General features: G+C 37.7%; 2 protein-coding genes and 1 long non-coding RNA gene across 6 annotated transcripts; 1 reads left to right on the top strand and 2 right to left on the bottom strand.

Moving 5' to 3' along the window:
- The first annotated feature begins 16,007 nt into the window (after window positions 1-16,007).
- Window positions 16,008-29,299, top strand: LOC122028871 (nitrate regulatory gene2 protein-like). Of its 3 annotated transcripts, none has more exons than XM_042587812.1 (6): window positions 16,008-16,253; window positions 16,626-17,551; window positions 19,779-19,954; window positions 27,561-27,784; window positions 28,042-28,372; window positions 28,648-29,299. In XM_042587812.1, exons 2-6 carry the CDS (start codon window positions 16,699-16,701, stop codon window positions 29,032-29,034), a joined length of 1,971 nt encoding a protein of 656 aa, XP_042443746.1. In that variant the 5' UTR covers window positions 16,008-16,253; window positions 16,626-16,698; the 3' UTR covers window positions 29,035-29,299. The 3 variants fall into 3 exon arrangements, with proteins under 3 accessions (XP_042443746.1, XP_042443747.1, XP_042443745.1); XM_042587813.1 differs by lacking the exon at window positions 16,008-16,253 and adding an exon at window positions 16,314-16,456; XM_042587811.1 differs by lacking the exon at window positions 16,008-16,253 and having other exon boundaries at window positions 16,492-17,551.
- A 6,763-nt stretch (window positions 29,300-36,062) lies between these two features.
- On the bottom strand, window positions 36,063-42,866 carry LOC122030408 (auxin response factor 17-like). Of its 2 annotated transcripts, none has more exons than XM_042589614.1 (14): window positions 41,488-42,866; window positions 40,491-40,603; window positions 40,272-40,370; window positions 40,125-40,181; window positions 39,879-40,034; window positions 39,710-39,794; window positions 39,263-39,353; window positions 39,020-39,184; window positions 38,822-38,944; window positions 38,586-38,661; window positions 38,275-38,422; window positions 36,931-38,135; window positions 36,591-36,781; window positions 36,063-36,504 (listed from the first exon to the last, which is right to left on the bottom strand). In XM_042589614.1, exons 1-14 carry the CDS (start codon window positions 41,528-41,530, stop codon window positions 36,282-36,284), a joined length of 2,775 nt encoding a protein of 924 aa, XP_042445548.1. In that variant the 5' UTR covers window positions 41,531-42,866; the 3' UTR covers window positions 36,063-36,281. The 2 variants fall into 2 exon arrangements, with proteins under 2 accessions (XP_042445548.1, XP_042445549.1); XM_042589615.1 differs by having other exon boundaries at window positions 40,491-40,600.
- A 15,442-nt stretch (window positions 42,867-58,308) lies between these two features.
- LOC122028899 lies at window positions 58,309-58,933 on the bottom strand. Its single transcript, XR_006124992.1, has 3 exons — window positions 58,909-58,933; window positions 58,759-58,818; window positions 58,309-58,443 (listed from the first exon to the last, which is right to left on the bottom strand). It is a non-coding gene; the product is annotated as an uncharacterized LOC122028899 (long non-coding RNA).
- Window positions 58,934-72,089: the final 13,156 nt, after the last annotated feature.

The following is a 72,089-nucleotide window of genomic DNA, read 5'->3' as shown; positions in this document are numbered from 1 at the left end:
AGAAGTAAAACAAACTTTAAATGAGATGCACAATGAAAAAGCCGTTGGACCAAATGATATTCCGATAGAGGTATGGAAGTGCTTAGGGAAACAAGGTATTGAATAACTTACAAAATTATTTAACATAATATTGAAAACAAAAAAAATGTCTGATCAATGGAGGATAAGTACTCTAGTTCCCTTATATAAGAATAAGGGAGATGTACAAAATTGTGCAAACTATAGGGGTATTAAACTAATGAGTCATCCTATGAAACTTTGGGAAAAAGTAATAAAAAAAAGATTAAGGAAGGAGACTACAGTGATAAAAAATCAATTTGGGTTCATACCTGGAAGGTCGACAATAGGAGCTATACATCTTCTTAGATAATTAATTGAAAAATATCGGGAGCAAAAACAAGATCTACACATGGTATTCATTGACTTAGAAAAAGCTTATGATAGAGTCCCAAGAGAAATTATATGAAGAATTTTAGAAAAGAGAGGTGTTAGCGTAACATATATTGAACTAATTAAGGATATGTATGAGGATGTAATGACCAGAGTAAAGACTTCAGGCAGAGTAACTGAAGCATTTTCAATAAAGATAGGGTTACATCAAGGATCAACTCTAAGTCCCTATCTTTTTACACTAATTATGGACGAACTCACTGCGCACATTCAAGACACAGTACCGTGGTGCATATTGTTTGCAGATGATATTATTTTGATAGATGAGGCACGTGAAGAAGTAAATGCTAAGCTAGAATCTTGGAGGAAAACACTAGAAGGGAAAGATTTTAAGCTTAGTAGATTAAAGACAGAATATATAGAATTTAAGTTTAACAATATTAAAAGTAATGAAACAATTGTTAAGATAGAAGAGGACGAGTTGCTCGGAACAGAGAGATTTAAATATTTAGGATTGAGAGAGATGTCTTACATAGAATACAAGCATGATGGGTGAAATGGAGGGGAGCATCGAGTGTTTTATGTGACCGTAAAGTACCTCTTAAACTTAAAGGTAAGTTCTATAAAACCGCAGTTAGACCTGCTATGTTATATGGAGTTGAATGTTGGGCTATGACTTGAGCACAGGAGTAGAAGATGAGAGTTGCAGAGATGAGGATGTTAAGGTGAATGTGTGGACATACGAAGATGGACAAAATAAGAAATGAGAGCATTAGAGAGAAAATCAGAGTTGCATCTATTGAGGAAAAACTCCGAGAGACACGTTTAAGATGGTACGGACATGTACTTAGACGACCAATAAATGCTCCAGTTAGGCGATGTGAAACTATGATAAACATGCATATCAAACGAGGAAGAGAAAGACCAAAAAAGACTTGGTTAGCAACAATAAAACAAGATAAAATTTATTTAAATATAGCTGATAATATAATAGGAGATAGAGCTTAATGGTATAAAAGGATTCATGCAGCCGACCCCACCTAGTGGGAAAAGGTTTGGTTGTTGTTGTATATATTATCGATCCTATATTTCACAAAGGAATGTACATAAAGTCTAGATCAAACAAAATATAAAATCCTAAAACTAATACAGCTCCTGCTATATTTAATACATATAATCATGCATACACATAAAATGCCCTCGACATGTCCGAGGGTCCAATCACAATAATTACAATAGGCCATAATAGTTGGAGCTTGCAACCACAGAGTTAATCTATTTGCATATCCTACTATTATCCTGCCTAAAATATGTATGATATGTGCATAATTAAACTAAAACCAAACACACAGAGGTTAAAACCTAGCTCTGATATCAATTGTTGGTTGCTACTCGGAATACCATCCTAGTTCCCCTATACAAAAATTTGTACAAGCATAGAACTATCCTAGCTACCCATGTGCTCTACTAAAGTTAAAGTTGGATTGCAAACGATGTTTAACATTATTAATCCAAATTTCCCTTTAGAAGTTAAACTTGGATTGAGAACGAAACTTAACATTCTTACTCCAAGTTCAACCGATGTGATCTTCCTAAGTTAAACCATATTACAGAAGTTATCAAATATCTATTTTAAAGATCGGCTTCTAGGTTAAACATGACGAGGCACTAGGCCTTCTTGGGTATGAGATCATCCACCACTTCCTAGACAAAGTCTCACAAAGAAATCAGATATTTAACTTCTTACAGTAAACTGTGTTTAACTATAGAGACCTCAATAGAAACACATTATTGAAACATGAAATTAAAAAATAAAAACGATAACTAAAACCGATAACCTCTTGTGTTTGATTTTCAAGATTTATACAAAATATGAACTAGTCATGATGCGAAAACTAATAACTAGTTATGCCTTTTGTAGCTTATAGATCTCTTGATCTTCTATTGTATTCCTCTCATTCTCTTGGACGTCGTGTGAGCGACGATCTTCCAAGATGAAATCCATCAAGCTTCTTCCAAGGCTTCCAAGATCCGGCCATCAACTAACCTCCAAGGGATGCTAGACAATAGAGCTTCCTTCTCTTCTTCTTCTCCTTCAAGCAACCGGCCACCAAGAGATCTCCACACCAAGATGTCGCTGGCCACCAAGAGGGAAAACAAAAGGAGAGAAGAGAAAGAACAAGGGCCAACCACCAAGGAAGAATAGAGAGGAATAGAAGATGTGTTCTCAGGTGAGGCACCCCTCCTTCTCTTTTATATTCCTTGGTCTTGTAAAAAAAGGAAAATTTTATAACAAAAAATAAAACTTCCTTTTCTCCCATGACATGGTCGGCCACAAGCTTATGCTCCAAGTAAGGAAAGATTTTAAACAAAATTAAAATCTCTCTTTTAAAATCTCTTTTGTGGATAGTTATAAAAGGAATGTTTTATAAATTAAAATTTCTCTCTTTTAAATCCTTTTATGGATATCTATAAAAGAAAATATTTAAAATAAAACATGGTTTACAAAAAGGAAAGTTTTATAATAGAAATTAAAATCGTTCTTTCATATAGATAACTACAAATAAGGAAAGATTTCAAATCTCTCTTTTATTCCTTTGTAGAAAGCTATAAAAGGAAAGATTTTTAAATTTAAAACTCTCTCTTAAAACCATCATAAAAGGAAAGTTTTTAACAAAATAAAAACTCCTTTTATTTCCTTTTGTGGCTAATCTAAAAAATGAAAAATTTTATATAAAAATCACCTTTTAAATCCTTTTAATGGATCTCTATAAAAGGAAAGATTTTACAAAATATAAAACTTCATTTTCTTCTTGTGTGTGGCGGGCCCCTTGCTTGGGCACCCAGCAAGGCTTGGCCGACCCTAGCTTGGGCTCCAAGCTTAGCTTGGGCCTTAAGAAGCTAGGCTTTTGGGTGGATATAAGGCTTTATAAATAAGATGCTATAATAGGGACCGAGAGGAGGAATCGGTTTTTGTCTCCGATGAGCTTGAGCTTCCCGTGTTCGCCCCGAACACTCAACTCAAGTTCATCAATAATATCTCATTCCACTAAAGAGTTATTATTGTAATACCACATCAATCCCATATTACGATATGGGCTCCTTCTTATCATGAGTGTGTCAGTCTCCCTGTGTTTAAGATATCAAATGCCCACTAATTAAATGAGTTACTGACAACTCACTTAATTAATATCTAGCTCCAAGAGTAGTACCAATCAACGTTATTGTCATATCGGACTAAGTCCACCTGCAGGGTTTACATGACAATCCTTATGAGCTCCTCAAGGGGGCATTATCAACCTAGATTATTAGGACACAGTTTCATTCTATAATCAACAACACACCATATAAATAATATCATTTCCCAACTTATCGGGTGTAACGCCCAAAGATTCTCAAAACTAAATTAGAAATATTCTATAATTATTCTAGAATTTTTAGATATTTTTCCGGAATTTTTAGAGCAACGGAAGTAGCAAAAATAATTAGAAAATGAAAACGGCCTAAGCGGGGATTGAACCCGAGACCTATGGCTTAGGGATAATGCTAGTAACCAGTTGAACCCAGCAGGGCCGTGCTGAAAGGAAAGGGAACCAATAAAATTTATATTGGTATTGGGTGAATTAACTCCTTAATATAAATAGGGAATTAATAGGTGAAGAGTTATTGGGTTAACGTGACTTTTCTCCTCCCTCACCCTAATTCCGCTGATCCCTTCTCCTCCTCCTTCTCTCGGCGCCAACCACAAGAGGACCTAGGGTTCTCTCCCTAGGGCCCCAAGGACACTTTCCGGCGACGATTTCAGCACGAGGACGTTCCCTTCCGCGAGTAGAGCACGTGGACGCGAGCGAACCGTCGAGAAGTCGTCTCCACCGGAATTTCTAGCGATTAGATTTGTAAGAAATCTAGCACACAGGTAAGAAACCACTCACCTGCAGTATAATAGCTTCCGTTTGAGTTTTTATGCTTTAGTTAGGATGTATGTGGATTTTTATCGACATCTAGGGTGTATTTAACTCTCTTCGCAGACTTAGGGGTTAGTTGAGTATTTCTGGATGGGCCGGACGTGTTTTTCCTCTTCAGATAGAGGTTCTAGACGTCGTCGGGTGCCTAGAGGTGGTCCCCCTATTAGAGAGGAGAGTTGGAGCACACTAGGTGTTCGATAAAATGTTTAGCGCAACATTAGACAGTTTTAACAGCATAGTTAAATGCATAGAAGCATTTAAACCAGCATATCAGTTTTATTTCAGCTTTATGGGACTAGATGTCCAATGGGTGGGCTCCCACAGTTGCCTCTAGGTTCAGACAATCTAGTTCTCGGTTCAGATAACCTAGATTCAGCTAATTAGCATTTCAGTATTTTACTTTCAGCAGCGGCACTGTACTGGATTAGATATCCACTGGGTTGGACTCCCATAGTCGTCCCTAGGTTCAGCTAACCTAGTAAACCCTACTAGATTCGGAACTTGCAATCTCGGGTACAGTTGCCAGGGCCCTACAGCAGCATGTTTAGTATTTTTATCTATTATATATAATAGTTTTCCAAATCAGTTTTAAAACATAATGGAATTCAGTATTAGCTCAGCTTCAGCTTAGCTCACTTTTGTATCAACTCAGCTTATTTCGGTTGTTAAATATGATAACTTCATATACAGTTCTAGACATGTTATGATCAGTTCTATTTTATGTTCAGCTTATGTTATGTCATGCTTTGTATGATACCATGCCATGCCATGCTTGCATATTCAGTATGTTTTTTTTAAACAGCATGATTTAAAAGCATATTTGCATTGTATGCATGATTTAGTGAGGTAGATGGTTTCTTACTAAGCTTTAAGCTTACAGATTCTATTTTCCTTATACTGCAGATAAAGGTAAAGGAAAGATAGACTAGCGGAGGCTGGAGGTCAATGCACTGATGAGGATGTGTGTGGATGGGACATGGAATAAAGATCCTAGGGATCCAACAATTTCAATTAAGCATATGAACTTTAGTATTTCTATTACTCTTTGTTTTAGCATGTTAAACGCCATGAGCTAACGAACCATGCTTTAGATTGTGCTTAGAATGTTAAATATATGATGTTAGAATGTTAGTTGTCATCGTTAGGGTGTTTCCTAGTCATCTTAGAACTGGGATGTGGTTGAGGCACGAAACAGTGCTGAAATCAGACATTTGGCACGAAATCAGTAACTCGAATCGATCAGCTGATCGATTCGAGGGTTCCCAATCGATCAGTTGATCGATTGGACAATCTGTTCCACGAACAGTAGGCCTCTGGATTGATCAGCCGATCGATCCAGTCATTTCCGTCATGAACAGAGAGCTCTGGGATCGATCACTGGATCGATCGAACAACCTGGATCGATTAGCCGATCGATCCAAATTATTGCCCCGAGCACAGTAGCGTGCTGGATCGATCACTGGATTGATCCAACCTATGTCCCGCATACAGTAGCCATCTGGATCGATCACTGGATCAATCCGACTATTCCAATCGATCCGTGGATCGATTGGGAGGTCTGATAACAGCTGGGAAACATATATTTCAGTTCCTTGACCATAGGGGATGTAGTATATGTTAGGTATACTTAGATTACACTCCTTAGTACATGTAGCACCAAGAAATGTTAACAGCTTAGCAAAATTTTAATTAGTACAGCTTCCGCGTCTAGATTTAGTGATGGTCAGGGAATAGTTAGCACAGATTAATGTAACGATCGGCCTCACAGCCTAGTTAGTAGGAGGTGGGTCGTTACAGAGTGGTATCAGAGCAGTGTTTCATACTTCCTACACATATATCAGCATTGAACCTGCAGCTTCCAAGTAAAAATACCTCTACTTTATTTATGTTTCTTGCTTTCTTGTATAGCTCATGTTTATAGACAAACTGCTGCATGATAGTATGTAATAGTATATAACATGATAACGATAGTTATACAATTATGATTGTAATAGTTATTCATGTTCTGTCCCCTATGTCTTTAGCAATGGCACGAGGACGCCCAGCTAGAAGGGCACTAGCTACTGAGCCCCAGCAAGAGGCAGGCAGTTCAGTGCCTCCCCCAGACCTTACATCATTGGTGGCTCAGTTACAGCAGCAGCTAGCTGAACAGCAACAGGAGATAGCCACCCTCAAGGCTAATCAGCAGAGTACCCCCACAGTTACCCCGGAACCGAACCTGACGACTCCAGAAGTCTTAGAGGTTCCACCAGCTCAGCCTACAGTGCCAGCGCCAGCACCAGTACCAGTGCCAGCAGTCCCAGCAGCTGAGTTAAGAAAGGAAGCCTATCTGATCCAGTGGCAGCGAGTCAAGCTAGAGAACTTCTCAAGCACTAGTGAACCATGGGATGCACAAGCCTGGTTCAAAACACTGGAGAGTACGATGGAGCTTCTGGACTGGCCAGAACACGAGAAGGTGAAGTGTGCCTCCTTCTGCCTGACAGGAGATGCACGCATGTGGTGGGAAAGAATCAGAACGAAGCGCCCAGTGAACCAAATGTTATGGGCTGACTTCGAGAAGGAATTTTTCGAGGAGTTCTTTCACATACGGGTTACAAACCGCCACTACGATGAGTTCACTGAGTTTCGTCAGGGCAACCTTTCAGTTGAGGAAGCCGTGAAAAAATTCAACAGGTTGGCTCGTCTATGCCCAGAGCTAGTCAGCACAGAGAAGGAACGAATCCGGTTGATGCTCAAGATGCTGAGGCCAAAGATAGCAGTGAACGTGGCTGGTGGCATACATAGGCCACAAACCACAGAGGAGTTAGTGAGCAGTGCCTTGACCACAGAGCATTACCAGAACAGCATAAAACAGCAGAAGCAAGTCTCCTCAGAGTCCAAAGGCCAAGGAAACTCTCACACTCAAAAACAGCAAGGCCACAGCTCTAACTGGAAAGGGAACTCCAACAGCAAGCGCAAATCAGGGAGTGACCCAAAAGGAGGACCATCTAGCAAGCGACCCAGCTATCCAAAGTGTGCTACTTGTGGGAAATTCCACCCAGGGGTTTGTCGCAAGGGCACACGAGGATGCTTTGAATGTGGACAAGAAGGGCACATGACCAAGCAGTGCCCGAACAAGACTGGTCTTCCTCAGCCACAGCAGATTCAGTATGCAGGCCAGCCATCTCAGTTATATCAAATGCAGGCCACTCTAGAAGGTCCACTTATCAGCCAGGGCAGATTAGAAGCCCCTCCAGCGATGGCGAATGCGAGGATCTACTCACTCACCAGAGAGGACGTAGCCAATGCCTCGACAGTTGTCACAGGTCAGATTAGCATTTTATAGTATAGTGCTACTGTTCTATTTGATACTGGGGCAACCCATTCATATATAGCCAGGATGTTCTCCGAAAAATTAGAAATACCCTCAGAGGTACTCAGTGGTCAGTTTTTGACGGCATTACCTTCAGGCATCCACGCACTGGCTCGGAGCGGTGCAGGTCATTATAGCAGACAGAGAGCTCTTTTGTGATCCGATAGTGCTAGAGATGACCGACTATGACGTTATCTTTGAATGGACTTTCGATCGATACGGTGCTACCATAGAGTGCCGTAAACAGTCATCTTCCAAGCGGCAGTGCAATTTGAATACAGTGGGGAACCAAAGAGAAAGGCCAAGAGGTTTCTCTCAGCTATGAAGAAGCTACTGGATTCAGGGTGTATGAGGTTCCTAGCACACGTAGTCAACGCCGGCCAGGACAAGAACCAACAGCTAGCGGAGGTTCGAGTCGTATGTGACTACCCAGATGAGTTAGGCCTTGCACCAGACAGGGAGATTGACTTTGAGATAGAGCTCATTCCCGGTACAAATCCTATCTCCAAAGCGCCTTATCGCATGGCTCAAGCAGAACTGAAGGAACTTCGTGAGCAACTACAGGAGCTGCTGGGTTTCATACGCCGAGTCACTCACCATGGGGCGCTTGTATTGTTCGTGAAGAAGAAGGATGGAAGCATCGCATAGACTACAGATCATTGAACCAAGTCACGATCAAGAACAAATATCCCCTTCCCAGAATCGATGACCTGTTCGACCAGCTGAAGGGAGCAGCAGTGTTCTCTAAGATAGATCTCAGATCAGGTTATCATCAGGTGAAGGTTAAAGAAGGGGATATACCCAAGACAGCATTCAGGACCAGATACGGACACTACGAGTTCGTAGTCATGCCCTTTGGTGTGACCAATGCTCCAGCTACATTCATGGATCTCATGAACAGAGTATTCAGGGAGTATTTAGATAAGTTTGTTATTGTGTTTATCGATGACATTCTTATCTACTCAGGAACTCAGGAAGAACACTCAGAGCACCTGAAACTAGTATTGCAGACCCTTCAGCAGAACCAGCTATACGCCAAGTTCACGAAATGTGAATTTTGGCTAGATCAGGTGTCCTTCCTGGGTCACATCATATCAAAAGATGGGATTATGGTAGATCCCAGCAAGATAAAAGCAGTGAGTAACTGGAAGAGACCTAAGAACGCTAGTGAAATCAGGAGCTTTTTGGGATTAGCAGGATATTACAGAAAGTTTGTAGAGGACTTCTCCAGGATAGCCTCCCCATTGACAGCTCTTATCAGAAAGAACAAGAAATTTCAGTGGACAGAGCAGCTTCAGCGAGCTAAAAAGGTGATTGACCAGTGCTCCCATTTTGGCTCTACCAGACAACACCAGCAGCTTTGACATCTATAGTGATGCCTCTAAGTTGGGACTAGGAGCAGTATTGATGCAAAATGGCAAGGTGATCGCCGATGCCTCCAGACAACTCAAGGATTATGAGAAGAATTACCCTACTCATGACCTTGAGCTTGCAGCAGTAGTGTTCGCTCTCAAAATTTGGAGACATTACTTATATGGAGCTCAGTGCAGAGTGTATACAGATCATCAGAGTCTGAAGTATTTCTTCACTCAGAAGGATCTGAATATGCGACAGCGCAGATGGTTAGAGCTGGTCAAGGATTACGATATGGACATCCTCTACCACCCAGGGAAAGCAAATAAGGTAGCCGACGCACTTAGCAGAAAATCCAGTGCTACCTTATTATCTCTTACAGCCGTGTCACCGCCCCTACAGAAGGAGATTGTAGATTTCGGTCTCGAACTCATCGTTGGACAGCTCTCTACTATGACCTTAGAGTCTACCTTGCTTGGTGATATTCAGTTAGCTCAGGAGCAGGACCCAGAAATTCAGAAAATCAAGCAAGGGCTAGCAGAATCAGAAAGTAGAGAATTCAGAGTGTCCGATAGCGGGGTGTTGTATTTTGGTGATAGACTCTGTGTTCCAGATCAGGAGGAGCTACGAAGACGGATTTTAGATGAGGCTCACCAGACTCCCTATGCGATACATCCAGGTTCCACCAAAATGTATCAAGACCTGAAGAACCATTTTTGGAGGCCCAGGATGAAGCGAGACATCGCCAGATATGTTAGCATCTGTCTCACCTGTCAGAGAGTCAAGGCAGAACATCAGCGACCAGGAAGAGTTCTGCAGCCTATACAGATTCCAGAATGGAAGTGGGAGGATATCTCTATGGATTTCATAGTGGGACTGCCCAGAACCACGAATGGTTTTGACACCATCTGGTAATAGTCGACAGGTTGACTAAATCAGCCCACTTTTTAGCTATCAAGATATCCTACTCCATGGAGAAGCTAGCTCAGTTGTATCTTCAGGAGATCGTCAGACTACATGGAGTCCCACGAACCATCATTTCAGACAGAGACAGCAGATTCACATCGCACTTCTGGGAGTGTGTACAGTCAGCATTGGACACCAAGTTAAAGTTCAGCACAACATTCCATCCTCAGACAGATGGTCAGACGGAGCGAGTAAATCAGGTACTCGAAGATATGCTCCGAGCGTGTGCCCTAGACTTCAAGGGAAGTTCGTGCAAATATCTGAGCTTAGCAGAATTTGCATACAACAACAGCTATCAGGCCACTATCGGCATGGCACCTTACGAGGCTCTCTATGGGCGGAGGTGTAGATCCCCAATCTGCTAGTATGAGAGTGGTGAACAGAAAGAACTAGTAGTAGATACCACAGCAGCTATACAGCAGATCCGCCAGAGGATAGAGACAGCTCAGAGCTGCCAGAAGAGCTATGCTGATACACGGCGTAGACCCTTAGAGTTTTCAGTTGGGGATTCAGTGTTCCTCAGAGTAGCTCCCATGAAGGGAGTAATGCGTTTTGGGAAGAAGGGCAAGCTAAGTCCCAGATATGTGGGACCATACCTTATCAGCAGAAGAGTGGGCAAGGTAGCATATGAGTTAGAGCTACCCCAGGAAATGTCAGCTATCCACAACCTATTTCATGTCTCTATGCTGAAGAAGCATACCCCAGATGCCACCCAAGTGATTGAGCCCCAGTCGGAACAGATCCACGAAGACCTCAGCTATGATAGTCGGCCTATTCAGATAATAGACCGAGCAGTTAAGAAATTGCGGAACAAGGAAGTACCATTAGTCAAAGTTATTTGGCACAGTCACACAGCAGAAGAGGCAACTTGGGAGACAGAAGCCAGCATGAGACAGAAGTACCCAGAATTATTCTAAGTTCGAGGACGAACTTTTTATAAGGTATGGGGGATTGTAAAGCCCAAAAATTCTCAAAACTAAATTAGAAATATTCTATAATTATTCTGGAATTTTTAGATATTTTTCCGGAATTTTTAGAGCAACGGAAGTAGCAAAAATAATTAGAAAATGAAAACGGCCTAAGCGGGGATTGAACCCGAGACCTATGGCTTAGGGATAATGCTAGTAACCAGTTGAACCCAGCAGGGCCGTGCTGAAAGGAAAGGGAACCAATAAAATTTATATTGGTATTGGGTGAATTAACTCCTTAATATAAATAGGGAATTAATAGGTGAAGAGTTATTGGGTTAACGTGACTTTTCTCCTCCCTCACCCTAATTCCGCCGATCCCTTCTCCTCCTCCTTCTCTCGGCGCCAACCACAAGAGGACCTAGGGTTCTCTCCCTAGGGCCCCAAGGACACTTTCCGGCGACGATTTCAGCACGAGGACGTTCCCTTCCGCGAGTAGAGCACGTGGACGCGAGCGAACCGTCGAGAAGTCGTCTCCACCGGAATTTCTAGCGATTAGATTTGTAAGAAATCTAGCACACAGGTAAGAAACCCCTCACCTGTAGTATAATAGCTTCCGTTTGAGTTTTTATGCTTTAGTTAGGATGTATGCGGATTTTTATCGACATCTAGGGTGTATTTAACTCTCTTCGCAGACTTAGGGGTTAGTTGAGTATTTCTGGATGGGCCGGACGCGTTTTTCCTCTTCAGATAGAGGTTCTAGACGTCGTCGGGTGCCTAGAGGTGGTCCCCTTATTAGAGAGGAGAGTTGGAGCACACTAGGTGTTCGATAAAATGTTTAGCGCAACATTAGACAGTTTTAACAGCATAGTTAAATGCATAGAAGCATTTAAACCAGCATATCAGTTTTATTTCAGCTTTATGAGACTAGATGTCCAATGGGTGGGCTCCCACAGTTGCCTCTAGGTTCAGACAACCTAGTTCTCGGTTCAGATAACCTAGATTCAGCTAATTAGCATTTCAGTATTTTACTTTCAGCAGCGGCACTATACTGGATTAGATATCCACTGGGTTGGACTCCCATAGTCGTCCCTAGGTTCAGCTAACCTAGTAAACCCTACTAGATTCGGAACTTGCAATCCCGGGTCTAGTTAGGGATGTGCGTACAGTTGCCAGGGCCCTACAGCAGCATGTTTAGTATTTTTATCTATTATATATAATAGTTTTCCAAATCAGTTTTAAAACATAATGGAATTCAGTATTAGCTCAGTTTCAGCTTAGCTCACTTTTGTATCAACTCAGCTTATTTCGGTTGTTAAATATGATAACTTCATATACAGTTCTAGACATGTTATGATCAGTTCTATTTTATGTTTAGCTTATGTTATGCCATGCTTTGTATGATACCATGTCATGCCATGCTTGCAAATTCAGTATGTTTTTTTTAAACAGCATGATTTAAAAGCATATTTGCATCGTATGCATGATTTAGTGAGGTAGATGGTTTCTTACTAAGCTTTAAGCTTACAGATTCTATTTTCCTTATACTGCAGATAAAGGTAAAGAAAAGATAGACTAGCGGAGGCTGGAGGTCAATGCACTGATGAGGATGTGTGTGGATGGGACATGGAATAAAGATCCTAGGGATCCAGCAATTTCAATTAAGCATATGAACTTTAGTATTTCTATTACTCTTTGTTTTAGCATGTTAAACGCCATGAGCTAACGAACCATGCTTTAGATTGTGCTTGGAATGTTAAATATATGATGTTAGAATGTTAGTTGTCATCGTTAGGGTGTTTCCTAGTCATCTTAGAACTGGGATGTGGTTGAGGCACGAAACAGTGCTGAAATCAGACATTTGGCACGAAATCAGTAACTCGAATCGATCAGCTGATTGATTCGAGGGTTCCCAATCGATCAGCTGATCGATTGGGCAATCTGTTCCGCGAACAGTAGGCCTCTGGATCGATCAACCGATCGATCCAGTCATTTCCGTCGCGAACAGAGAGCTCTGGGATCGATCACTGGATCGATCGAACAACCTGGATCGATCAGCCGATCGATCCAAATTATTGCCCCGAGCACAATAGCATGCTGGATCGATCCAACCTATGTCCCGCATACAGTAGCCATCTGGATCGATCACTGGATCGATCCGACTATTCCAATCGATCCGTGGATCGATTGGGAGGTCTGATAATAGCTGGGAAACATATATTTCAGTTCCTTGACCATAGGGGATGTAGTATATGTTAGGTATACTTAGATTACACTCCTTAGTACATGTAGCACCAAGAAATGTTAACAGCTTAGCAAAATTTTAATTAGTACAGCTTCCGCGTCTAGATTTAGTGATGGTCAGGGAATAGTTAGCACAGATTAATGTAACGATCGGCCTCACAACCTAGTTAGTAGGAGGTGGGTCGTTACATCCGGCCTATTGATTTATCGAACTAAATCGCACCCTTTGATAAATTAAAGAAATAAATATTCAGTATATGTGTTTGTTATTATATCATGATTAAGAGTACACACTTCCATAATAATAGAGGTCTTGTTCTTTTTAACAGTTAGTATAAAAAGAACAACCTCATATGGTTCTGCTCAATACACTCAAAGTGTACTAGTGTAATTTATAGTTAAGATAAACTAATACCAAATTACACTACAACCACTCCAATGGTTTATCCCATTCCATCTTGGTTGTGAGCTACTATTTATAATTTATAAGGAACTGATAACATGATCTTCGTGCGTCTTCTCACACCATGTTATCTATAATATAAATTAAATGGACAACTACACTTAACATAAATGTAGACATTTGACCAATGTGATTCTTATTTCAAAATGATTGTTTATACAAGAAAGCTAGACTTTTAGTATACACTCTAACACAAAGGTCGGGTGGGCTTAAGGACACTTAGCCTCTTAAAGCTCTTTATATATGATCGACAGGATAAAGGCAAATCGAACATAAGGCTTTCAGTGTACGCCCAGCTGGGCAAAGGCTGGGCGGGCTTAGGGGCACTTAGCCTCTTAAAGCTCTTTATATACGATCGGTCGGATAAAGGTAGATCAAACAAAAGGCTCTCAGTGTACGCCCGACCGGGCAATGACCGGGTGGGCTTAAGGACCCTTAGCCTCTTAAAACTTTTTATATACGATTGGCCGAATAAAGGCAGATCGAACATAAGACTCTCAGTGTACGCTTGATCGGGTAAAGGTCGGGCGAGCTAAGGGACACTTAGCCTCTTAAAACTCTTTATATACGATCAGCGGAATAAAGGTAGATCGAATATAAGGCTCCTAGTGTACGTCCGGTCGGGCAAGAGTTGGGCGGGCTTAAGGACACTTAGCCTCTTAAAACTTTTTATATACAATTGGCTGGATAAAGGTAGAACGAACATAAAGCTCTCAATGTACGTCTGGCCGGGTGGGCTTAATGACACTTAACCTCTTAAAGCTCTTTATATACGATCATCCAGATAAAGGCAGATCGAACATAAGACTCCTAGTGTATGCACGGTCAGACAAAGGTCGGGCGGTCTTAAGGACATTTAGCCTCTTAAAGCTCTTTATATACAATCATCAGGATAAAGGTAGATCGAACATAAAGCTCTCAGTGTACGATTGACGGGGCAAAGGCCAAACGGGGCTAATGACACTTAGCCTTATAGAACTCTTTATATACGATTGGTCGAATAAAGGCAGACTGAATATATGGCTCTTCGTGTATGTCCGGCTGGGCAAAGGTCGGCCAAGTTTAAATTACCTAATGATATATTACTACTAAAAGAAAGTTCTAACATACATAATTTATCATATGGCTTCTTAAAGAGATCTTATATCACAGAGCAGATTGATACAATGACACAACAATGCGGTCGACCTTTTGGACTGACTGAAATATACTCAGCTGACAACATTTTAACGACTTATCAAAACTTATCGGAGAATATTCTTTCGGAGCCTTCTTCAAATGTTATTATGCCCCTCATTAGCCAACTCATTATAATAACATATACCTTCAACCGCCTCAGTAATGACGTGAGATATAAACCACAAAAGAGGTATATCAATGGGTAAATAAAAGATCTCTGATATAGTTATTACACAATACTTAAGCTGTACTTTTTCCATCACCTAATAAACTCTAACAGATTGGGGGGCCACTCCACGATCGTAGAAGTTATGTGAAGTGGTATAAAAAAGGGGATCCTTTTCGTTGGCAAAATACGCAATTTGTATCATCTACACCTTACTCTGACACATATCCACTACTGTTCTTCTTCTTTGCCCACTCATCGGAAAATATACTGACTTGAGCGTCGGATGGTCTTGTCACATATCCCTTCTCTGGTCTTTGGTCACTAACGATTTGTCGGATTGTCTGACTATGTGCGGGATCGGAGGGAGGTTCCATTCTAAGCTAAAGAAGTTTTCTGTCAATCAACAAATCATCCATCAGAGTCAGCGCGCCATCTCCCTAGCCTTCAGAAAAGATTAATGACGGATCTATTTATTATTATTATATACTTTTTAAAATTTTAAGTTATATATAAATTGTTTATTTTTTTTATTATTTATTTAATTATTGAAAATTTTATAACCTATAGCCAAATATAGAGATCTTTCATTTTAATCCCACCAAATTTTCTCATCCAAATTCGTAAGGCATAGATCGCCACGGGGAATGATCCAGTACCATGTTCAAGCTCCATAGGTAATTTATTTACGCAGAGTGAGAATCAAATTCTCTTTGAAAACTTCATCCGTCCACTTACCATCGGGCATTCAAATTTATATGATGTATATATGTGAATTTGTAATGTCATATTATATCCAATGCCATCAGACATAATTTATTTCTTCTTCTGGATAATTACTATACCCACTGTGTTAGGATAATGTACTTTGTGCTCTTATCTGTTTTTGTGGATAATTGAAAAAAAAAAAAGAAAAAGGAAGAGAGATGTTAATGACTCGTGAGCTTCTTCATCGTACACTGATGCGCATGCTTAAAGATGCTTAAAGACGAGGGAGGAGATAAAGAGACAGCGACTGTCGTCTTTCACGAGCTGTTCTGCTTCGCATTCCTCTAATTAATTGATTTCTCCAACTCCATCCATTTTATTGGAGAGTTGACGCTGCTGAAGCTTCTCTGCTGCTGCGCCTCTTCCTTTCTTTCTCCTTTATGTTAGAAAGATTCCTTCTTGGAATTGATAAAAGGACTGCTTTTCTGCGCTTTCCTTTGCTGTTGTTTTTAGAGCTCCGCTTGGCTTTTAAGCTAAAGCCTTGGTCTATAGCAGAAAGGTTGTTTTTTTCCTCTCTCATGGTACAAAAGGCGGAATCCGTCGCCCCGACGGCCCCCTACGCCTGCCCCATGGTGATGTAGGAGGAGGGTTAACCAGGATGAATGCTGGGTTGACAAGTGGCTGGGGTTCGAGACTTTAAGCCAACAGATGGGGATATTATCCCACATTGTAACCGTCGACACTCGAACCTGCTGCTTCATGGTACAACTTCCCAGCCACTTACCAACTGATCCAGCCACTGGGGGCTGTTTTTTTCCTCTCTCGGATGACTAGTAGATGGATTTGGGGCTTCATCGTGGAATTGGGAGTATTTTGATTGTTTTTCTCCATGGGTTGGTTGTAAAACATCGATTGTTCTTGCAATTTGCAGTTCTTTTGCGATGATTTAGATCGAGAATTGGGGATCAAGATTCGGATTTTTCTTATCCATTCTCGGCGGAGGAATGGGCTGCGCCTACTCGACGGTGGAGGTGGACGAGGCGCTGTGGCGGTGCAAGGAGCGGCGGAGGCTGATGAAGCAGCTGATGAAATGCCGGGCCGATCTCGCCGCTGCCCTCGTCGCGTACCTGCGGTCCTTGAGGGACACTGGCGCCACCCTTCGGCAGCTCATCGAAGTGGAGTCGATGACATCCGGCATCGTTCCTCCTGTTGGTTTCACATTGCCGCCTTCCCCTCCCCCGCCGCCGTCGCTGCCGCCTTCGCCGCCGCCCCCTCCCAAAATTTTTCGAGTTGGGCCGAAGGAATCGACGAAGGCGAAGTTCTATGTCTCGGATCCGAGCGATATGGACGACGACGACGAGGAGGGTTTCCCTCTTCAACCACCTCCGCCACCCTTCTCTGTTTCCTCCGGGGACTTCGGTGATCATATGGGTTCCACGGCTTCCTCGGGTTCGTCATCTCCACTGCGAAGTGGAGGAGCTGCTGCGCATGCGTCGACTGTAGAAGGTCACTGGGCGGAACCCAAGTCGGAGTTTGAGGGGGAGGAGGAGGTCGTTGAGGAAGAAGAAGAGGACGACTTGATCCAAAGGAAGGAGGCTTTGGCTGTGGCAATGAATAGGGTGAGGGGGACACCCCCATCTAAGGAATTGGCGGACGATGGCTTGCCCATCGTGAGCCAACTTACCAAGGACACAGACCCCACAACAACAGCGTGGAGAAGCAAGACGACATGTACAAACATCGCAAAGGAGCTCGACGAATACTTCCTGAAAGCTGCTGCTAGTGGGAAGGATGTCACTGTCTTTCTCGAGTCCAGTCGGAGCTACCTTCATCATGGGGACCCTAAAGCAAGGAAAGGTACCTTAGAATGCAATGCCATCCATCTCATTTGTTCATACAGATGTTAGGATTTATAGGTATGAGATTGGGAATCACCTACAGATTGTGACCACGATCTCAGGAAATTGTTTAGCCATTTCAGTCATTAATCCCAACTGTCTATCATTAATCACAATCATCTTTACCCAACCATTCGCTCTAAGCATTATGATCGTGGAGGGATCATATAGGGATCGTGGGCTACATCTACTCGAGGCCAATAAAGCAATAATGGCCGTCTTGAGAAAACAGCAAATGGGCCACAGTAGCCTATTGAGCTTGGAGAAGAGAGCTTGAGAGTTCAAAGGAGAGAACACAGGGAGCTCAAAGAGGAAAGCTCATAAAGTTCAGAGTGGAGAGTTCGGTGAATTCAAAAAGGAAAGTTGGAGAGCTTTGGAGAACTCAGAGCAGGGAGTTCGAGAAACCGAGCTCTTAGTCTAGCGACGTTTAATTGCAGAAACCCAAAGGTGCTACCTTGGTTTGAAAGATCGACCCTTAGAGGTGCCGACATGCCAACTTGAAATAGGGTCACGTAGGCATGACCTATTGACTTAGAGTGAGGTTGTTATCGTAGAGTATCAAAATCCATAAAAAAAATTCAAATCAAGCTATGTTGTATATGGTATATTACTTAGATTATATCTCATATAACGAAGCTATGTATATTTGATTATTTAATAACTTTGTTAATCTTAGAGTTGCATAACCATGACTTGTGTCCCTTTCCCTTCTGGCTTTCTAGTTCCTCTTTATGTCTTCATCATCTCTTCTCCTTCAATGTAAGCAACTTTGTGCATGTTTGACATCGCTCGAGAAGCCCTTCTTTTATTCCATTATCTCCTAAAATTCCTGCTTGCATTTGTTCCTTTTAGCATCTCTTTCAGCATCCCTTTTGCCTTTTATGGTTGCACAAGATTGTTGTCTGCCTTCACTCTCACCTCTGTTGTTTTTCTTTCATATTGACAATGCTATTTACTCAACATTCATTTATTTTCAACGTCTCTTTTGGCATTTTTCTTAACACCTTTGGTTATAATAGTTAGGATCTATGGTTTGTAGATCATAATGGTCATTGCTCATTTTGACACTTTTATTTAGCTAAGTGTGATACATGATATTTAGTGAGAAGAATTATCGATCAATTTATTTCCCATTGATAGCAGTCGCTTGCAACTGATACACACAAGCAATGTAATATTTATTTAATGTACAATAGTATAGTTCATATATAGTTACAGTATGCTACACTATATAGTTACAGAAACTTGCAAGTTTTGCAATTCATATTGTGCAGTGCATATAATTTCTGTGAATTTTAGTTTCTCTTTACATTTTTTATAATTTATTTCTAGAGTTTTTATATAGTTTGATTTCCTATAAATCATGCTTTATATTTTACTTTTGTGATTTTGTATTGAAATTAGTATAAAAAACTTAAAATATTTGGAATCTTAAAAGATCTAAAATCTCCAAAGTCTGAATTGAATTAAACCAAAAAAATTGAATTTGGATTTTTTTGCAGCTATAAGCCCAAGTGTGGAGATATTTTTAGAATCCTTTTGCGTTGATTTTTTATTTTTTTATTTGGAAAACAAACTGACCTAGCTGGCCCATACCCGCCCACAATATGCATCATTAATCATCTTTTATCAATGCATGGTCCGTACTCCGTGTACATTTGCACCATTAGCCTTTGGAGCCATGTCTCATAGTTGCTCTGCATCTACACATGCATGCTTTGTGGAAGTGAACATTGAGATTTGCCAATTGCCAAAGTTTCTGGTCGTTGAGTTTTCATAAGTTAATCTCTCTTTTTGTATGTAAGATAGCCATTGGCAAGGTTCTTCTCTCGAAACTGCTTTAAAAGTATCCATAATTGTAGCATCGTGTTCTAGCTGTTGCTCATACAAATCCCATTTTTCATGATTTTTTCAACATCAAGCAATAACAAATCAAGTTAACGTTGCTTTTTCTGATTATAGTCATAGATGCTATATAACTCTAAAAAAATGTTTGTACTATCCAGGCTGCTTATTTGATAATTTTCAGTAAATCCTATATGCATGACCTGACAACAGAATAGGAATGACCTAACCATCATACATCATAATTCTGATGAAAAGTTTCTGAAATTAGTAGTTATCTCTATGCATGCTTGAGTTTTTTTGTCAACCAAGTTTGTTGGATGACACAAATTCCATATCAGGGAAGAGTTTCAAGTGTACCGAAGTGGTAGATGTGTTGTCTTGGAGCTGGTCTTTTAGATCTTCTCATTCTAACAGAGATACTCAAGAAGCAAATAATTCATCTATGCCTGGCACCCATTGCACAACGCTGGAAAAGATTCTTGTTGAGGAGCAGAAACTCTACGATCAAGTGAAGGTAAGAGTTTCTTGAAGCTTAACAGAAGTCTTTATATATATGGGAAACCTTCAACCTTTTAACCCTCGTGGAAATCTTTCCCTAAAATGTTATAAGTTATACCCATTAAAGGTTCAATTCCTCACTAATTAACTAAAAATTCAGAACTATTTGGAAATGGCCCAATTCAAGGTTTAAAATTTCGACTCATGTCGAAGTTTCGGTCCTGGACTGGAACGATACGATTTCGGTACCGTATCATGGCGCGCCGATATAGTTTTGGTATTTTTTAAATATAAAATATATTAATTAAAAACTAAAATATTTAAAAAAATAAATAAGATAAAAAATAATCTTTTTTAAAAAAAAATATGAAAATAGATAAATAAATAAATAAAAATTTTATTATAATTTTTAAATTAAAATAAATGAAATATAAAATTAATTAGATAATTTTATTAGGATTTAATAAAGTCTCTTTAGATTATCTCCATCATAATTAGGAGTTGATTAAAAGAATTAACCTAAGTTTAATTAAAAAAAATCTGAAATCCGACACCACTCGCGAGCCTGCACGACTTCGGTGCTGTCGCAGGGTTGCGCGACCAGCCATGGCCACGGGGATTGCATGCATGACTCCTTCGGCGCGACCACGTTAGTTGTGCGACCCCTCTGCAGTGACCACGGTCGCATGATGCCTCCACGGCGGTAGCGGAAGGGTTATGCGACCTCTCCGCTACTGTTGCAGGGTCGAGCGACTCCTCTGCTGTGACCATGGGATCGCGCAACACGTCGCACTTGTCGTGGGTCTGGTGCCGGGGTCGTGCCGGTGCCGGTCGCCGAGCGGAACGATATGTTTCGCCCGTTTCGACACGGCACTTTAAACCATGGCCCAATTTATAGGTTTGGTTTAACACTCTCCTTTATGTTCAAGCCTGACAGCTTAAGCAAGATCACTTCCAGTTTTAGATGGTGGATTGAGATACAAGAGAGCGCAAGACAAAGAACCAAGAGCGTACAAGTGAACACATGATTAACAGAAGAATAAATAAATATCCCATGAAATTGTTATTACAATTTCTAACATTTTACTAAAATATTAATTGCTTAGGGAAAATACACGTGTGCATCATCTACACAATTTCAATATCAAGTCTATAGCATCTCTTTATTAAGCATACATAGATCCATACATCCTGTTTATTAGGTGCATACCATCAGTAAGATATGTTAACTTTTGTCTGAACAATGGAGGCAGTGTTTTTATTTTATAGAATTGAAGAAGCTACATTGCTTATCAAATTCTATTTTTAGAGAATAGGGAATAGAATGCAAATTCACATCCTACAGGCACTTGAAAATTTAATAGCTGCATAATCCAATGGAGCATAGAGTCCTTAACTAAAAATACCATTGTTATTTAAGACGCGAGGTATCCATAAGTGCATAGGTGCTTGAGGTGCACGACGCAAGGTGAGGTGCATACCTTATTGAAGTAAGGCTCTTTGGGTATAACTTTTTATAATTCAAATATAAAATTTCTGTCAAAATATATCGCTAACAAAATTATAGTTCATAAAATATTAAATAATAATATAAATATAAAATTCACTAACAAATAAATACGTCATACACATAATTCAAATATAAAAAAACTTTAAATATCTAAATCATCAAAATCTTCATCATCTACCTCAATCATATCATTATCATCATCACCCTATGTTTCATCATCTTTCTCAATTCATTAGCATGCCTATCACCTCTCACAAGACGCATGCTTAAGACAACTAGGCGCAAGAGGCTAGTCTGGTTGTGCCTAGGTGCAGCCAAGCGAGCACCTTTAATAACTATGAAAAATATTATTATTTGTTCCAACTCATTCATAGCAATCCTTCTGAAGCAGGGCAAGAACACTTTGGTATCAAATTAATACCCAAACTCATACAAAGAATTGGGATAAATTTAAAGCGATATGAGGGATAGCTACCTTACCATTCATTGAATATTTGACATAGTTATTGTTGGTTAGTCCTAGGAAAATGTACCGGTTCCACTGTACAAAAATTTTTGTACAAGTGTCGAACCTTTCCTTAAATAATCTATTGTGTTCTTTAGAAGTTAAATTAGGAATCGCAGACGGAACTTAACATCATTGATTCCAAATTTAACTTATCTGTTCTTAATGATTTGGATTTGAATCGCAAGCGGAACTTAACACTATTGATTCAAATCCACCTATGTTATTAATTCCATTAAATATTAATTTCCAAAATTGGCTTCCAGGACTGCATGGCAAGATACATAGCCTTCTTGGATATGGGAGCAACCACCACCGCCTAATCAAAGTCTTTTAAGGAAAGCTAATATTTAATTTCCTTAAATAACTCTAGGTTAACTAAAAAGAATAATCGAATCACAAATTCGAAAAAGAAGAAAACACAAACTTGAAAAATAAATTCGATAAACTAGATATAATTACCTCTTGTATTTAGAATTCTTACAAAGAAAATAACTAGTATGATGCGGAAGAAAATTACTAGTTATACCTTCTCTTTGTAAGCTAATGACCTCGAGATCTTCTGCCGTATTCCTCGCCTTGCCTTGGACGTCGTGTGGGCGACGATCTTCCAAGATGAACACCACCCAAAAGCTTCTTCCTCTTCTTCTAAAATCCGGCCACCACCACCACTAAGGAGAAGAGAGCAAAAGGGAAAAGAGAAGGGAGAGGGCCGGCCACACCAAGAGGGTCTCCAAGCAAAAGAATAAGAGTTGTGTCTCATGAAGCTCCCTCACCCCTTCTTTTATATTACTTGCCCAAGGCAAATAAGGAAAAACTTTTTACAAAAAATAAAATCATCCTCTAGTTTTTCCTTTTTCCTTTTTATTTTTCCTTTTCTTTCCTCTTGATTGAATCAATCACCAACATTAATTTTTGTGATGATTTTTTATTTTTAATTATGGCCGACCCCTTACTTGGGCACCAAGCAAGGTGGCCGGCCACCTCATCAAGGGAAAAAGGAAATATAATTTTTAAAATTTTACAAGAAAAAAATCCTTTTATAAAATTTACAAGCTCTCTTTCCTAAAGTAGGAGTTAAAAAAAGAAAGTTCTAAAAATTAAAATCATGTTTTAAAATTTAAAACTACTCTTATAAAATTTTCTTTTTTAACATGATGATAGAAAATTTTAATTTTAAAACTTATCTTCCTTTTTTTTTCTTAAACCATGAGGATGGTTAAAAAAGGAAAGTTTTAAAACTTTTAAAACTCTCTATTAAAACATGTGACCTAATTCAAATAAGGAAAGTTTTGAAAATTAAAATCTCTCTTTTAAAACTTATAGTTTTCTACAAAGAGAAGATTTTAAAAATTCAAAACAACCCTCCCTTTTTGATTTATTGTGGCCGGCCCCTTCATGCTTAGTCACCAAGCAAAGGGTCGACCCCTATAGAAGAGGATGTGGTCGGCCCTTGCTTGGTCACCAAGCATTGGACCATCCCACTTCTTGGACACCAAGAAGAGTCTTTCATTTGGATGGACTTGAGGCTATAATGAGGCTACGATAGGGACCTAGAGGAGAAATTTGTTTTGGCCTTCCGATGAGCTTGAGTATCCTGTGCTCGTCCCGAACACACAACTCAAGTTCATCAATAATAACTCATTCCACTAGAGAGTTATTATCACACTACCGCATCAATCCCAAATTACATTATGGGCTCCTTCTTATCATGAGTATGTTAGTCTCCCTGTGTTTAAGATTATGAATGTCCACTAATTAAGTAAGTTACTGACAACTCACTTAATTAATATCTAGCTCCAAGAGTAGTACCACTCAACTTCATTGTCATGTCGGACTAAGTCCACCTGCAGGGTTTAACATGACAATCCTTATGAGCTCCTCTTGGGGACATTCTCAACCTAGATAACTAGGACACAGATTCCTTCTATAATCAACAACACACACTATAAGTAATATTATTTCTCAACTTATCGGACTAAACCTCACCCTTTGATAAGTCAAAGAAATAAATATTAAATATATGTGTTTGTTATTATATTAGGATTAAGAGCACACACTTCCATAATAACTAAGGTCTAGTTCTTTTATTAAGTCAGTACAAAAAGAATTTACCTAAATGATCCTACTCAGTACACTTAGAGTGTACCAGTATAATTTATTAATCAAGATAAACTAATACTTAATTACACTACGACTATTCCGATTGTTTGTTCCTTTCCATCTTAGTCGTGAGCAACCGTTTATAATTTATAAAGAATCGATAACATGATCTTATGAGTGTAACACCACACTCCATGTTATCTACTATATAAATTAATTGAACAATTACATTTAACAAATAAATGTAGATATTGACCAACTATGATTCTTTTATTTCAAAATAAATGTTTACAAAAGCTAGGCTTTTAGTATACATTCCAACAGTTTTAACGCTGGCTAGTAACTTAATACAACCCTCCTCCTTTATCCGGACTTGGGACCGGCCATGACTAGTTTGTCATGGGCGGAGTTACGGATAGCTACCTTACATAGAGAAATAAACAAACTAGAATGGAGAAAAAAAAAGAACTTTTTATTAAAATGAAAAATGATCAATATTGAAGAATTACACATCATTTATAGACCTCAACCTAAATAAACTAGGAATATAATCAAATTGTAGATTAATAAATAAAAAACCAATCTACATTAAAATCCTACCAAAATTATTCCATCTTCTAAATTAAAACTAACTAAAACTATTTAACACCCTAAAATGAAACCGCAAATTCTTCCTTAGAAATTTATTATCCTTAAGTGATTATCTTACCAAAATCAACTTCTACAAAATTTAAAAGATTTTAAAACTTATTTCCATGTTTGCATTACCTCTCCAATAGAATACCATGTTTGACTTAACCTGGGTATCACAGAATCCTATTGTATGCCTTAGGTTAGTGATGAAATAAAAGTTGACCAATAGTGGAAAAATCCTTGAATGCATTGGAGAAGAAGTGCAGCTGAATTTCGTCAAAGAAAATCTTTTGTTCATCTCTAAGATCAAATATGCTATTCTAACTTGCCATTCAGTCTTGGTTTCAACAGGTCACTTAATTGTTTTGCTTCTAGTCGGAACTATTTATTTTATTCTAAAAGTTTGAAATTTATGTTGGCCTCGGTCTGCATTAGCAAATGATGATAGCAGACTTATCTAGGCTTTTTGACTTCTAATAAAGGGTAACTTGGTGCACGAAGTTCCTGTCAATGTGGGATACTAGAGAAGGGTCGGGCCATATTGGATCTCTTGTATGCAGTCTTATCTTGCATTGCAAGAGGTTGTTTCCGTGACCCGAACTTATGACCACAAGGTCACACAACTTCTAACATGTGAGTAAATTAGGATTTTACAATATTCCCATTAAACATGATACTTGTCAAAACCAAAGTGCTCTCATAATTACTTCATAATTTGGGCACCTCATTTGTAGCATCCCAATTTAGTCTCACATGGTAACTTGTGGCTAATAAAGAAGTTTTATAAGCTTAGATGAGATAGCACTTTGGTTTGAGCTCAAGTATTTTGAGCTAGTGGTTGGGCTTCACAAGTTAATATGCCAATTCTCTCAACTAACGAGTCATGAAGGTGTAGCCACCATTGGGTCTCACATCTTAATGATTAAGGAGGATTTTAGGCTATGAATTGAGAGCTTGAGTTTTAATAATGACATCAAGCCTCAAGTGCAGTGGATTGTAACACCTCAATTGAATCACACGTGGTGAATTATGAGCAAATAAGGGTCCTTTATTAGCTTAGATGAGGTAGCTACTATTAACTTGTACTTAAGCATTTTAGATAGTTGTTGAATAGACAAGGTAATATGTAACTTCTCTCATTTAAGTGGATGGCAACATCACTTTTAATATGGTACTAAAACGCTTTCACAAATACTCTATAATATTTAATTTGGTGGTCTAATCAAAGTCAAAACTCTTAGCTTGTATTTGGTAGGATTGATGGAATGGAACAAAAATGATGATGGAATGAAAAGCGACAATCCATTCATTTGTTTGGTTGCATTAATGGAAGGACATTAGAATATTCTTTTTTATGTTTGATCCATTTGGCCCATCAAATTCTTCCTGTCAATTTGACTTGCTTAGTTCGTCTAGGTCTTTCTGATCTTCATGCTTGTCCAGTTCACCCAACATACTTGACCCATCTGCCCACCCCGTTGTAACAATTTTAGATTTGAAATGTCATTTAACATATTTAGTAGAAGTGGAATGAAGCATGCCACCTGTTAAGCTAAGGAATTGATGGAATAGAATGACTTGTTCCTTGGAATGATCATTTTACCCTAAATTATCCTTCCAAACATTGAATTGTAATGATAAAAAAATGAACTATTCACATTGTATTCCACCTTATCCAAAGAAAATCTAAACTGAGAATCAGGTAACCATCTAGTTTTGTATTTTCTATGTATCTATATCTAGGTTTCTTTTTTCTCTATCCTATTATACAAAAATATTACTTCTGAAAATTCCAGCTCAAGTTTATCATGACTTCAGTAGTAATATGTTAATCATTTAAGTCTTTTACAATGTCCATCCAGATTGCCTTAATCTAACACTTATCTCCTGCTTACCTATCTTCACTCTTGTGTTTTCTCAGTCACATCCTGTATTTCGTTTGTGCCCACAGTTTCAGCTACTAGACATTGAGATAGGAAAAGGAAAGTGAGTGTGCAGTTGGTGTCTTAGCCATAGATCTCTTGTACATGACAAACCCTTGGAGCTTAGCAACAAACTTAATTCATTTTATTTAGCAAATAGATTCACTTTGATGAATTGCTTAATGCAAATAAGACAATTGCAACCACACAACAATGAATTGCGCTTATTTGCAGCATATGACTAGAAAACATATGGTTAATTTTAAAAATAGAAAAAGAAGTGTAAGCAAACCAATGTTATCACATAATTGCAATTTAGGCAGGTAAAGCATGAAGTTGTATTATTCCATTAAAGAAACTATCCAGAGAAGAGAAAAAGGCATTTATTAGATATTTAAGTTTGGTTTAAAATATAATTCATTAAAGCCTTGAGTCCTAGATATCTAACAGAAGGGTATTATGTTGTTGCAGATATAATTCATGAATCCCTTAAAAATCAAACACAGTGATAGTTGTTGAACCTTTTTGCTTTACCACAAAAATCTTGTACGTCTTAGCAATAAAATCAGTAATATACCAAATTCACAATATCAAGTAGCTTCAATCCCATAGAAGACGGAATTATTGGCAAATGGCAATATCCTTTTGAGAGTTAATGCCCCCTATTAACCTAAATTTCAAAGTAGCTTCAATCCCATAGAAAACTAAAATCTAAGAGGCACATAAAAACTAGAGTAGAATTTAAATAATTTAAGATCAAATTATTCTAAGATAATTCTCAAACCTGTGTCAACCCAAATAATTGAAACTCGTAGCTTTTTCTATGTATCACTGTGATCCCAGACAGATTTAAACCAGAAAAAGCAAAAGATAATAGTAGATCTCGATCAGAGGTTGATTTTCTCCCATCAATCATTTTCTGGTGTTCTAATGCCTTCTCTGTTTTCAGGATGAGGAAAATATTAAATCCCAGCACAAGAAGATACTCCTATTTTTGGATAAGTTGCAAGGTAGAGATTATGATGGGTCAAAAACTGAGAGAACTATATCTGATGTTGAGGAGCTGCAGTGCCGAATTATTTCTATAAAGGATTCGATAAATGAAACTTGTATGTCCATATCAAAACTCAGGGATGAAAAATTATTTCCTCAATTGGTTGAATTCTGTGGTGGGTAAGTGCAGCATTTTTCTTTTGTTCAACTCCTAAGACTCGAATTAGTTGGATGATTAAAAAACAAGTGAAAAAGAAAACTCAAAATCTCATTATATAACTAAAGTATCTAATAAGCAAAACCTTTCAGTTGCATTGTTAGATCCAATATAGAAGCAGAAAATATGTCTTACTCTAGTTTATTTTTTCTTTGAAATCAGCTTGTAGATTTTTTTATGATGATTGTATGTTTGTTGGTTGATTGTTTGTGTTGGAAAGGCTTGTAAAGATGTGGAGGACAATGTACGAATGCCACCAAGTGCAAAATCTTGTTTCTCAGCAAGCAAATTATTTCGACAATAGTCTGGGTACCTATCCAACAACTGATTCTCATCGTCAGGCCATTTCTCAGCTTGTAGCCGAGGTGACTTCCTGGCATAGTTCATTCTGCAACCTTTTCCGCTATCAGCGTGAATATATGTGTGTTCTGAGGCAGTGGGTTAGAATGACTGACTGCCTTCCAGAAACCAATAACTTGATGGGTTCAAGCTCCAGTATCCATAAATTTTGTGATGAAGTGCAGGGAGTCCTTGATCAGCGACCAGATAAGGTACAGTGTCCCTGCTCCATCTGAACTATGATATTTTTGGTTCTTTATTACATTGAGATGGGGCAAGCTATGTAAGCTTGTATTAATGACTTCAATTTCTTTAAAAAAATGACTGATAAGGATAATTATTGGTAGTCCATTCTAGTTGAGTAGAAGTGAAGAGGAATTGCATTGACTTCTTAACTTGAATTTAATTTTTCAACTGGAGATCATGGCGTTCATGAATATGTCTACCAACTAGCACAATTTGGTCACCATTTTCTCTCTCTTGATAGGTGGCTGCTGAGGCAATTAACAGCTTTTTATTGGTCGTTCAGCCTATAATTCAGCAACATTCAGAAGAGCACAGCCTGCAGAAGAGATTCGAACGATTCCAAATCAGGTTGGAGAAAGAGATGATCTCATCTCAGACATTGGAGAAGGATAATCAGCAGACAAGACTAGAAGCTCTAAAGAGGAAAGCAGAGGAAGAAAAGGTCAAGTATTTACATTCCACTCACACAAGCAGAGCCATGATGCTGAACAATCTGCAGACAAGACTCCCGAATGTATTCCAGGCTCTAATGGGGGTTTCAAGCACATACACCCAGGCTTTAGACGATATTACCAGTCGGATGGGAGTTGTAGCTACTTTGCCTCAAAGTGTTCAACCAGTACACTAATGAACATATTGCAAAAATCATTACTATAAGCAGCAATGCAGGTCTTCGTGGGATTATTCTGGATAGATTCATTATGACTTAACAAAGATATTTGTAGGATGCACTTTGAGCAAACCTCAAGTTCCTAGTGTCCAGATATGTCGTAAGCATTATATGTCAAAATCGGATTACAGAACCAATGTACAGATCTGGTTATATTGTGGCCCCATATCAATTCAGATTGTTTGAACTGATCCAAATAAAGTGATGCTGAGAACTTGAGTAACATCTGATCCTCGTGCTGAATGTTCTTTCAAAGTTTCAGGTATAGCAAAGATAATGGTATAGAAAACAATCTAATGTTGAAATCATGGTTAACATTTCATCCTCATGTTCTTTCAATGTTTTAATTGCAAAAAAGTTAATGAATGTGGCATAGAAAATAATCTGATGCTGAAATCATGTTTAACATTTGATCTTCATGCTGAATTTATGTCCTTAAAAAAGTTTGAGAGGCATTAGAAAATAATAATAATAATAATAATAATAATAATAAAATGATGCTGATACCATGTAGAATGGAATATTAAATCTGAAATCATGTTCTTAGATGAGACAAATTATCTTTTTTTTGGCCAAATCATATGATGATGAAATGTCATCTGTGGAGATGTGTCGCAGGTAACAAATCTAGGTCTGAGACAACTTGAAATATTGAAGAAAAATATGCTGATTTATGGAAATGGAAAGTTTCAATAGAAAAAACTAATTAACAATATTATACTTCTAATTATCATTGAAACCATCACTTTGACGGCCTCTCCAGGTGGCCCTCTTGGAGACAAATTACAGAGGACTTCACCTAGCAACAGCCGTGCATGGAAATACTTATAATTATCATTGAGTATGCAAATGAGGGCTTCATTTGATCAATTTGTTGCTAATCTCAAGAACAAAATGTTATACATAAACTAACATGAATGCATATAACTACAACGACAACAAAGCCTTCTCCTACCGAGTGGATTTGGAAATTAACATGAATGCATATTTCAAAAAAAAAAAATTACAATTATAATATAAAAATCTTGGTGAATAACTTGAAGAAACTTTAAAATGTGAATATAAAAGTATCACAGACAAAATATATTATTATTTATTTAATAAAATAAAATGAACCTGAAGGCAGTATATAATTAAGGTTATCATTCATTTTTTACACTTTAGTTTCATTAATTTATTATCATATATTTTTTTTTAACTTATTGTAAGCAGTTTCATCTCTTTTATACTCTCAAAATGATTTTTTACCTTAATTATTTAAAAATTAATAAATATATAAAAGGCAGAACCGATTCATTGCAATTAAAAAAAATGATTAACTAGCTGGATAAAGTCAAGCCTGGATGATCAACCCATCTCCCTAAAAATTTTTCATCGGTCATCAGTGTAAATCAGAAAGCGTTCACAACAGATAGTTCAAAAATCCAACATCCTTTAGTTACATGTCTCATTTAGAAAAAAAATTCTTACAAATTTATCATAATTAAGACTCGAATCACGGACATCTAGATTACAATTTAAATATCCTATCGTTAATATCCTATGGTTACACCACGGAGAATTCACCTGCAATTCATTGCAATAAGAACTACCACAGGGAGTATTTTGCTGACGTGAGTTTCACATCTCTTCAAATCTTCCGGGGCAAAAGTCAAAATGCCTCCTTTTTTACTGAATCTTCAAAGGACCTATGTTGAATTTTTTTTAATCCCATCTATAAAATGGCACAAATAATCTTTTATATAGACTACTCGCTTTTAACATGCTTCTGACACATGCATCTCATCTGAATCGTAGCTGAGGAGTTACGAAAAAATTATAATAAGTTAAAAATCATAACTATTATAACTATAACCTACCACTGTTATAATTATAGCAACTATAATTTTATAATCGTTAAAACATTAAAAAAAAAAAGATAAATTATTTATTAGGGTTGAATCAAAATTTCACATTAGAAAAATTTAGTAAAGTTCATAAATTTAAAAAAATATAAAATATTTTCATTGACATAAGGTTTTTTTTAGGAGAGTCCAAAAATAAAATTATAAGAGCCTAAACCCAAAGTGGATAATATCATGTCATTGTGGAGATATGTGAGCATCCCTTTGATCCCAACAAATAATATCAGAGTCATGGTCCAGACTAGATGCAATATGGGGTGACCTTGAACGAAGTTGAGAATAGGTCTAGAGTTGGTCATGAGTGACCGGATACTTACAGGGGGCGAGTAGGTTAGAGTGATCAGATGCTCATGAGGAGACCTGAAACAGGTCAGGGTGACCGAATACTTACGAGGAGACGAGTAGGTCAGGGTGATTGGATGCTCGCAAGAAGGTCCAGAGTAGGTCAAGATGACCGGATGCAGATACTTGTAGGAGACCCAGAGTAGGTCAAAGTGACCAAATATTCGTGAGGAGACTTGGACCATGAGAGTAATGGATCATGAGAGTAATTGTGGTCCTTTGTTTAAGCAGAGGATTGTTGAGGTTCAATCAAAGTCCTACATGTAACGACCCGATCCTCTTGGCCCATTTGGCGGCCCATTTGGCGACCTCTCATGTCGTCGACCGTCGGCCCTTATGTCGTCGGCCCATTTGGCGACCTCTCATGTCGTCGACCGACGATCCTTGGCCGTGCCGTTACTCACTAGGACTTTCCACCCCTGGCCAGTGGATTTTTGCCTCCCCCAGGATTCGAACTCTAAACCTCCAGGCTTAAGTATTAGAGTTTATGAATCCTGGTAACCAAGTGAGATGCGCCTTTTTATTGTAACGACCCGACCCTCTTGGCCCATTTGGCGGCCCATTTGGCGACCTCTCATGTCGTCGACCGTCGGCCCTTATGTCGTCGTCTCGACCGACGATCCTTGGCCGTGCAGTTACTCACTAGGACTTTCCACCGCTGGCCTCCCAGATTCGAACTCTAAACCTCCGGGCTTAAGTATTAGAGTTTATGATCTCCAAATGAGATGATCTCACTTGGTTACCAGGATTCATAAACTCTAGTATTTATCCTATTCAATCGGGAGGCAAAATCCAACGAGGGGTGGAAAGCCCTAGTGAGTAACAGCACGGCGGTCGACGACATGAGAGGTCGCCAAATGGGCCGACGATAGGCGCCACAAGGGCCGCCCAAGAGGCCAAAAGGGTCGGGTCGTTACAAAAAAAAGTTTTGTAACGACCCCGACCCATTTGGCGGCCCGTTTGGCGACCTCTCGGGTCTTCTGCCTAGCTTACTCACTAGGACTTTCCACACCTAGACCTCCGGGCTTAAGTATTAGAGTTTATGAATCACGGTAACAATGAGATCATCTCATTCAACTCTGGGAAGGCTAAAATCGCCGTGGAAAGTCCTAGTGACATATGCGAGTTCATAAACTCTAGTATTAGCCCGGAGATCTAGAGTTCGAACTCAGGCAAAATCCACCGCCAGGTGGAAAGCTAGTGAGTAACGAGACAAAGGGTCGTCGGCGACGACATACGCCAAATGGGCCGACCCGCCGCCGCCCGAGGCCAAAGGGTCGGTCGTTACAATAAAAGGCGCTTTTTATTGTAAGAGTTTATGAATCCTAGTAGCCAAGTGAGCTCATCTCACTTGGTTACTAGGATTCATAAACTCTAGTACTTAAGCCTGGAGGTCTAGAGTTCGAATCTTGGGGAAGGCAAAAATCTGCTGGCCAGGGGTGGAAAGATCTAGTGAGTAACGACATCCACCAAATGGGCCGCCAGTTGGGCCGCCACAAGGGCCGCCCAAGAGGTCAAAGGGCCGGGTCGTTACACTACATTAGAAAGATTTGGTAAAGATTATGGGTTTAAAAGAATGTAAGAAATCTTCATTGATATGAGGTCTTTTAGAGAGAGCTCAAGAGCAAAACCATGAGAACTTAGATCCAAAGTGGATAATATCATATTATTATGGAGATATATAGATATTTTTTGGGGCACAATATTATTCAAAACTATTGAAAAAGATTTAAATGATATTTTTTTAATATCAAATCATAACGTTACGATTTCCACCGCATAACCTTTTAATAAAAAAAATCAAAATGGGATGTTATCATGATTTTAAAAACTTAAGGGATGCTCTGTTAACTGTTTTCAATCTTCTATATACTTTTCCTCGGTGTAAATGATGACCCTTAGAGTAGCTCATCATACAAGTTGCCCAAAAAGGAAAATTATTCCTAGGGGTGTAATCGAGTCGAATCGAGCCGAACTCTTAGATGTTTAAATTTGACTCATTTATAATCGAGCCGAGCTTGAACTTTATTTAACAAATATATTCATGGCTCACGAGCTTATTCGAGCTTTTATCGAGCCTAAACGAGCTTAATAAATATAAATTATAAATTATAAATTATAAATTTAAATATTCATTAAAAATTAAATTATATATTTTAAAAAATTATAATATATTTTTTTAAAATTTATAATTTTATTCTAATAAATAAATTTAATATATTTGTTTATGTTTTTCATAAGTAGAATGTAAAATCTATAAATTAAATATCAAAACTATTATTATTTTTATTTAAAAGTTGATTTATAAGCTTAACGAACATGTTCACAAGCTAACGAGCCGAATATTGTGAAGTTTGAACTTGGTTTATTTATCTTAACGAGCCTCATTAAACGAGTTTAAACGAGTTTTTATCGAATCGAGCTTCGAATAGCTCACGAATGGCTTGGCTCATTTACACCCCTAATTATCCCAACGAGGATGATTATGAAATGAATTTAATATTAGATATAATTATTCCTATTATATAGATTTATTTGTAAGTCGCACATGTGAATACGATTTGAATCTTTTAAAATGATTTGACTTTATATTTAATGGATTTTGGATTATTTTAATGTGAATTAAATGTGTAGAACCTTTTAGTCCAATCTGTTATTATCTATAAGCTGATAACGAATTAACTACCTATATAAGAGGAGGCCCCTAAGGGTTTAGGGATGATCTTGACCTAATTTCTTATTCCCCATTGATAATAAATTTTTTAAAACTGTCATTACTCTTCAATTAGATTCTTTATCATTATATTTATATATTTATTTTCTCATACAATATTTTTGATGAAAACGAAGATACAAACTTACATGTTATTATATTTTTTATATACAAATTCTTATACAATTTATAAAATCCATACTACTTAGATTTCATGAGAACTAACATACAATTCTCTTCTGGCACAATCTCTTTTTGGAAAAAAATGAAATAAATAAGCAACTACAGAGGGTATGTTTGGCAAATGCCTAGTACTAGGGACTAATTTAGCACGTGTTCTCACCGCCGACTGTACGGGGATTGGGAAGATGACACCAAGCTAAAGAAGGCCACCGCCGACTGTACGGGGAAGATGACACCAAGCTACAAGAGGGCCGACATTAATTGTGAGGATATCGACATCAGAGTGGGGAAACAAGATACAGGAGGGGAAAGCAAAGAGGGAGGCTCCAAAGTCAAATTCAACATATGGTAGGGGCGATGATGTTGGAGAAGCGTGTCAATGAAGAGAGTAGAGTAGTGTTTTGTCGCAGAGTTGAGGTGGCAGTAACATGGATAGCGTGGCAGTAGACCAGGAGGTGGCGAAGATTTGAGATGATTGCGGAGATCAGAGAAGCTGATTAGGAGCCGTTCAATCTCTGAATAGTTCATATCTGGATTTGTTCACTCTGTTCAATGCTTCAAATCTGGGTTGATTCTGCATACAATATCTTTAGATTATGATGTCGCAATTCACTGTTTGTGCCATGCAAACAGAGGTTAAAATAATGTTTCTTCCATGCAGAAAATGCCATCACAGGGAGAATGGTTGCTGCCTGAGGCCCTGAGCCCACACAATAATAGATTCTCCGGGGAAATAATTAATAATGGGATAGGGAGGAAACAGTTTGATAACCGAGTAAAACAAATAAAAATAATGTCCAAAAGAGTTGGAGAAAGCACTGTGTAAGTTGGTGGAAGCGGAATGGAGGCACCGGACAACTGCAGCTAGGATTTTTATAAGATCAAACGAGGATGGCTACAGAAATCAATCATGTGGTTTGCAAACCCCTGGATAAACCCTTCTAACGAGTGATTATTATTACCGTCACCTCGGATGAAAATAGTTGATACCTTTCAAACAAAGTAGTCAAAGGGCACATGACTAGCTGTGAGGCCGCTGGGGCCAAATGCAGATAGGAAAGGGATGGGGAAATGACCATATAGTGATGGAAGAAGAAAATACCAAGGAGTTAATGGAGGCCACATGCTTCCCACTTTTAAGTCCCAGTGCCATTGTCATCTCAACCTCAACCTCAACCTCAACCTCAACCTCAACCAAACACTAATCAGTCCAGCAGCAGGGTAGCAATACTGAAAAATTAAAGAATGTATTTATTATCTCTATGAAAAGGGCAATGACAGAGATGTGTGGGAAAAAAATAGATGGGCTGGTGGGAGAGAAATACGAGTTTCTGACCTGAAAATGGAAGTGGCTCTTTCCCACTACCCATGAGTGCAATTCAAGCATGGGGTGGATCTATGACTTTTCTGGGTGTGGTCCTCACTGGAATGTGATTGTCTCCAGCTGTGGCAGAAGTTGACACCATGTCTGCTCGAAGGACTTAATCCCATACTTGAATGAATCTAACTTCCAAGTCTGAATAGGGAAAAGATCAGACATTCTACAGTAGGAAGAAACAAAAAAAAAACAGATGCGAACATGGTGGTTACCTGGATTCCGGAATTATAGGAGATCAAGAATTGGAGTGTGCCATACTCGAACACCAGGAATAGAATAACAATATGTTGACCTGCATAGTTTGTTGAATCTTAATTAAGGGTTAAGTTGCTCCACGGACGTAACCAAGTTGTTGATACTCAGATGGCAGCATTGCTTCATTGATTAAGAGTTAGGCAAGTATATCCTGAGTAAGTAAAACTATGGAGACAGCCTGCACTAGCCAACAAGTCCTAGGAGACGTGTATGACAAGAAATAAAATAATGAGATAGCCTACATTGACTTAAACGAGTCTTAAGAAAGTAGAGTTTTGGCATGTGTATCAAGGTTCTGAGCACATACCATTTGATACAGTCATTATACATACACAAATCAAGTAGACAACAGTCAATTACATTCTCCAAAGTGCAACAAAAATAGTGACCAGAGAGGCATCCAAAAGATGGGGGACAGGGGATTGCCTCTTCAGTATTTGAAGGCCCCCACTGTTGTGATCCTGGTGCCGATGTTTCTTGCATCCTGCCGACTGAAATAGCCATCACAGTTGTTGCTTTGATGCCTAGTCATGGGAGCTGAATTCACCAGATCTACACGAGCTGGATTCACCAGATCTACGCCTTGTTTGCCCATCTGTTGCACTTCTTCAGGTGAAAGGATCTTTATGCATGACACATTGTTAACAAACTCCCTGGGAGAACAACAATTCAAAAGAATATGAACATAACAAAGGGTGCTGGAAATAGAATTATCTTATACAATGTTGGCTTAACTTACTGCCAAGGATCATCGCCAACAAGAAGAATATCATTCTCCTTGTCAAAATATACAAGCTGCCAGCCTGATCTCAAAGGGTCCTCCAATTGACCACCTAAGCCAAACAGATGCCCAAGCTCACTTCGCAACTCATGGTAGCTGCTAAACCTGGTAATATCCAACGACCTCCCAAATGACCCTGATTTTGAAACCTGTGATCATTCACATGATAGCGAAGACTGGTTAAACCCAAGTAGCACATTTATGCAAAAAGCCATAATTAGCAGTTCCAACTTTTCACTCTAAAATATATTCCAAGAGAAATACAAGATAAAATTCAAAATGAAGAAGATAGATCCACCTTAACAAATGTTCCACTCTGAGTATTTGTTTGATCCATGTTATCAGTAGTCCTCAAAAATCCAGATTGATCTAGGACATTTGAAGTGCCCATTGCTTGATTGAAAGCGAAATCATTTCCAGAGGAACTCAATAAATTGCATGCAGAGTAAGACATGCTCATTGAATCAGTCTCATTCTCACCATTGCTGAGGCTTGAAATGCCATTAGGTTCCAATAGCGATGAGTTGACACTGACACCAAGCAACTGCGGGTTTTGGTTGTCCATGTTACCAACTTCATTCATTGAGCACTCTCTCCCTGGAAATGGTGGTAATGTTACACACTGTAAGGATGCAGTAGGTTGCATCGCACCTAATTGTTCTGTCTGTGAGAGCACACTTTGAGCTCCTAAAGGGAGTATAGATTCAACTGCAACTCTCTTTGATGACCATGGACTGGAATTAACTACTTGAGCATACCTTGGCAAACTAAGCTGCGATGTTTCTTCTCTTGTAAATTGGTGTAGAATATTATGCAAGGGAGAAGCAGCAGGTGCAGAAACAGAGTTACAATTAGAAACAGGGAAATCTTTCAGCTTGGAAGATGGGGAAACCATGGGCAGTGTGGTTGATGGTGATTGAGAACTAGAGCTATGCTTAGGAAGATTTTCTGCTAAATTAGGAAGGTGGTGATAGCCAGACAAAACCTTTGATTGCTGAATTTGTTGACTCTGTGGTGCCTGCAATTGCAGATTCTGATTATGCTGTTGCTGTGGAACTTGTTGCTGCTCTTGTTGCTCAGCAAACGAATTGCCCTGTTGAAAAGGATGCTGAAGAAGCTGAGATTGAGTCTGAGTTTGCAGTTGATTTCCTTGAATGCTTTGAAGATATGATTGCTGAGTTTGAGGTTGCAGATGCTGTAGGATCTGACTTGGTTGTAATAGGGAATTGGGTCTGCTAGTTGTATTCTGAGGTTGCTGGAATTGAATCATGGCTGGAGATACCTGCTTTGTATGATCCATGGTCTGCATGTCTTGAAGGGCACCAGTAGCCAAGGCCTGGTAGATCTCAGGTTGTAGACCAAGAAATGAAGTATCAAATCTAGGTTGAATCCAAGGTGAAACACCAATACCCTGGAAATTCAGCGACTGAAATGTAGGGCTTCCAACATCTCCTCTAAGCCACATCAGAGGTGAATTTATATTGATATCATCATCTCTTCCTCCTATACAAATTGTTATGTACATAAATAATAGTAATATGACTAGTGATGTACTTTAAACACACACATTAGGGGTTTGCTAGCAGTTAGTGATCTTGGTGATGAGTTTTCTAGTAACTCAAGTTGCGTGGATAAAGCATACCAGGGAAGAAGGGTAGTCCAGTGGGCCATGGACGCTTAAACCGAAGAGGAAATGAAGATGGATACATAGGAAACGTTGTTAGAGGTTCAATCTCCCAAAGTGATACTCTAGGCTGCTTTTCTCCAGCTGTGGATTCATCCCAACCAACCTACAGCAGTAAAAAACAAACTTACGAAAATTATGACCATTTGAAAATGTTTGAATTGCCACTACGCTTTTGCAAGGGTGACAAAGTAGTTGCATGTACTCTCAAAAGTAGCATTTATGAGTTCAAACTCAAATCACAAAGCAAATTATTCGCAAAGGCCCACCTTAACAGACCGCCAATGTGAGTTTGGCCATCGGACTGGGTCAAGATCATTGATACCTGTAATTGTGCCCATGTATCTGAAGATCCATATAAGATCATTATATGAATCATGTGCAAAGCCAAAAGATGCAAAAAAAAGTTAAGAACGGGTACATAAACATAAGAGAATCAAAGACTAAAAAAATGTACTAAATAAATAGGCAAGACAGAAGTATTGAGGAACAAAGAGGTACTGACCGTCGAACACTGGACTCTTCAGTTTCAAACAGCATCCGGAAACGCATGCCCACAGAAACACGGGTGTGATAGGCTGCTTTAACATACTTAGCTAATGGAATAACAAATTCTGAAGGGCTTGCCCTGAAAGTGCATATTATTTGTCATTTTAAATAAATAAAAATAAAAAATATGGTTTTCAGAATGAACATGATTTACCTTGGGTTATAGAATATGGTGAATCGGCTATTTGTAGCAGCAGCATGAGCAGCTGCAGCAAGAAGGCCAATGTGCATGCTATCGCTAGATAGTACAGATGAAGGCATAATTGTCTGAGGTCGATTAGCACGCCGAATACCCAAAAGCAACTGATTGTTATCATTCCTAAGTGAGAACAAACTCATTATTTGGAGCAGGTGATAGATACACACAAAACTTTTAGCAAGAGAAAGTTGACCATACCAGATAAAAAGAACAGAATCTCCAGCAACAAGTCTTTTTGCACTCACAAATACACTCCATCCTGTGGTAAGAAGATGTCTCTTTGGCTGACCTGCATATGAATATTGTTAAATTTGGACGGGATATCACAAAACTTAGCAGCTGATGGGAAAAATTTAGCATAACCATCAAACACAAACAATGAAACAACAAGAACAAAAAAACTGAAAGATAGCTAAGATAAATTATGGTCTCCAACTATAAGGAGACAACACACCATTCATTGTTGCTCAGATAATGAAAAACAAAACAAATTTTGCAGGCATTGACTCATGTCAGTCGGGGTAAAAATCAGAATAATTATGAATACTATCAGCAATCTCAATCTGGCCAGTCATGTTTTAGAAAGGATGGCAAGACGTTCACAAACTCTTCAAGGATTTGTGAGTTGACTGAACACAGACTCACCGCGAAAAATGTGACGAAATTTCCATTCATTTCCATGAAGATCCCTAGCAACCAATTCTTGAGCAGGAGGTTGCAGTGAAAAATCCTTCAAATTTTACATGCAAATTGGAGAGTGTCAGAACAGTTCAGAAAACTCTGAACCAATCAGCATGGCACTTGAAATACCTACCAGCGGAGGAAATACTTTCTCTGCTGCTCGACGAGGTACAGAAAATCCACCATGTGTACTGGTGTCACTTGCAGTCAATGTCTTGCAGAAATAATTGGTCGGTTGTTTGTTGGGGGCACCCAATTCTGTGGGGAGATATGGATCTTTTTGCTCTTGCTGCATATTAGAATAAAAGAGGAGACTACAAATCAGAAAATATTATGCTCACACAAATGAAGGAGAAACCATGATGATAAAGTTCATTACCGAGCTCAATGGTTGCAGTGTCATCTGAGCATAAACTTCATCAGTTTCCACATCTGCCTATAGAAAATGAGAATACACAGCTCTTATAGTTAAAAAAGCAATGCATTATATAAATACCAAATACGAAACATATACTACAAAACTTACATGCATAGTAACATTATGCAACTGACAGATCAACTGAGGAGGTAAGTTAGGATAGTTGGGGATATGAGAATCAATTTCCTTGTTGGTTGATGCAGCTACCTGAGGACAAAGCTGAAATGATTAAACTACGTGCATAGAATGTGACATGTTTGAAAAAAATTGTTGCAGAACTTTGATCGTTTGTGTTAAAAGCATTAATCTGATCTGCAACCCACCAACCTGTTCACTGTGGCCTTGTGGGAAGTATACCACTCGACTTCCCACAGCTGGTAATGATACTAGAGGTCCAGCACATGCATGCCATAACTCTGAATTCAGACATCTTGATCCTTCTACAAATGAAAATTCAAAAACAGTAAGAATCAGAAATGAAACATATTGGTAGACTATAAGAGAATAATGATATTCAAAATATGGAGATGCTTTTTCAAAAAGTTGATGGACATGATTTCTTATATACTGACAATGCAAATATAGGAGTTGATTAGATAATAAGCACTAGATGATTTCTCTTCTACACCATATAGTCACAGCACAGAGCAATTTTATTTCTAAGATACTGCTGTTGTGCCTATACGTATAAAGTGAACTGGACTGCAGATGTCTAAACTATAACTTGAGGAAGGTATTCTGAATTTTAAGCACTTTGTCATCAAAAAGTAGGCACAAAGTAAACCAAAAACAATTTGATATAGAAAAAAAAATATTTCTTTTTCAGTTTCAACTTTTAACCAGCATGTTATGTTAAACCATTACGCTTCTGTCATCAGAAGTTGCAAGATAAATGAACATTAATTTTCTTCCAGAATTGGAGCATAATTCAGCAAAAAGGGTAACAAAAGCATAGGAGACAGAAACATTTTAGGAAAAGGACAATCAAAAGAACAAGAAAATAAACAAGTAAAACCAAGAATAAAATGCCAGATAGGTTATAACTTTTCATGAGTTAACAATTGAGAAAGGCATTTACAACTCTCACAACCATTAATTCATTTATCTTTCAGAACTTGAAAGAAAGGAAATTTGACAAGAAAGGAGTTCATTTTTCAAGGTATAAGTCACAGGTTAAAGAAACCAGTTCAAGAAAAAAAATACAAACAATGAAAAGCAACATAAACTAGTCCATGTCTTGGTTTTAGATCCACAAGATATAATATATTAGTGATGGCGATGCAACAAACTCCATTTTCACATAAAGAAACTGGTAAAGAGCTACCTTCTAGTGGTTGATCAACAAGATTTGAAGATGATAACCTCATCTCTTGTAGTTGAGAAGCAACTCAATGCAACAAGAACTACAAAACTGCTATCAAAGTTGATCTTTTTGCATCACAAAACTGAAATTTGTGAGACAATCACTTTCGGCAACAAAACTATTTTCCAAATTGCCACAGAATGGTTGCAACGGACCTGGTTCTACTAGAAGAAATCCACTATCCTTTTCTCTCTTAGAACAAATTATGTACTCTTTAATTTGCAGAACCAAAGTAAGAAGGAAGGTCGAATTGACTCTCATGCTCCATTTAGGTGCAGGCCTTGAGATTTAAGCCAATATCGTTACCAGTAGCTGATTCCTCAACAGGAAAGCTGCACTGCTAATTTCTTATGCCGCAAAGCTTCAATATACTGGCTCGGCTCAAACCTTTATCAGGAAATTCTATAGTCAAAACCAAGGAATCCGATCTTAAAGAAGAGTCAAACACGCATACTCAAGCGGCTCAAGTTCCTGTAGTTTATCCATTTCATACCAAACCATATGCTCTACCTTCACCTCAACCACCACAAATTTCCTTCACCTGATTAACAGCTCAAGGCTGACAATTTTCAAAAGGGGAAGTAAAAACAAACAGAGAACCAAATAAACAATATCAGTTACCTCAACCAAAGCAACCAAGCTGAAATCCAATAACAATATACATTTTTTTCCCCTACGAAACCTCCAAAACCTCACTTGATCCAAGCTTCAAAGAAGAAGCAGCTCCACAAACTCCCCCACACAAAAGCTGAAATCATCCAGAAGCCACTATACCCAACGCATTTAAGAAGGCAAAGCCAACAGTGACTAAATAAACACTGAATCTCCCAAAGGGACTCCTTTTCGCACACCCGCAGAGCCGCAACACCAAAAAGGAGCCGCCTTTCGACTAAACTCGTGCACCGCTGACCATATCTCGGCCACAGCCAGCTCGGCCACCACGAACTCGAGCAAAGAGCTCGGGAAACCCTAGCCTAAGGTCTTCTACCGCAAGAGCTCAGCCTGGAGCTGCAGCAAGTCAAGATCTCCACGGCGAAGCATTATGACATGGCTTCGTGCAGAGCCGTCTCGATGGTAAGCAAGGGTGGGTATTGCTTCGACTGAAGGCTCGGAAATGAGCTTGATGAGGTGCTGCTTGTCGGTCTCGGAGAGTGAGAAAGGGAGAAGGATACACTCGTCTCTCTCTTGCTTGCTTGATGACTCGCTATCTCTCCTTGTCGCTATAAAAGAGTATTACGACGGCAATCAACTGGTAGAAACCATCACTATTTATCTTCGCCTTTTTTTCTCTTGCTTGCTTTCTCAAATTTCTGTGGTCACTAATTTGCGGATTTGGATTTGATTGGCAGTAGTGAGTGGAATGAAGTCATCCTCCTTTGGGCAAGATAAACATGCTCAATAAATTTGTTGGGAGGAAACCCGGAAAACAAGGAGGGTCGGAGAAGAAAAAACACCATCGCTCTTTATCTCATTGTGATCGTGATAACAAAATTTTCAGTTTGCTCCTCCTGCGAATTTGCTTTCTTAGAACACCCATATCATTTCAAAATTATTAAAATAGTCTCCCAATCATTCATTCACAGTGATTTTCAGTCCAACGAAACAATAATGTGGCAAAGACTAAAACTTACCATTCCCCTCCCTCTTGGTGGTCACATGTAATGCACGTGTGTTTATCATATCATTGTCTTGTTTGCTTACATAGAGAATGTTAATGCGTGAGAGTAAAATAACGACGTTAAAGTGACATTTACTTTAGAATTTTAAACTAGATAGCTTAGAAGATCCGGATATTGTTGACTCCAGACCCAATAATCCATTAGAAGTTGGGAGCATAAAGGGTTTGTTCCACTTCTTTTTCGACTTCTTTCATTTTTATCTTTTTTTTTTTTTCAACTTAGTGTTGATTTGATCGTCGAAGGATCGCCATTTTTACACTTGTTGATGCATGTTGATATGTAGACTTTAGAGTAGCTCAGGTAACCGAAGGTAAGGATTTGATCAGTATAGAACCGGACAAAAGAAATCCGCACCCATATCAAATAGAACATTCATGAGGTAGTAACTCTGAATAATAGTAATTTAGTAAACATTTAGACAAATAGTTAAGAAAACAATCTAGGTTATCCTATAGACGTCACTTTTACAATTTCTATCAAAACACTTATCATATTTGATATCATAGACGGTACTAACATCCCTCTCAGGACACAATATAACAGTAAAATACTTCGATGACAAGTAAAATTATCACAGTTTGAATCCCGTCTAAACATCTAAAACTAAATGCACGATGTGAGTGCTTTTCAAATTTAACTTGTGATTGAAAAAAATAATTTTTTATGAGATCGATGATCGATCATCTCTAAAATTAATCGATTCAAAAAATTAAAATCACTAAAAAATAAAAAAATAAGACATAGACGGAACGAAAAAAGTTAGTTGATAATCTGTAGTGAGATGACAACTCTAAGAACAATAATTATTTGGATAGATCTTCACGAGTATTTTTTGATTTATCTGATAATCGATAAAAAACTTCTATTGAACCGAATCAATTATCTCTAAGATTAATCGGTTTAAAAAATTAGATATTTAGATGAAAAAAATCGATAGAATTTTATATATAAACAAATGTGACAAATGAATAAAATGAAAATAAATATATTAAAGAGAAAAATATTTTTTTATGAATAAATACATAGAAGGAGAGCGGAGGAGACTTAATTAGTAATGATAAAATATAATATAAATGAATATATAATAGAGGATTAAATCTAATGATATAAAAGATTCGTATAGTCTATCTCAATAAGTTGGATAATAAATTTATTATTACATTTAAATTAGGTCAACTTTCAAATATAAATTTCTTGCAATTTAATCTTAGATGTTAGAACATGTACGAGTTAGAGGAAGATGAATAACTGTGATTACTTCTCGCAGTCATTTTATGCTCATCGTTGAATGCGCAATAGAAACTTTACTTCAAACTCGACTCCACATGCACAACACTTTGGTTTACTTAGTATTCACCTTCTTGAGGTGACTAATCCAAGGGACCTCACCAGTTATCACATCCACTATGAAAACTCTCCTTATCAGAAACTTTCCAGATGCGGAGAAACCTCTTACAAGCTTGTTCTTACAAAAATACAATAAGATAGAAGCGGAGAAACCTCTTACAAGCTTGTTCTTACAAAAATACAATAAGAAACAAGAAAGTAAATACAAATATAATGAACACCTTGCTTGCTTGATCTCTTATTGTTTGAAAATGTCGCTTGTTGTCTCAGAAATACAGTAGCACTTCACTTCAAAATCTCCAAAAATTGGCGTAATAAAATCTTCACGAAACATCCTTTTCTAGGGTTGCTTTCGGGTTAGAAAATGTCTCACAATTGATTGGTCTTACCCCCCAATTAATTGCCACATAAGATCCAACCGTTCAAACTTGTAGAATAACTCTTTTTCACCTGACCAATCAATTGATGAATTATAGTAATCAATTGATAGCTTCCAATCAATTCTTAAGCATTTAGTTCTCACGAGAAAACACTCTCAATCAATTAGTCTAATCGATTGACTAGAATCAATTAAGCCAATCGATTTAGCACCCTTCTATTTCTTCACAAAAACCCTTGCTAATAGATTGATCAATCAATTCTAAACCCTACTATGCTCTCGAGAAAACACAATCAATTGATTACTCTAATCGATTTCTTTAGGTTAATCGATTACTATAATTAATTGTCCAACCCTAAACCCAAAATCTGAGTTTAGGGATTACCAATCGATTGGCGCCTCACTAATCAATTGATAACCTTGAATTCAACCTTTCCAAGTTGAATTGGTATCTTTCCTAGTATCTAGTTAACCTCAACCTATCAAGACTTCCTTTCCACAAATCTAGTCATTCGTGACCTGTTGGGATTTCCCATTACCTAGCATCCAATCAACCTTGACTTGCTAGGATTTCTTCACCAAGTGTCCGGTCAACTTTTGACTTACTTGGATTTTTCTCTTGTCAGTCTTCCTATTGGACTTCCCTTGTCTGATCTCTAGTTAGAACTTTCCAATTAGGAATTTCTTTTGCCTAACCTCTTGTTAGGACTTCTCAAGTCAAGTATCCGATCATTCCTAGACCTACTTGACTTCTCTCTCACATATTGTCAAATATCAAAACTCAAACTTAGACCAACTAAACTTGGTCAACCTTGACCCGAGGTTGACTGCACCAACAATCTCCCCTTTTTGATATTTGACAGTATTTTTAAGTTAGGTTTACTCATTAGCCCAACTTCCTTCTTCTAATACTAAAGCATGAATAAGAGTTTTCTGTTGGATTGAAAGCGCTAGAGAGGGGGGGGGGGGGGGGAATAGCGCTCGTGGCTTTCATTATCTTCGAATTCGTAAATCACACGAGTTTAAGCAGTGGAATAAAGAAAAGGGAACAACACAAACACACAAGGACATGAAGAGTTACTTGGTTCGGAGCCTGTGGCGACTCCTACTCCAAGGCCCACGGTCGTTGACCGCTTTCGGTGGGCAACAACTATAAGCTCAAAAGATTGTTACAAGATTATTACAATTAGAACTATAAAAGGAAACAATACCGACAGTAAGAATATCAAAATCTGGAGTTCCGAGTCGTCAGTATGTTGTCGCAGCACTTCGGGATGAACTCGTTAGCAGTTGAACGCAGAAGGATCGCTTGTATTTCGTTGTCCCAAGCTGCTGCTCGAAGTCCCCTTTTAAACAGTGTTGGAGGCACCTCCAAGCCTATTCGAGGCACCTCCAGGCCGCCGAGTCGCACGCGTGGATCAGCTCTGATCTGGTCGCGCCTTATCCCACTGAAAGCTGCTCTAAGGTGCCCCCAAGCTGCTCTAAGGTGCCTCCAACGCCTGGTCCAAGGCGCCTCCAGTGACCTCCGAGGCGCCTCCAGCTTCTCTGGACAGCTGGCTTCGGCTAGCACCCAAGGCGCCTCCAAGCCCCATGGAGGCGCCTCAGACACTGTTCATCCGAGGTCTAAGTTGCTCCTTTGTTCCTGCAAAATGTTTAGTCCCAAACACAAAACCTGCAAAACAAAGTTAGCACAAAAACAATATGATAGACATACTTGACAGTCGTCGGACTGTCCGGGTCTGACTTCTGATTTCCAACCAGAAATCCTAGGTCGACCCGACGTCTACTATTCCCTTTACGGGGAACGCGTCTTCACCTACTCCACTCAGGAGATTTACCTATTGCCAGTGCGATCCTCCAGATCGACTGGACTTTTGCTCAGCGTTCGAAGCTTCCGGACTTTCTACTGGACTTCCGCTTCCCGGCTGGTCCAGTATTTCACCTAGTTTGTGACACTAGGACTTTCCACCTAGGGTTACCCCCCTAGGACTTTTGCCTGAAGCTCTCAACCCGCCAAGACTTTCCGCATAGGGTTACCACCCCCTATGACCTAGGGTTACCACCCCCTAGGGTTTTCTACCTGCCTAACCGCAGCTAGGACTTTCCTGAAACACTCAATTAAGTACGTTAGATCACAAAACAACTTAACTTTGAATTTCTTTGCCATTATCAAAACAATGGTCGATCATCGGATGTTTCCCGCACCAACAATCTCACTCTTTTTTATTATGGCAACTGAAATTCAAAGCTAAGTAAAATCGATGCATAAAGTTTAAGTAAGCAAGCTTAATAAATTTTAAATGTCAGCATGGTTAAGCTAAAACTTAACTTTGTCAGCCTCCCCCTTAATAAAGTCTTTCTTTATGAAATTAACCTTTTTTTTTTTTTAATTTTCCTACTCTCCCCCTTTGCCATTCATCAAAAAATAATCACGTATGAAAAAAAATCTTAACTTTTTTATGAAGATTTTTAGGAAAAAAAGGTAAGAGAAAAAAATCTTAACTTTCCTGTAAATCAAATTCTCTAGGTAAAAAATCTTAACTTTCCTGTAAAAAATCTCTAAGTAAAACTTTATCAATTAATTTTGCTAAAGAAAGATTTTTCTTTTATAGCATAGAAAAAGCAGTTTTAGTTTTAAACGTCTTAGTTAAAATTTTGAAACCTTAGGCTTTTAAGGAGGAAAAGATATTTTGGTAAGACTTAGCTTTTTATGATTAATATCTTTAGCTAAGTGAAATCAAGGTCTAAAGAGTAATTTTTTCTTTTCAACTGAGTTTAAAAGGCTGATAAAAAGTTGACTTGAAATGTAGCTTATAGCTAGTTTTGAAACCTAGTTGAATTCTTTGAAAGACATGTTTTTGAAGGTTGAAAAACTTAGATAAATTTGAAAAGCTTTGTTAATAGTTATTTCAAAAAGAATTTTGAAAGCTTCGTCTAAAAAAACTTTTGAAAATTAAAGTTTTGAATCCTTAGCTAAATTTGAAAGGATTTTTCTTTTAGACAAATAATCAATTTAAAGCTTTTGAGGGCAAGGGAGGAGCTTAAATCCTTAATGTCCAAGCATGAGTTGAATTAGATTGATTGTAAATTGGCTAATTTCTCTTTAAGTAATGTATCAGAGCCCTAATGTTCATGCCTGAGTAAAAAAAATTTAAAAGTCAATCAATTAGGTTTCTTGCCACATGTCTAACCATCTAGCTACTAGTTGATTACCTAGAGGGCAACAACTTTCACTTGGTTAGTCAAGTTAAGTCAATAGATCCAGTTAGCTTTGACTAGGGTTGGATAACTTAACTTGATTACTGTTAATTAGGTGTTTAATGCCTAGACTCATATTGATGCACAGATATAAGCATTCTTGAGTCCAAGCTGTACCCTATGCATCTCACGTCGTTCTATGTTTTTCAACCACAAGTAAGGTAAGTTTAGGTGTTTGTGAGATGCTCTGGCTGAATTCTAGGGGAGCATGATTTCTAAGGTAGAGCCTAAGCTAATTCCATGTTTTGAAAATCTAGTAAAATGGAATTTTGAAAATAATATTTTCCTAGAATTTAGAAATATAATTAAGCATATTTTGAAAAACAAGTAAGAGAATGTAGGAAACTGATTTGAAAATCAATACCTATTCTACCCAACACATTCCTATTTGCCTTCTAAGTGCACTGAACTCAAGTTTAGGTAAGGGTTTTGTGAAAATATCAACTAGGTTTGATTTGAACTCAACATAGCTAAGTATAATTTCACCCTTAGCTACATGATCCCTTACAAAATGGTATTTTACCTCTATGTGTTTGGTCCTAGAGTGGTGAATTGAATTTTTGGTTAAATTAATTGAACTCACAATATCAATTAAAATTTTTATATTTTTGTATTGTAGCTGATAGTCTTTTAGTGTATACATCATCCATAGAAGTTGTGAAGCACATTCTCCTAGAGCTATGTATTCAGCTTCAGCAGTGGATAGAACAACACAGTGTTGCTTCCTGCTTGACCAACTAACTAGGCACTGACCTAGAATTTGACAGCTACCACTTGTGCTTTTTCTATCTAATTTGCACTCGGCATAGTTTGAATCAGAATAGCCAAAAAGGTGAAGGGTGCAAGTTCTAGGGTACCAAAGTCCCACATTTAGGGTGCTCTTAATGTACCTAAGTATCCTTTTAACATATGTTAGGTGTGACTCTTTTGCACAGGATTGGTATCTTGCGCACATACCTACTGCAAATAAAATATCGGGTCAACTTGCAGTTAGGTAGAGTAGGCTACCTATTATACTTCTATAGTACTTTGGGTCTACTGGTTTTCCTTCTGGGTCAAAGTCAATGTTGCTATTTGTTGCCATTGGAGTGTTTATAATTTTTGAGTTTTCTATGCCGAATTTTTTAATTAGTTCTTTAGCATATTTGGTTTGATAATTATAGATTCCATCTTTTGTTTGTTTAATTTGTAAGCCTAGGAAAAAATTGAGTTCCCCCCACCAAACTCATCTCAAATTCATTTTCCATTAAATTAACAAATTCTTTTAAAAGTTTAGTGTTGGTTGAGCCAAAAATTATGTCGTCAACATAGATTTGGGCAATAAAGATGTCTTTTTCTATGGTTTTAACAAATAGGGTCTGATCTATTTGACCTTAGTTAAAGCCCTTGGATATTATGTAATTAGATAACCGTTCATATCATGCCCTAGATGCTTGTTTTAGTCCATTTAAAGCCTTTTTTAGTCTAAATACATGGTTTGGATGATCTAAGTCCTCAAAACCTGGGGGTTGACCTACATATACCTCTTCCTTAATACATCCATTCAAAAAGGCTGACTTAGCATCCATTTGGTATAATCTAAATCTTTTATGTGCTGCATAAGCCAGCAGCATCCTAATGGATTCGAGTCTAGCTACTGGTGCATAGGTTTCGTCATAATCTAAACCTTCAACCTAACTAAACCCTTTGGCTACTAGTCTGGCCTTGTTTCTAATTATTTCACCTTGATCATCCAATTTGTTCCTAAATACCCATTTGGTGTCGATTATGGACTTATCTACGGGTTTAGGTACAAGTTCCCAAACTTGGTTTCTATCAAATTGGGCTAACTCTTCCTACATAGCAATGATCCAATCTGGGTCAGGTAGGACTTCCTCCATAGTTTTAGGCTCAATTTTAGAAATGAGAGCAATCTGGCTCAAGTTTCTATAAGAAGACCTAGTTCTAACTCCTAGGTTTGGGTCACCCAAGATTTGGTCAGGTGGGTGAGTAGTACTTATTCTTGTTGGTCTTACATTTGTGTTGGGAGTTGGTTCCTCTAGTTTACTAATGTTAGGTTGAATTTCATCGTCTTCTGTAATTTTTGGATTGATGTCAACGTTTTCATTTATAATAGGTAGGTTATTGTCTTCATCGAAGATTACATTAGTTGTTTCTTCAACTTTTAAAGTATTTTAGTTATATACTCTAAAGGCCCTACTAGTTGAGGAGTATCCTAAAAAGATTCCTTGGTTTGATTTGGGTATAAATTTTCCTAAGTAATCTTTAGTGTTTAAAATATGAACTTTACATCCAAATACTTTTAAATAGTTTAAATTGGGAATTTTATTATAATATATTTCATAAGGGGTTTTATTGTGAAATTTGTTAATTAGAATTCGATTTTGAATGTAGTTTGTCGTATTTATTGCTTCCGCCTAAAATTGATGACTTAAGCTATGCTCGCTTAACATGGTTCTAGCGACTTCTTATAGGGTTCTATTTTTTCATTCCACTAGACCGTTCTGTTGAGGGGTTCTTGGGCATGAAAATTCATGTTTGTATCCATTAATCTTACAAAATTTGGTAAACCTTTGGTTTTCAAATTCACTTCCATGATCACTTCTTATTCTTTTAATTTTGGTGTCTTTTTCGTTTTCTATTAACTTGCAGAAATTATTAAAAATTTCAAAGGTTTTATTCTTTGTCTTTAGAAATTTTACCCAAGTGAACCTAGAGTAATCATCAATTATGACTAAGCAGTATTAGTTCTTACTTAGTGATTTGGCTCCATGTGAATCAAATAGATCTAGATGTAGGAGCTCAAGTAAGGAGTCAGTTCTATCTAGGTTGGTTGACTTGTGGGTTGATTTGGTTTGCTTACCTTGTTGGCAAGTTTGGCAAACTGTATTTTCTAGGTTTCTTAATTTGGGTATCCCTTTAACTAAGTCATTTTGACTCATTTTTTAAATGAGTTTGACATGAGTGTGACCCAGTCTTCTGTGCCATAGGGTGGTTTCCTCTTGTTGTGTTAGGAGGCACTTTATTGATGATTTGGGTAGATCTATTGTGTAGATGTTATTCTTCTTAAATCCCTTAAGTATGACTTCGGGGTTATCAATATTTTTAACTAAACACCTAGATTTATTAAAAATAACTAGGTAGCCACTATCACACAATTGACTTATACTGAGTAAATTAAAGTTAAAATTATCAATTAACAAGACATTTCGAATGATGAAATCGGAATTAAGTTCGATATTACCTTTTCCGATTACCTTAAGTTTACCTTCGTTGCCGAATGCAACTGATCCTAGGTTCTTGTATTTGAGCTTAGTGAACTTCAGTCTGTCTCCAGTCATATGTCTGGAGCATCCACTATTCAACATCCATTGATCCAATTCCTACACATAAGGTATTTGAATTGGATTCATTTCGATGGATCAACGGATAATTTGATTGAAATAAGCTTTACAGTTTTTCATCTTACTCATTCTATATTACCAATCAGTTATGCCTATGAGTAATTGTAAGATGGTTGTTTTTACTTAAGTAAATTTTAAGTTAATAATTTTAAAAAATAATTAAATTTTGAAAGAGAAGTTAATTAAATTTTTGAAAAATAATTTAAGTTGATTAAATTTTGAAAAGTAATTTTAAGTTAATTAAATTTTGAAAACTAATTTTAAGTTAAATTTGAAAAATGATTTTAAGTTCATTAAATTTTGAAAAGTGTTTTGGGTTAATTAAATTTTGAAAAATAATTTAAGTCAATTAAATTTTGAAAAATAATTTAAGTTAATTAATTTTTGAAAAATAATTTTAATTAATTACATTTTTGAAAAATAATTTTAAGTTAATTAAATTTGAAAAATAGTTTTATGTTAATTAAATTTTGAAAAATAATTTTAAGTTAATTAAAATTTGAAAAATAATTTAAGTTAATTAAATTTTTTTTTAAAAAATTTTTTAGTTAATTAAATTTTTGAAAAATAATTTTAAGTTAATTAAATTTGAAAAATAGTTTTATGTTAATTAAATTTTGAAAAATAATTTAAGTTAATTATTTTTTTAAAAAAAATAATTTTAGTTAATTAAATTTTTGAAAAATAATTTTAGTTAATTAAATTTTTGAAAAATAATTTTAAGTTAATTAAATTTGAAAAATAGTTTTAGGTTAATTAAATTTTGAAAAATAATTTTAAGTTAATTAATTTTGAGAGCAATTATAGGATCGAAAAGAATTTAGATATCTCCACAATAGCATGATATTGTCCACTTTAGGCCTAGACCCTCATGACTTTGCTCTTGGACTCTCCCAAAAGGCCTCATCCAATGGAGATATCTTTTCTCTTATAAATCCATGATCTTTCCCATGTGTTTTCAATATGGGACTATATTTACAATCTTGCAACCCCAACAATCCCCTCCTCAAACAAAGGACCATAGGCTTCCCATGTCCGATCCTCGACCCACCAGATCTTCCTGCCCCTCGGTTCACCAGACCTACTAGGACTTCATTGCCTAATCGCAACTAGGACTTCCTGCCTGGTGTCTGGTCCTCTTGATCCGAACATAGAAGCCCCCACTTTCTTTGTTCGAGGTCAATATTGTACCCACATGGCTCAAAGACCATAGCTCTTGTCCACAGTTGGCGGTTAAACCTTCTGGCAGTCCGGGCTCTGATACCAATTGTTGAATCGAAAGCACTAGAGGGGGGATGAATAGCGCTCGTAGTTTTCACTATTTTTGAATTCGTAAATCGCACGAGTTTAAGCAGCGGAATAAAGAAAAGGGAACAACACAAACACACAAGGACACGAAGAGTTACTTGGTTCGGAGCCTGTGGCGACCCCTACTCCAAGGCCCGCGGTTGTTGACCGCTTTCGGTGAGCAACAACTATAATCTCGAAAGATTGTTACAAGATTATTACAATTAGAACTATAAAAGGAAACAATACCGACAGTAAGAATATCAAAATCTGGAGTTCCGAGTCGTCGATATGTCATCGCAGCACTTCGGGATGAACTCGTTAGTAGTTGAATGCAGAAGGATCGCTTGTATTTCGTTGTCCCAAGCTGCTGCTCGAAGTCCCCTTTTAAACAGTGTTGGAGGCGCCTCAAAGCCTGTCCTAGGCGCCTCCAGGCCGCTGAGTCGCACGCGTGGATCAGCTCTGATCTGGTCGCGCCTTATCCCACTTAAGGCGCCTCCAAGCTGCTCTAATGCGCCTCCAATGCCTGGTCCAAGGCGCCTCCAGTGACCTCCGAGGCACCTCCATCTTCTCTGGACAGTTGGCTTCGGCTAGCACCCGAGGCGCCTCCAAGCCCCATGGAGGCGCTTCGGACACTGTTCATCCGAGGTCTAAGTTACTCCTTTGTTCCTGCAAAATGTGTTAGTCCCAAACACAAAACCTGCAAAACAAAGTTAGCACAGAAACAATATGATAGACATACTTGACAGTCGTCGGACTGTCCGGGTCTGACTTCGGATTTCCAACCAGAAACCGTAGGTCGACCCGACGCCTACTGTTCCCTTTATGGGGAACGCGTCCTCACCTACTCCACTCAGGAGACTTACCTGTTGCCAGTGCGATCCTCCAGATCGACTGGACTTTTGCTCAACGTTCGAAGCTTCCGGACTTTCTGCTGGACTTCCGGTTCCCGGCTGGTCCAGTCTTTCACCTGGTTCGTGACACCAGGACTTTCCACCTAGGGTTACCCCCCTAGGACTTTTGCCTGAAGCTCTCGACCCGCCAAGACTTTCCGCATAGGGTTACCACCCCCTATGACCTAGGGTTACCACCCCCTAGGATTTTCTACCTGCCTAACTGCAGCTAGGACTTTCCTGAAACACTCAATTAAGTACGTTAGATCACAAAACAACTTAACTTTGAATTTCTTTGCCATTATCAAAACAACGGTCGATCGTCGGATGCTTCCCGCACCAACATTTTCTTATATAAATCTTATATTTCACGAATGAGAGTTTCATAACTTAAATAATACATTCTTGCCCTTTGACACACATAAAAAAACTTCTTTCAAGATTCATTCTTCTTATCCTTCAAACATTACAATGGAGGTTCTTTACCTTCCATTGTCCTCAATGCTCATCCTTGAGTATACATCCATTTTCCAACAAAATTTTTCCTTTCTTATCCAAATCATGTCTTTAAGGTATATCTCCCCCTCAATGCATGATTTAACTTCTATCATTGTATCAATAATAATTTAGAGTTCTTAAACCTTTAGAAAATCCTAAAATTGAAGTCATGAGATTAAAAATTCAACCTTAAATCTAAACCTCCTCCTTAACTTCACATTAATCTCCTTTAACCATTCCTTTCATATTTTCATCAAGAAAATTATCCATAAATACTTGTCTAAGCATTTTATGGGGTTAGGAATAGTTAAATCATCTAAATGTGGTTTAATAAATTGAAATAAATGTTGGTGCGGGAAGCATCCGACGATCGAACCTAAGTGTTGATAATGGCAAAGGATTCAAAGTTAAGGTGTGTTGTTATCTAACATGTTGAATCAGTGTTTCAGGAAAGTCCTAACTGCGGTTAGGCAGGTGAAAACCCTAGGGGGTGGTAACCCTAGGTCCTAGGGGGTGGTGACCCTAGGTGGACAAAAGTCCTAGCTGCGGTTAGGCAAAGGGAAAACACTAGGGGGCGGTAACCCTAGGTCATAGGGGGTGGTAACCCTATGCGGAAAGTCTTGGCAGGTCGAAGGCTTTAGGCAAAAGTCCTAGGGGGTGGTAATCCTAGGTGGAAAGTCCTGGTCTCGCGAACCAAGTGAAAGACTGGACTAGCCGGGAAGCGGATGTCCAACAGAAAGTCCGGAAGATTCGAGTGCTGAGCAAAAGTCCAGTCGATCTGGAGGATCGCACTGGCAGAAGGTAAATCTCCTGAGTGGAGTAGGTGAGGACGCGTTCCCCGCAGAGGGAACAGTAGGCGTCGGGTTGACCTAGGGTTTCCGGTGGGAAACCCGAAGTCAGACTCGGACAGTCCGGAGACTGTCATTATCACATCTATTATGTTTTATGTGCTAACTTTGTGCTGCAGGGTATATTTGGGATTAATGTATCTTGCAGGGACCAAAGTGCAAAGATTAACCTAGGATGAACAATGTCTGAGGCGCCTTCATGGAGCTTGGAGGCACCACGGGTGCAAAACCTGAGCTGGCTGCGAAGCAAGCTTGGAGGCGCCTTGAAGGAAGCCAAGGCGCCTTGGACAGCTTGATGAAGGCGCCTTGGAGAGGCTGGAGGCGCCTTGAACCTGATAAGGTTCGACCAGTTTAGCACTTATGTCACGCCCCGAGGGAGTCTCTGTCCGAAGAAATTTCGGCAGCACCTCCCCTGTACGGGTGACAATCTGAAGCACTTCTACAGGCAAAATATACCTCAGCCACATGCAGCTGGAATCATAACAATAAAAGAAAACAACCACCACGCAATTAATATCAAATTCAGCCTCTGGCTGATACAACCACGCAGTTAAAAGTAAAGTAGCCCACTCGACTGTACCAAAACCAAAACACAACAAAAAACTGACAGAAACCAAATACAACCAAACACAAAACTGCTAGCCGGCTAGGCTTACACAACCAACAACATAACACCCAGAAACAAAATCAGAACACCAATCGAAATACAGAAATTTCATATACCAAGATAAAACAACAGAAAGGCAGCGAAATGTCTTCTGATGTGACGTGGGGACTAGCAGACAGGATGCTCCAAGCGACACCATAAATAACCTGGTACCTGAAAAGATAGTGTCCACGGGGGTGAGTTCAACAACTCAGCGAATACCAATAGACATGCCTAGTAAGATATATCTAACAGCACTAAACATGGAATACAACTTCCGAATAATATATAGGAAATATACAAAACTGAAAAGTAACCAAGGAAGCTGTACTCACCAGGAACTCCTATCCTGAACTAAAGGGTCATCAAACCGATACGCAGTATGTCTCCTGTATGCATGTCAAACAAATGCATCCACCAAAATGCAGCATATAAGTGCAGCAAACACAAACAAATAAAGGCAATCAATGCATGTGATGACCGTGCACTCTAACATCACTGCTCCTGAACAGTGACCGAGTGGATGGAATGCTGTCGGAGTACTCCTGTCCTGTGACCCCAAATCATAAATGGGGGAGCTCAATGCTCTCATCTCCCTGTACACGATGACGGGGAGGAAATCTCTGTCGGCTACCACGCTGAGTCACCTGACCAACGGAGCCAAACAGAGTCCACCATCTGCCGGCTACCACGCTGCTACACTAAATGCCAGCGGAGCCAAATAGAGCGGAACTGACTGCCGGCTACCACGCTGAGTCATATGACCAACGGACCCAAACAGCAGAACCGCCACACACCTGCCTGATATACCACTAAACCATGAGTGGGGGTGTGTGCAGTACATGTAACTGGCGATGGACTCAACCATAGTGGAGCCGACAATCGCATAACATGCAATCATGATGCATGTCACTATACATTGTTGGAGCAATCCCAATGGTCCGTGCGACCATGTGTTTTGGTGTTTGGGCAAAGGGTTTAAGTTAGGTTCACCCTTGTATTTGATATGTGTATTTGAGTTGTGCAGGTATGCAGGATACACATGTGACTCAGGTTGATGGCTTCGGGTCTGGTGAAGGATGGAGCATCTGAGGGACCATGGACAAGGCAGCGAGGGCAAGGGCCGAGGGAAGCGACTTCGAGGCATACGCGAAGGATGGCATTGGGGACGAGCCGCGGGCTTGAATGCATCCGAGGGACGAGAGCCAAAGGAAGTAGGCTTGAAGGTAAAAGGTCAAAGCTGCAAAGGAAGCATCAAGTGAGTCATAAGGGTGAGGGTACGAGTGCACGAGAGATTGTACTGAGTAAAATCCTAGTTTTAGGGTTTTACTTGTGATCTTAGTGATCATTGCATGTTTTAGCGATCGGTGCGCCGATCGCGCTGATCGGCAATGTAATGTCTCTGTTCAGTATGGAATCGAGCCGTTGGGATGTAACGGCCGAATTTCCAGAGGGCGATCGCATGTTTTAGCAATGATCGGTAGGCGGGTTTTCCAACCCGTGGCCTATAAAACCAAAGCTTGGGAGCTTGGTTTGAGTTGATGAAATAGAGGTGGTTAATCTCTATTAGTAGTCTACTTGTGCCCTAGCGTCAAAGGAGCTCTTGTGAGGGTTGTGGTGAGGTTTCTCCACCCACAAGGAGGTTTGAGCTAGCCGGAAGTTTTCCGGGGACTAATCCACCGAAGGATCGGGATCGTCCACCTTACGGACAGCCGTGGAGTAGGAGCTCTAATCTCCGAACCACGTTAAACAACGTGTTAGCTTGGTTTGCATTTCTTATTCTTGTCTTAAGCTTTCTTTGTATTCATATTTGTAGTTAGTATTAGATTTCCGCTGCGCATACTAACAATAGTGTAGAAAGCGAGTATTTGGGGGCGCCGTCTATCCAACCCCCCTTCAAGCCGGCCGTCCGATCCCCAACATACATAGCAAAAACTGATCAACATAACCATATCCATATATACAAAATAGGTACTGTAAAAGCGATGGTCACATACCAAAATCTAGAGTACACAGGTCAGATAGAATATCAAAACATATGTCCCGAACATAACAAGTATGGTATATCCTGATCAGCATAGAAAAATCCATATATATATAATATGGGTACCACAGTATCAGTAGGTCAAATCCACGGATCCAAGATATACAGGTCCTCTCTGGTATAACAACCTAGATCCTAAACATATCCCCCTTCCATAACCTATGTACCAACAATATGCACAGATCAAAGAACAAGGTCTAGGTACACGAACCATATATGACAAACAAACAGAGGTACACAAGCCAGTCATGGCATAAAAACCTAAGTATCAGATAATCTAGATACACATGACTAAAACCAAAAATCCAGAACCTAGTACTAACCTCAGTAAAACATGGTATGTCACTTACTCTAGAAACTAAGATACATAAGGTAATAAAGTACTCATGGCAATAAGATACTCATGGCAACAAATCATGTGATATAAGCACGAATACATCATAGGCGACAAACCTAACATGCTATGGATATCAAACAGTGACATACCAAAGACAAACATGTTCATTGCTTGTAGTTATAAAATACTATGCATATCCAATGACAATATCATAAAAGATAAGTCAAGAGGTACCCGCCTTCAATGTAGATCGTGTTGTACGTCCTCTAATCAGAGCTCTTGTCTCAAATCAAAACCCTGAAATAAATATACAATCAACACTTAGGTTTATCGTAGATCGGATAATGCAAGCCGAAACCTCAATAAATCCAATCTTATGACCTCATCTTTTTCTTCCAAAACTCATCCAACACCTGATAATCATTTTATGTTAACATAATCCACCTTAACAATTCCTCAAATAAATGATTACTAATGAATCTAAATCTGTAACTAAACTTTAGTTAAATCCACAACTGGGAATGAAATCAAATCTCCAATCTCAACAGATTAATGAATTCAAAATCAATTAAAGATTATCAACTAGATGTCTAATCGGATTCAGTTCCTTACCCAAACAAACATCCAACTTCCTTCTTCCCAACCTTGCTAGTTGATCCACATCACACAACCCTGCAGAAAAGAACCTTACTATTGGAATTAAACGAATCAAGAACAAGACCAAGCAATGGAGTTTACAGATCAAACATCAACCCAACTCACCTTGCCGTTACCTTACTTAAACCCCTTACTCTGAAGAGGAGATGGAGCCTAGCTCACAAGAGGGGTCGGTGGCACTTGGCAGAAGCAAAGAGAACGACAACCGGCACTAGTGCAGAGAGGAACAACACCATGGCTCCAATTCAGAGGCACGAGGAGGAAGGAGGAAAAGGAGGGAGTCGCGGTCGGCCGGCTAGGGCTCACAGACAGTGGCGCTCAGCCTCATCTTGTCACCAAAATCTCAGCTCAGGCAGAGAGAAGAGCGGCTGTGAAGACGGCTAGGGCACCGGTGCTAGGCAGAGTGACGAGCTCGGCCGGCAGTGGCTCGGGGAATCCGGTGGCCGGCGCTCAAAGAAGAGAAGGGAAAAGAAGAATCGTCGCTTGTGGCGCCGGTTAAGCAAAGGAGGAGACAGTGTCGCATGGGTTAGGACACGGGAATAAGAGGAAAAGAAAAGGAATAAAAGAAAAGGAGAAATAAAACTTTTCCTCTTAAAAATAGGGTAGCCTAAACAGGCTTTTCTGGACCCCATTTTTTTATCCCCGTTAACTCGTCCATACGAGCTCCGAAAAATTCCCGAAAAATTTCTAAAATTTTCAGAAAATTCTCTTATTATTATTCTCTATTTTCCGGTATTTTACAACTTATCTCTGCGGCTGACTCGGCTCATTCAAGGCGCCTTGGTGAACAGTAGAAGGTGCCTTGAACACCCTTTATAAGGGATCTCGACCAGCAGCTCATAACAAGAATTCCAAGCGATCCCTATACACGATTAGCTGCTAACGAAAGGTTCCCAAAGTGCTGCGACTACTTTCCGACGACCCTGAGCTCTAGAATTCATATTCTCTAAGTGTTGTCGGTATTTTTAATTACTATTTTAATTTGTACGTAGATTGTAATAATTCTCGTGCTTATAGTTGTTGCCCACGGAAAGCGATCAAGGATCACGGGCCTTCGAGTAGAGGTCGTCACAGGCTCCGAACGAAGTAAATCCACTGTGTTCATCTGCTTGTTCTTTAATTCCGCTGCATTTGTTTTTACTCGTACGAATTCGAAAAGTGTGAAAGCCGCGAGCGCTATTCACCCCCCCCTCTAGCGCGTCTTGATCCAACAATTGGTATCAGAGCGGGGTCGCGTTGATTTGGTGCAGCCACCAATCACGTAATTTTTCACGGTGTTTTAAATTTTTCGAAGTCAACTGAAATTAGTATTATTACTATATTCCAGTTTTTTTCGTTCGTATTGATCTCGCTCGAAGTTGGTGCAACACCACTCGAGTTAGTTCTTTTTCAATTCTTTACTCCCGCACTACTAATCCAAGACTTAGTTTTGGGACATATTTCTTTAGTTTTTCTTTTGCATATTGTCGATTCAATGGCTCTCCAAGAAGGCTATAGCACCACTCGTCCACCGCTCTTCGCCGGCGAAGACTTCGGCTACTGGAAAGGCCGAATGGAGTCGTACCTACGAACCGAGTTCGATGTCTGGATGATCACCAAGACCGGGCTCGAAATACCAACTGACAAAGCTGACATGCCACTACCGTACGAGAACTGGGACACGAACCTTATCAAAAAGGTAGAAGCAGACGCAAAAGCAACGTATACACTTCAGTGCGGCTTAACGAATAAGGAGCTGAATCACGTCGGCCCATTCTCAAGCGCCAAGGAGCTGTGGGAGAATCTGATTCAGTTACACGAAGGTAGCCAAGTAAGTAAGCATAATTTAATAGATGATTTATTTGAATTAGATGAACAGTATGATACTACTTCGGCCGAGGAAGGTATTACGTTGGTTGCAGGTATAAGAAAGACAGAGGAAGCTAGAAAGAAACAAATGATGAAGGCAACATGGTTCGAGTCTTCAGACGAATCTGAGACTGACGAAGAAGAACCGGCAAGCTTCCTCGCACTACCGGTACTAGCATCTGTGGCCGAAACTGAGTCTGAATACGAGACAAATACCGAGAAAAGCCACGGATCCGTATCCGTTTCCGAAGGTTCTAAATCCACTATAAGTTCTTTAATTTCTAGTATTAGCTTAGATAATTCAGAAAATTTAGTTCCTTATTTACTAAAGAAGTTGGCTAAATCCAACGTCCGAGTCAAGTCACTCCAAAAGGAGGTAACAGTCCTTAAGGAAGTGACTAACTCGAGTCCTTTAACTGAGCCAGTTTAAATTAGAAATTCAATCCAAGTCCAACTGTAACACCCCTAGAAAGCCTAGATAAAGTAAGGGCAATGAGAGTACGAATGTAATGAAAAGAATGTGTAGATAGTCTACGTTGAATGTTACGATGGGAAGGATTTAGATGATTAAAAACTTTATGAAAGAAAATAAAGTTGAGAATATAAAGTTCTATACATGATTTATAATGCAAGGAATTAATGTAAACAAAAGAAATATGAGATATTATATATGCATGTATGAAATATTTATGCATAATGCATATACATGAATTATTTTGTACAAAAATATGTTAGGAGAAGGATTTGATCCTTGGTTCTCTTGTGGATGCATGCATGTGTTAACCAAGTGTGATAGGAGTGAATATTGTAAGAGGAGAGATGGGAATTATAATTAAAGGAAAGAAAGGAGAGAAATTAAGAGAAAGAAAAGAGAGAAACTCAAGAAGCATTTCTCTAGCATATTCTTTCTCATTAAGAGGAGAAGTAAATGAGGAGGATGAATCAAGTCAAGTTTTCCTCCCCTCACTTTAGTATAAATAGGCATGGAGGGGGGGGCTTCATCCTCAACTCACTCTCCTCCTCTCCTCCATTTGTGCCGAGCACTCTCCCTCCCTCTTTCCTCTTGTTGCCGAGAGCAACAACTCTCCCCCTTCTTTCTTTCTTTTGTTGCCGAGCAACACAAGAGGAAGAAGCCTCCTCTTCTTCCTCCTCCCCTCCACCAAAAGACCTAGCCACTTCTTCCTCCATTGGTGCCGAGCAAAGCAAGCAAGGAAGAAAGGTCCACAAGCAAGTTCTCAACTCTAGGAAACTTAAGCAAAGAAGGTAAGCTTCCCCTCACCTGCGGTACAAGGCTTTCATGTGATTTTCGGATTCTTTTTCTATGCCTTGAAAGAAAGTTTTCCCCTATGTTTTTATACATATATGATGCATGATCAGAGGTGTATGTAACCCTAGAATTTCAATCAAAAATATTGTAAATAGGTTAGGAAAATTATTGTCTAACCAATCTAGTGCAAGGTTCCCTCTATGAAATACTAAGGACCTTCCTATGGTTTTCTTGCTTGGAAGTTGATTGGAACCAAAAGAACCCCACTCTCATGTTTCGGCCAAGAAAGAATTTAGGGTTAGGAGGACCTTGAATTTAAAATAACTATGCTTATATGACATGATATAAAGTTCTTAAGAGTTGTATACTTGTATGTTGAAAGAAACTCATGAACCTTACTCTTAATATTTCGGCCATGGTAAGGTGATGGTTTAGAGAAGCTTAAACAAAATTCTAATATGCTCAATGACCTCTGTGATATTATGTTATGAAAGATGATTAATGCTCTCATGTTTAATTGGAATGTAGAAAATTAGTTACATGATTTATAACATGTAAGATCACAAGAGTCCTAGCTTGTTTATGATCCAACTTTGTGTATGATGTTCTTAGTAAATCTTGCTATGAAATTTACTTAGGTTTCCCATGCTTTAGGCCACTTAAAGGAAGTTTATATTCTATGAATTTCGGCCAAGTAAGGTTTAAAGGACCTAGAGGCCTTGGAAATGAAACCTAAGGGGTTAAAAGTACTTCTTATGAAAACTTGATAATGTGTGAAGGTGATACATGTTTGTATGACCTAAATGAATCATTATGTGTTCGGCCATGAAGGGATAGATGCCCTAGAAACCCTAGAACAAAAATTAAATATGTCTATGCCATGCTGTATGAAAATGATATGATAATAAGTTAGAATGCATGATTGCTTTAGTTACGAAATGATATGCATAATGAAGTTATATTATGAAATATGCCATGATGTGTTATAGCATAGAAAATGCTATACATAATGAAAAGAAATGAAGTTATGTTATGATATGTGATAGCATAGAAAATGCTATACATAATGAAAGGAAATGAAAAGAATAAATGCATGAAAGATGGTTAAGGACATGATATGATAGTTATGCATGATAAGTTATTTTTATGGTTTGTACCAAGGGTGGGCTCCGTAAACGCCCCGGGGTCGATGGAGTAAGACTCGGGCCTCGTCAGTAATGGGCCTTTGAGTGCCCTAGGTCGATGGAGTAAGACTCGAGCCTAGTATGTATGCATGGTAGGGCTCAAGACTTGCTACCTTGGACCTACGCATTAAGTATGTGGTACAAACCGGGATCCCAAATGATGATGATATTAATTTCAAGTACTTATAAGTATAAGTTTTCAAATTCATGATGCATTGCCTACATATGTGCTTGAATTATCTGATGATTAGATATAATGTCATGTGATATTATGATATGAATATGAATATGATACCCTTGTATGTCGTATGCTTATGATACCTCGCATGATATTGATATGCAATGATATGAATTCGGTTTTAGTGAGTAGGAAAGGAACTTACTGAGCCATGAGTGCTCATAGCTTACTTTCCTTGTACCGCAGATATGGGGGACGGATATTCGGAACGACGGAGCAGCAGGAGGAGCAGATAGTGATGTGTGTGGTGGTGGCTCGGCAAGAACGATTCGGACAAATTAATATTTTTAGTTATATGATCAATATATGCACATTCGAACTAATCAGAATATGTGATATCATGCTTATTTAAATAAAAGGAATGATTTAAAATTTTCCGCTGTTATAGTATAACTAAAGCATGTACGTAAGTAGTATAAGATCGTAGCGCCGCCCTTGGGTAAGAAGGGTGGGCGTTACACCAACAACTTGAGGAAGAAAATTCCAATTTGAAAACTCAAGTTAAAGAACTCAAGAACATGTTGGAACGATTTACTTTGGGTTCCAAGAATCTGGATCTGATTCTTGGAAAAGAACGAGTCGTTTACAACAAATCCAGACTTGGATTTAAAACTAAAAGAAAATATAAATCGTATTTATCATTAGTAAATAGAAATAATAGAAAGGTAGTCCAAGCATGGGTACCTAAGTCCAACTTGGTCAATCAAGTTGAACTTGGTCAATATTGGGTCCCCAAGGATCAAGTCTATTACCTTGATAGACCTTATCGAGGCTATGATCCAAGGGGAACAAAAAGAAAAACGATATTAATAAAACGAACATAATTAAAAAATCAAAATTCAAAACTCAATTAAAAATTAAAAATTAGAAATTCAATTCAAAATTCGAAATTAAATTAAAAATTCAAAAATAAAAAATTTGAAATTCAAAAATTCAAAATTCATTAAAAATTTAAAATTAAATTAAAATTCAAAATTCAATTAAAAATTTGAAATTAAATTAAAATTCAAAATTAAATTAAAAATTCGAAATTAAATTAAAAATTAATTCAAATTCAACTTAAATCAAATAAAAATAGAAGGAGGATCCAGAATAGCTGGCACCCCTAACTAAACTACCTGACTGGGTAACTGAACTTAATCTACCTGAAATGGGTAAACAAGAGTAGACTACCTGGCAGGGTAATTAAGGTTAGAAAAAATGGGCTAGATTTAACTTGACCCACGGTACTGGTGAAGTTTTTGGATGATAGTACGTTAGGGAAGCTTGGGCATCGCATGTCTAGGAAGATATGGCTTCGACCTGGTGCATTTGGCCAAGTGGAACTGACCGAAGCTACTCTTAAACGGATCCTAACCAGTTAGACCAAGGTTTAGTATTAAGTTCAATGGGTAGGACTATTTGGAAAACCTCGAAGGCATGGTTACTTTAATGAGTTCCTTGTGACTCACCATAGCCCAGAAGTTTATCCAAAGAATGCTTACTTGTTGAACCTAAAGCTAAACCTGAATCTAATACAAAGTTAAACCAAACCCTTAAATTGAACCTCAATTCATCTCACAAAAATTATAGAATTCCCTGATTGAAAATTTAGATCGGGTGAGATGACTAAGGAATTTAAAATTCAAATTCAAAAGTAAACTCATTTAATTCAAATTCTATAATTAATTAATCAATTTTAAAAACCTATTTTAAATCTTTAAAACTTAATTTCAAAATTCTTTTAAAAATCTTTTCAAACTTATTTTAAAAATCTTTAAAACTTAATTTCAATTTTTTTAAAAAAAAATCTTTTCAAACCTATTTTAAAATCTTTAAAACTTATTTCAAAATTCTTTTAAAAATCTTTTCTAACCTATTTTAAAAATCTTTAAAACTTAATTTCAATTTTTTTTAAAAATTCTTTTCAAACCTATTTTAAAAATCTTTAAAACTTAATTTCAATTTTTTTTTTAAAAAATCTTTTCAAACTTATTATAAAAATATTTAAAACTTAATTTCAAAATTCTTTTAAAATCTTTTCAAACTTATTTTAAAATCTTTAAAACTTAATTTCAAAATTCTTTTAAAAATCCTTTAAAAATTCTTTCAAAAATCTTTTAAAAATCTTTTAAAAAATTATTTTAAAAATATTTTTAAAAATTCTTTCAAAAATCTTTTAAAAATCCTTGTAAAAATGATTTTAAAAATTCTTTTAAAAATTCTTTTAAAACTCTTTTAAAAATTGTTTTAAAAATCGTTTTAAAAATCCTTTAAATATTCTTTCAAAATTCTTTTAAAAATCCTTTAAAAATTCTTTTAAAAATCATTTTAAAAATCCTTTAAAAATTCTTTCAAAATTCTTTTAAAAATCCTTTAAATATCTTTTAAAAATTCTTTGAAAAATCTTTTAAAAATCCTTTTAAAAATTATTTTGAAAATAATTTTGAAAATTATTTTAAAAATTCTTTTAAAACTCTTTTAAAAATTCTTTCAAAAATCTTTTCAAAATATTTTAAAAAATTCTTTTAAAAATCTTTTACAAATCCTTTAAAAATTCTTTCAAAAATCTTTTAAAAATTCTTTCAAAAATCTTTTAAAAATCCTTTAAAAAATTCTTTCAAAAACCTTTTAAAAATTATTTTAAAATCTTTTAAAACTTAATTTCAAAATTATTTGAAAAATCTTTTAAAAATTAGTGAAAAATCTTTGAAAAAACTTATTTAAAAATCCTTTGAAAAATCTTTGAAAAAACTTATTTAAAAATCTTTTGAAAATTCTTTGAAAAACTTATTCAAAATCCTTGAAAATACTTTAAAATTTTCATTTTAAAAATTCTTTGAAAATTCATTTCAATATTATTTGAAAATACTTTAAAATTTTCATTTTATAAATCCTTTAAAAATTTATTTCAAAAATATTTGAAAATACTTTGAAAATCATTTTAAAATTCTTTGAAAACTTACTTCGAAAATGATTTTAAAAATTCTTTGAAAACTTACTTCACAAATAATTTTTAAAAATGATTTCAAAATTTTTTGAAAAATCATTTGAAAAATGATTTAAAAATCCTTTAGAAAATTATTTCAAAAGTTGTTTGTAAAATCATTTGAAAAATGATCATTTCAAAATCATTTGAATTATCCTTTGAAAGATTAATTTCAAAACCCTTTTCAGAAGTTATTAAATTCTTTGAAATTCTAAACTCAATTAATTAAATAGTCACTTATTTGGAATCCTAACTTATATTCTCAATATTTTAAAACAAAGTTAACTTTATCTAACACTCACTCATAAGCTAAACATGCCTGAAAACCTAGAATGAGTGATATGGAAAATTAGGCAATAAGCAAGTAGCTAAAGGTTAGATAGTTGGTGAAGGAAATGGAAATATTAAGATTCAGCATGCTTGTACTTTAGGGCTTTGATATCTGATCAAAACCAATCAGATAATTTGATTGCTATTTAACTTGACTCATGCTTGGACTTAAGGACCAACTGAATAAATAACCTAAATTAAATTTTTAGCTACTCCCTCTTCGTCCTAAAAAAAAAAAAAATTAACAAGTTCTTACTCCTATGTTTTTCAAAAATAAGTATCGTTTATTCAAATTAAGCTAAGTACCTTTTTAACTTAAGCTATATTTTCAAAATTCAATGTTGCAAAAGACTAAGCTAAGTAGTTTATATAGAAACCTTCAATTTTTTCAAACTTAGCCAACCTTCAAATCTAACTTTTTATAAATTCTTGCTAAGCCATTTTTACTTACCTAAAAGTATTAAGAATCATTGCTTTCAAAATGTTTTTGCCAAGTAAAGAGAGACTTCAAATTTCTTTAAGATTTTCAAACTTTAGCTGAGTATATTTCAAAATCAACTAAGTTTCAAAAGTGGCTAAAATCGTTCTTAATAGTCTACTAAATATTAGCCTTTTAAATTTAGTTAAAATTTTTTCCAGAGTAATTTACCATTCATAAGCCTAATCTGTTTTTTTCCTAAGAAAAATTAAAAATTGCTTGAAACTGGCTTATTTTTTGATAAATGGCAAAGGGGGAGAGTAGGGAAATTCAAAGTAAAAAAAATCAAAATCTAATTCAAAAGTAAAAGGAAGCCCTGTATTGAGGGGGAGCTTCACAAAAGTTTAAGTGTTAGCTTAAGTTATGCTTTTATTTAAATTTATATACTTAAGCTTGTTCACTTAAAATCTTTTAATATATTCATGCATCTGTTTTACTTAACTTTGAATTTGGGTTGCCATAATCAAAAAGGGGGAGATTGTTGGTGCGGGAAGCATCCGACGATCGAACCTAAGTTTTGATAATGGCAAAGGATTCAAAGTTAAGGTGTGTTGTTATCTAACATGTTGAATGAGTGTTTCAGGAAAGTCCTAACTGCGGTTAGGCAGGTGAAAACCCTAGGGGGTGGTAACCCTAGGTCCTAGGGTGTAACACCCCACCTTCCTCGCTACTAGTCTGTGAGGGCGGAGCGCTACTGGACTACTAACTTATCTTAACTAACATTGCACACATGTTGATAGTAATTCCTAAAACTCTCGGAGAACTCAAAACTTACAATTAACTAGCAGCGGAAGACTAAATGACTCATCTAATACATTCTACTCAACTCTTTGTTAATAAATGACAATCTTAATAAATTCTTATGCTAGGTCCCAAGGCTTCTATAGTCCAGGCATCACACATCCATCCGCACCTCCTTGTCGCCTTCCTTTGCTATAACTTTTCCTTTCCTTTATCTGCAGTAAAAGGAAATGCAACTATAAGCAAAATTGCTTAGTAAGCGCTAACTCACAAAACTCGAATATGCATGTGAATATACTGAAATCTAAAAGTTGAATGTTCAAAAGGAAAACTACTCATGCTCATCTACAAGCAAAAGAAACATACTGAAATGCTAAACGTGTAAAACAAATCTATACAATCATGCTAGCATAATCTTGCTGAATTTTAAACACTTTCTGAATCTTATTTCACTTGTTTAAAAACTTATACTTTAATACTTTAAAATAATAATCAACTTCTCTTAGGCCCAGGCTTAGTACCATCTTATGCGCGTTCCCTAATAGGTTGGGGTAGCGAGCCACCAATCTTAAAAGAGCAGACCTTGGTCTACCAGGGCCAAGACCTTGGAATTGGACACCTGGATTTGTTTAACGACAGCCTTGGAAGTCGGGTACTAGCCTCTTCAAAGTAAAATATCTTATTATCTTAATTACTTCTTCTTTAAATGCATTGGCATTTTAATAAGCACCTTATGTGCCAAAATCCCTAAAGTCTTGACTTTGGGATCTACTTAAGGCCTTGGCCTTTTTCTTTCTTTTCTTTATCTTTCTTATACTTGTTAATACTTCTAAAAGAATGCTTCTTTAAAAAGAAACTGAAATGTTTAAGCAAATTCTAACTTTGAAATGCTTAAACAAAAATCTGCATACTATGCTAATCAAAATTTTGCATACTCTACTAATCAAGATTCTGCATTCTATGCTACACTATTTCTGCATACTATGCAAACATAAATTCTGCACTATAATTGTAACGACCACCCTTCTTACTACTACTCTCTAAGGGCGACCGTTACCTAACTCCTACTCTACTTACTAGTGTCACTTATTAGCGACACTTAGATTTATCACGGTTCAGAGAAATTCCTACCGAAAAATTTCGGCAGAGTTTCCCCTGTACCGGTAACCAAATCTATAATACACAAGATATATATACACAGCCACATGCGGTTGGATCACAATTTATTCACAACCACGCAGTAATAAATCATGTCATAATCAAAAACGAATCTAGCAACATGAACTAAACTCAAGCTCCCAGAATGAAGCATAATAAGCTACAATGCACATCAAACTCAATCACAAACTCATAATTTCTTAACAGAAATAAGGAAAATGAACTAGACATAAACTCTAAATAAATAAGTCTTGCTAGTCCCCTCTAGACCTCTCCATAGTTCAGTCACCACACACATCCATCATCACCACCACCCTGTCGCCTCCCTTCATATCTTAGCTTTTCCTTTATCTGCGGTAGGAGGAAAAAGAAAAGATCTATAAGCGAAAACGCTTAGTAAGTACTAATCTATCTCACAAAACTCGAAGTGCATAAAAGCAATGCAATAATACTGAAATTGAAATGCTAAAGCAAAGCTGCATGTACTCATGGTATACAGAAATAAAACTGAATACTAAACATGCTCACTAATTGACAGGAAAGTAATGAAACAACTACTGTAAGCTTAGAATTAAGGAACTAAACTTTTATTGATTCTAAGCATAAACTTGTTTCATGTTCTTATATCTTTATACTAGAAATTAATCTTTTAATTTCTCTTTCACTTTCTTCTTCTTGTTCTTCTTACTTTTCTTATACTAGAAATTAATCTTTTAATTTCTCTTTCACTTTCTTTCTTCTTTTCTTTTCTTTCTTCCTTCTTACTTAACTTTTCTTTTCTTTGGTTTTCTTTCCTTGGGCCCAGGCCTAGTACCAACTCATGCGCGTTCCCTAATAGGTTGGGGTTGCGAGCCACCAATCCTAAAAGAGCAGACCTCGGTCTACCAGGGCCAAGACCTCGGAAATGGTCACCTGGATTTGTTTAACGACAAGCTCTTGGATGTCGGGTACTAGCCTCTTACTTTAATTTACTTGTTATCTCTTTTAATTAGACCTTGGTCTTTTTCTTTACTCATACTTCTCATAATCCTTTATTAGAGCTTATTAGAATCCTTTAGATATATATCTAACAAGTATAGGATTACAACTAACCAAGCATGCTATATAAAAATAACACAAAGGAAACAAATCTGAACTCCCTAAGCCGGTTATAAAATAGAGCAAAGGAAAGCAAATCTGGACTTTCTAAACATGCTATAAAATAAAGGAAAAGAAAGCACATCTGAACTTACTAATCATGCTATAAAAACATGGCATGGAATGCTACTTTAGTGCTTCTAAACATGCTGTAAAAATAGGCAAAGAATGCTACTTTAATACTTCTAAACATGCTGTAAAAATAGGCAAAGAATGCTACTTTAATACTTCTAAACATGCTGTAAAAACAGGGCATAGAATGCTACTTCAGTGCTTCTAAACATGCTGTAAAACTAGGCAAAAGAATGCAACTTTAAGCTTTCTAAACATGCTACAACATAGAGCAAAGCTAAGAAATTCTAAAACTAAATTGCATGTTAAAATGCAAAGGAACTGAACACTGGAATGCTAGATATGGTAGCAAAATAAGCTAACCCGAATCCTTACAACCAGGCTATAATCTGCTGAGGTTTACACCTATGCAAAGCTTGATACGGTAGCAAAGGAAATCAACTATTCTGTTAAGAATATGCTATTAAAAGGGGTGATTGCTGTGACAATTTAAATCCCTTCTCCTCTTCTTAATCAACTCACAGCAGCATAAAGAAAATGACCCAAGCCAATATATCTGTCCAGAAATTACAGAATCAACAAAAGCTAAAGCATCATTAATCAAGGTTAAATCCATTAAGCCCTTTCTCCTTCCTGAAGGCCACGGCAGATTCAAAAGGACAAGGAGAAACAAAACTTAATCCCTAGCAAGCTTAGATTCGGCGCAAAACTATCCTACATGCTCAATTAAACTAAACTAGTTCTTGATCCCTTTGTGAAGCCCACGGCAGAACACCCAAAGCCAAGAACGCATGCTGTACACTACAATCCGAAAGCAAAGAACACAAATCGAAGCTCGGAGCAACTCCTACCACAGGTGAGTAGTACTTACTTGCTTTCTTGGACTTACAACCGAGAAGAAGGGAAGGAGGGCTTCTAGGGCTCGGGTAGCATCTTTTCCGGCGTGTTCTGGGAGCTCTCGGGCTTCTCTCCGTCGGGAACAGCCACCGTGGATGAGGGACGGCTGGAATCAAGTCTCGCCGGCGCCGGAATCTCCAACCCTAGCTCGCTCTAGGTTTCCGCCGCAGCTTTGCGCCGTCGCGAGGGAGAAGAGCGAAGGAGATTAGGTTTTCGGGAGAAAAAGTTCGGTTTTTCTTAAAATCCCAAAACTTATTTCCTTTTATAAGTATTCGGATATAACCCAACTATACTATAACCTTATTTAACTCTATATGAGATTAACATAAATCTCTTATCCCAGCTGGTTAAGCCGGTTTGGCTTGGTTCAGTCCGACCCGAGGTCCCGGGTTCAAACCTCACTTCCAACGCTCTTTGCCTAAACTTCTTTGGTTTTGTAAAAATGCTAAACGACCTCCAAAAATTACGCAAAAATACTCTAAAAATTTCTAAAAATCTCTAGAATATTTTAACAGTATTTTCAAACATTTTTATGGACGTTTGAAACTCAGAATAGGGAAAATTGGGTCGTTACAATAATACTTAACCAAACTGTAATACAATCTTTTTCTTTAAAAACTGCACTATAAGTTCCACCAAAAATCTGCACTATAAATTCCACCAAAAATCTGCACTACAAGTTCCACTAAAAATTTGCACTATAAATTCTAAAGAAATCTGCACCATAAGCTCTTTAAGAAACCTGCACTACAAGCTCTAAAGAAATCTGCTCTAAAGAAATCTGCTCTAAAGAAATCTGCATTTTAAGATCTAAGAAATCTGCACTGCAAGCTTAATTAAAATCTGCACTATAAGCTTACATAAAAATCTGCAATATAAGCTTAATTAAAATCTGCACTATATGCTTAATTAAAATCTGCACTATAAGCTTAAATAAAAATCTGCACTATAAGCTTAATTAAAAATCT

This window comes from Zingiber officinale, chromosome 10B (genome assembly GCF_018446385.1).
Source record: "Zingiber officinale cultivar Zhangliang chromosome 10B, Zo_v1.1, whole genome shotgun sequence".
Taxonomy (NCBI): domain Eukaryota; kingdom Viridiplantae; phylum Streptophyta; class Magnoliopsida; order Zingiberales; family Zingiberaceae; genus Zingiber; species Zingiber officinale.
Note: the sequence above shows the minus strand (reverse complement) of the source record. Positions and strands in the feature narration are given on the sequence as shown.

Coding starts and splice junctions, on each gene's coding strand:
- LOC122028871 (XM_042587812.1), top strand. CDS start 16,699: ATGGGCTGCGCCTACTCGACGGTGGAGGTGGACGAGGCGCTGTGGCGG. Junction 17,552..19,778: donor GGACCCTAAAGCAAGGAAAG/GTACCTTAGAAT, acceptor ATTCCATATCAG/GGAAGAGTTTCAAGTGTACC. Junction 19,955..27,560: donor AACTCTACGATCAAGTGAAG/GTAAGAGTTTCT, acceptor CTCTGTTTTCAG/GATGAGGAAAATATTAAATC.
- LOC122030408 (XM_042589614.1), bottom strand. CDS start 41,530: ATGAGGTTATCATCTTCAAATCTTGTTGATCAACCACTAGAAG. Junction 39,795..39,878: donor AGAAAGTATTTCCTCCGCTG/GTAGGTATTTCA, acceptor TAAAATTTGAAG/GATTTTTCACTGCAACCTCC. Junction 36,782..36,930: donor AGAGTGGAACATTTGTTAAG/GTGGATCTATCT, acceptor GAATGATCACAG/GTTTCAAAATCAGGGTCATT.